Source organism: Vombatus ursinus, unplaced genomic scaffold (genome assembly GCF_900497805.2).
Source record: "Vombatus ursinus unplaced genomic scaffold, bare-nosed wombat genome assembly UNPS02010284.1, whole genome shotgun sequence".
NCBI classification, from domain to species: domain Eukaryota; kingdom Metazoa; phylum Chordata; class Mammalia; order Diprotodontia; family Vombatidae; genus Vombatus; species Vombatus ursinus.
Genome location: NW_020950062.1, coordinates 8,194,117 through 8,266,205, shown reverse-complemented (window position 1 = coordinate 8,266,205; position 72,089 = coordinate 8,194,117). Strand labels below are relative to the sequence as shown.

Genomic DNA, 72,089 nt, shown 5'->3' with positions numbered 1-72,089 from the left:
CAGGTGACTATGTACTCACTGAGTTATTCCACTCATATATGGAACTATGTGGGGGTGGAAGTTAGGATGGGCTTGACATGAGTCATCAGGGCCCCCAGTAACATATTCATCTTCTCCAGAAAATGAATTACTGTGGATTTCTCCTTTTCTTCCCACAGCATGGCAGCTAGATGGTGCAGTGGATAGAGTGCAGGGCCTGGGGTCAGGAAGACTCATCTTCTTGAGTTCAAATCTGGCCTTAGATACTTAATATCTGTGTGACCCTGGGCAAGTCATTTAACCCTGGTAGGCTCAGTTTGCTCATCTGTAAAATGAGCTGGAGAAGGAAATGGTAAACCACTCCAGTATCTTGGTCAAGAAAATCACAATGGGGTCATGAAGAGTTGGACACAACTGAAAACAACAACCCCACAGCATAGAGAAGCATAAAGATAATACTGCAACTAGGTTAGGGAAACCAGTACTTTGTCCTACAGAACTGATCATTTAAAGGGCTGTGACAGTACTTGTGATCCTGCTTCAGACAATAATAATGATAGCTAACATTTGTATAGTACTTGCTACATGCCAGGCACCGTTTTAAGTGTTTTACAATTATTATCTCATTTGATACTCACAATAAACCTGGGAGGTGGGGGCTATTATTGTCTCCATTTTACAGATAAAGAAACTGTGGCAAACAGAGGCTAAGTGACTTGCCCAGGATCACACAGTTGTTAAGTATCTGAGGATAGATTTGAACTCAGGTCTTCCTGAACTCTAGTTCAGGTGTTCTAACCACTACACTACATGACTGCCTCTAGCTATGTAATCCTGCAGAAGTCACTTAATCGGTCTGAATCTCAGTCTTGCCATCTATAAAAGGGGATCTTAATAGCACCTACCTTTTAGGGTTGTTGCAAGAATCAGATGTGACACACTTCCTTCCCCCTCTTCCATTTGTTTCTTGTTTTCCAGGACTCCAATGCTAGTTTTGTGGTAGGGCGCTAAAAGCCATTCCTAAAGAGCCTATGCTTTGATGTTGACCAATATGCCTGCTCTTAAAGTCAATTCATGTGCATGCATAATCTCTGGTGTTGGGGGCGGGGGAAGTAGTCAAACAACAATAGCTTCATTTCATTAGAGTCACATCTCCTGTAAGTATCTGTCATGATCACAGAGAATAGAGAAGGAGCACCAACACTAGAGCCATAAGTACTTCAGAGAAAAGAGCAAATGTCACCCCTTCCCAGTGGGGACTTAACTCCTGTACCATCAGAGACATTGGGCCTTCGTTTCAGGCTTGATAAACTGTCAAAACCCTGAAGTTTCATTCTGACTTGATAGCCCCCACCAGGAACAAATTTTACTGGGCTTTGGGGACTAAACTTGTCTTTTCAAGGCTTTGTAGAGGGCAGATTCACCTCTTAGCCATTCTTCCCTAGGAGCTGCCTCTAAAATGACTTTTCGCATCAGTTATATAGCTTTAAATACTACCTCCTTTCTCGCTGGAGCGTCTTTGCATTTTGGCAGGGTTGGCTTGATCCTCTGCCTTTGCATCTGCCTTTTATGCTTAGAGAATATGATTTGTATCATCTTAGTTCTTCCTCTTATTCTTTCTGACTCCTTTGGTGCTTTCTCTAGCTGTGATAGGTGAAAGTGCCAAGTGATTAAAGAATTTAAGCATCCAATTTTTGTAGTCCCCCCTATTGTGGCCATCTATCAACTTTTGCCATTTTATAAAAAAGGAAAATGAGTTGTAAGCACAAAGGTCATGTTGGGCTTAGATTGACCTTGACCACAAGTCTCTCTTCTTTGAACTCTTTCTCCAAAATGATCCAAGAACAAACCTTAATGTAATTGGAAGTGGCTTGGTGAGCCTATTTCTGGAAATGAGAGATTGATGGGGATCCCTTTCCCACATTAAAGCACACAAATGTATTCTTTGACTGTGGCCTATTGGCTTACTGCGTGATAACATTAAAAACCTTTTCATTGGTTGCACATTCAGAACTGAGTGTGTATACAAAATTGAATGGATGAATTATCCTTCTCTTCTCTGGCAATTTTTGAGTGAAGAGGAAGAAATGCCGTGGGCCTTTGAGTGGATAGAGGTTAACAGCTGAGAGAGTGGCAACAGCCTGCCCAGTCTCTCCACCTGGCTACCATGTGGCCATGGACTCTTGACAGCTCTGTTTCTTCTATCTCTGTTTTGTTTATTCTTTTCCCATCTTGGGTGAATGAGTAGTGGAGATAGATAAGTAGATAGAGCATTTTAAAGTATTTACTATGTGCCCAACACTGCGCTAAGTGCTTAGGATACAAATACAAGTAAGAAAAAGACATCCTACCCTTAAGGAACTTCTATCCTAAGGGGAAAAACAACACATAGAGGGAGCTGGAAAGTAGGGGATGGGGGCAAGGAAGATACATACTGGCAAGGCTGTTGGAGAGTAAATAGAGAAGTCTGGAGAGTGAGGAGTGGAGCTGGGATTGAGATGGGTTAAGTTATGATTCTGTGAGCTTTGAAAGCTCAGAAAAGCTTTCAAAGGTCTTAGAAACCAGAACCAGTAGCAGCAATAGTTTAATCAGAAACAACTGACTTGACCTGAGATACCATGTGCTGCAAGCAAAGAACTTGGTGGGGACACCTTGAAGGGAGAAAAGGACTCTCAATGCCAGAAAGTACACCCCTCTATGGGTTAGTGGAGGGGTGGCAGAGATGGAGAGAATGTTTTGTAGCAAACATTTAATTTCGAGTCTTAATCTCCCTAAGGACTGAATGGGTATATAGAAGGGAGAGTGTACCTCCTTTTCAAGAGGGATGTTTTCACATTTTGGTTCTTACTATACCTTCTTAGTAAATAACCTTTTGTAAAGGCTAATTTATGTTGATTGATTAATTGATAATGGGGAGGTGTTAACTGGCTAAGTGATATTGGAAGGGCTTGGGACTAATAGTATTAGGGGAAAAAATGTCCAACCCTTCAAAGATAACTCCTAAAACCTTGACGGGAAAAGTAAGCAGTCTCCTAGGGACCCAACCTGCCAATGATTTTAGAGGTTGGGAGAGTGAGTCCCAGGGTTTGAGCTACATTTACAAATCGATTGCTCTGTATAAATTCCAATCTGATCAGTTCAAGAATGCAAAATAGTAGGTTATAAGTTCCATGGTAATGGAAACCAAGTTTTAGCTAGCCTATGTATACCTCATAGATACCAGAAGAATGTTCTACACATAGAAGATGTTTAATATAATTTAAGTATAGTACGGAAGTTAAGTAAAGTTGAATATGTAGAATTTTCGTGTAGCACACAGTAGTCAGGACCCTTATCTGGGACTTCAGACAGAAGAAAACAAAATGTTCTCCTTTTACAGCTCTTTTACCATCCTCTACCAAGGAGTGAAAGGTATACCAGGCACCAACTTATCCGTGTGGTAGCTCAGACAGAAATAGGTCAGTTTGCAGGATGTAATGTAATGGTTCTCAAACTATTTTTTTTCTTATGGCACAGTGATATTCTTTGTTCTTAGGAATAGAGGCATAGTATGGGATCATTGGAGAGCCTTGCACATGAGCAGTCATTTGAAGGTATAGGTTTCATATAATTCATAGGAGACTCATGACAGACATGTGATTGAAAGTATGCATTCCATACAATTTCCAGAATACCTAGTGAAACTGACAGAATGCCTTTTGAGAACAACTAATATAATGAATGAATAAATATCGTTTGGCCAATCACATTTGGCCACATCTGGTCACCATTCAGTTAACCAAGTAGAAATTCAATGACCGCTATTGTTGCAAGTCTACCAAGATATATTTAGAGTAAATGTATTATGTTTACTTTCCCTCCTACTCATTCATAAAATTATAGAATGTTAGTGCTAGAAGACTCTATGTAATCCAGTCATCTCATTTTGTAGGCAAAGAAACCAAAAGCCTGTTTAGAATTCCTAAATTCCAGCTCAGGGTTCATTCCACTACAAACTTTATTAGTCAGTTACTCAATCAATATGCATTTATTAAGCACTTCCTAAGTGCCAAACACTATGCTAAATGCTATGGATGCAAGTACAAGCAAAAAGACAGTCCTTGCCTTCAGGTAGCTTATATTCTAATGAAGAAGATAGTACATAAAAGGAAACAAAAAAAGTGTGAGGATGGAAAGGGGGAAGATACCCGAGCAAGTCCAATGATGAGAATATCCAAAGGAGTTCAGCCTAATAGGGAATGAAGAAATGACTGGCCTGGGCCCCCTCCTTAAATGGAGGTTCTGGGAGGATCCTACCATTCTCCAATCAGAGGAAAGGGCCTGCAGAATAGAAGGTTCTTTCCATTGTTTAAAAAATTTCTATTTGTTTTCTATTTTTCTATTTTTGTCTCGCTTGAGATCCAGTCACCATGGTCTTTTTGCCCTGATTCCATGCATAGGAAATGTCTCATGCTCAACTTTCCACCTCTTTTCTATGCAAATAGAACCAGGAATGAAGTCATGATTCACTGACTCCTAATACAAAACAACCTATCTGCTAGGCTGTTCAAAGAAATCTAGGCTTGGTAATAGTACCTTTTTTCTGTCTGTTATTTTTGTGAGTTCCTAGCACGGTGCCTTTCACAAACGGGGTACTCAGTGTTAGATAGGTGGGTAAATAAATGAGTGGGATTATATTCTGCAGCTTGAATTTAATTTCTGCAGGACCCTCAAGTGGGACTCTCTCAGAATTTTTTTTTCAAGGACCTCTCCTTTACCCCACAACTCTCGTTCTGAACTTCCCCCCCCCCCCCCCCGCCACAAGCACCTGTATGTATTGAAGGAAGAACAACTTGGTCTAGAACCTTTTTTGTCTGGTGGGTCACGTGTACTGGATGGTATATGCATCTGTGTTGATGAGACAATATTTACCTTCTAAGGACCAACCACCTATATAAATACAGAGGGGCTCATCACCAAGGCTGACTACTTGGTGATGAATTCTTTGGCCATGGCAACATGAAACAGTACAAAATGGCCCTCAGAAGGTCCTCTGCTATCTCTTCTTCTTCCGTAGTGATAGGGCATCAGAGGCATCAGAGAATGCTAGGTTTTCAGGTTATACAAATATTAATTTTATTTTTGGTAGGTATAGAGGCCCAGCTAAGATAACATCATCTCTAGAACAACGCTGTGAGGTATGTGTTATTATGATCCCCATTTCACAGTTGAGAAAACTGAGGTTAGGTGACTTGCCCAGGGTCACACAGTTTATAAGGGTCTAAGGCCAGATTTAAACTCTGGTTGTCCTGACCCCAGGCCTAGTACTCTATCCACTGTATGATCAGCAGCCTCTGGTCAAGGCTTCCATTCAGATCAGCAATGGGATTGGTCCATAGGTGGCTGACTGTAGCACTCCCATTCTGGGCAAAATTGGGAAATGGTTTCAAAAAATCTCCCCCAAAACCAACAAAACAAATCCATAATTTTTGACAGTATTTTTAGACCCTCACCCTTATAGTCTAATGAGGAAGATAGTACATAAAAGGGAACAAAGGCTAATGAATCCTTATTTCCCTGGCTCTCTCATTACCCTTTCTCACTGCTAATGCCTGCCTCCTGAGATTATCTTCCATTTATAGTATATATATACATTTAAGTATATATATATATATATACTATAAATGGAACATATATATATATGTATATACACATATATATAGTATATATCTTCTGTATATAGAATGCTGCCTTCCCCACTACCCTCCTTGAGGGTATGTTGTTTTTTGCCTGACTAGTTCAAAGACAGTGAATATATTTACAAAGAAAAGCATCTGGAACTATCTTTTTGAGGTAGGGACAATTATCTTATCTCAGCATTTTATCTGTCCCAGAGCTTTGCACAGTGCTCTACACACAATAGATGCTAACTACATTTTTGAATTGACATGAATTCACAAAGGACTACAGTTATCAACATGCCTATTCATGTATATTTGGTTAAAACGTACTATGCTGCTTTGTGTATAAAGAAAGATAACATCCTAAGGAGTGGGCTTTGAGTTCTTTATTAGTGGGGATTTTATTGTTGTTGTTCAGTCATATCTGACTCTTTGTGACCCCTTTTGGAGTTTTCTTGGCAGAGATGCTGGAGTGATTTGCCATTTCCTTCTCTAGCTCACTTTACAGATGAGGAAACTGAGGCCAACAGAGTTAAGTGACTTGCCCAGGGTCAGCTAATAAATGTCTAAGGTCACACTTGAACTTAGGTCTTTCTGACTCCAGGCCCAGTGCTCTATCCACAGCACCACTTAACTGCCCACATCAGTGGGGATGGATTTGTATAAATCCCTTCCCATGTGTGTAAGTTCCATTTATGATCAATGGGAGACATCTGCTAGCTGAGAGCTGCCTCATTCCTGAATGCTATATTTAGTGAGAATCACATAGCTTTAAAACTGTCTATAAACATTAATTTAGTAGTTGGTACTCTAAATTTGAGATCTTTGTCCAATAATCAGTGAGTGAATTGGCAAATTGCTGGAAGAATTGAATTGTTTCAATCTTAACATTTTTCCTACAAATAAAAGGAGGAGACCAAGTTGCAACTAAATGGGAGGATCACTTATAAGTTCTCCTTGTAAGGAATTGTCACACTTCGTTTTATCATATCCAAAGACTTGTAGATGACATAGAAACCTCACACCTGTATATCTTTCTTTTAGAAAAGAATTCAAAGGCATTGGGCATGGAGAGTCTCAAATAATACCACAAAATGGAAGATGATTATAACAGTCAGGAAATGACTAACTACTCTGGGAGTCGTTCCTGAATCAACTGTATGTACAATCAGACAACCGATTTGTTAGAACAAAGACACTAATTATTATGAAGATAAAAGAATAAAAATGAGAAAACAATTTGACATGCAATATTTTAAAAGACTCCATTTTTAAAAAAGTAAACATTGTATTGGTGTTGAAAATAGGAAATAGAGGGAGGAAAGGATATCAACACTGATTATAACAATTTCGTAGAGAATTTTAATCAATATAAATGTATTTTCATAATAAACAGATTTTTCAGTTGTATCTGACTCATCATGACAAACCCATTTGGGATTTTCTTGGCAAAGATAAAGAAAATGGTTTGTTATTTTCTTCTCCAGTTCCTTTTACAGATGAGGAAACTGAGGCAAACAGGGTTAAGTGACTTGCCCAGAGTCACCCAACTAGTTATCATCTAAGGCTGGATTTGAACACACAAAAATGAGTCTTCCTCACTTCAGGCCTGCCACTCTATCCACTGTGCCATTTAGCTGCTCAATATACAGATCAAAGCAGCCTAAAACCTGCCTTAGCAAACAACTGACCTGTTTACCAAGTGGAAAGATGCAATAGCCAAGGGTAACACTGAAATAGAATGTAAACTTGGTTTTTAAAATGTTATGGAGAAGAATTGTGTAAGATTATGAGCAGTATCACCTTAGGAAGCAATGAGATGCAGTGGAGGAAAACTTTCTAAGAAGATAAGTTGCAGGAAAACTGCTCACCTACATCATTAAAGGGAGTTTTCTCATCTAGGAGTGCCCTTTAACAAGTAAATCACACAAGTCCCATCTCTATCACTGAAAAAAGCTTAGAGACCCTGCAGTCTGAGTCTAGAGACTGAGAGACCCTACTAAGCAAAATCATTCTGAGGGCATCTAGGCATGAAACTGGAAGGACCACAAACAAATGAAAGATAGAAAAGATCTGCAAAGATATTTTAACAATTCTTTTTTTCCTTCTGGGAGAGTGGAACCTCCCCATTTGGATACTCCGGTATCACAGTCCCAGATCTACTTACCAAGGAAGCAGAAATGGCACCAAAGAAAACAAAGATTGGAAAGACAATTGGATTAGACCAAGTTTGCCTAGTGCACATCTGTTCTGTAGATGACATTGTTTAGGATATGAGAACGATCCATGTGTGCATTAAGGATATCCTGGATGAGGGAGGTAGAAAAGAACAAGCAATAATTTGCAAGTGATATTCCATAGAAAGTCACGTCTTTATCATTTTAGGACTGACTGAAAGATGTAGAGAATAAAAGATCTCACTGTGCTTATTGTTTATGATTAAAAAAAAAGTATGTGATTCAGTAAAACAAAACTAAAAGAGCTCTTCTTCAACCAGGTGTTTCCCATGCACATACCAAAATTTCCTTGAAAGAAATAACAACGAGGATAATCTTGTTCAATGACCATTTGATCATTAATATTAAGAGAAAAGTAAAACAAGGAGTAGTATGTTAATTAAAATGTTCAGTAATGCCAAGGAAGAAATCCAGCACAAAGTCCTGGCAGAAGAGGGGAGCCTAACTTGGGGTACATGAATACTGTAAGGGCAGCTAGGTAGCACAGTGGATAGAACCTTGGACTTGGAATCAGGAAGACTCATCTTCATGAGTTCAAATCCAGCCTCAGATACTTACTAACTTGGTGACTCTGGGCAAGTCATTTAACCCTGTTTGTCTCAATTTCCTCATCTGTAAAATGAGATGGAAAAGGAAATGGCAAACCACTCCAGTATTTTTATCAAGAAACCCCCACATTGGGTCATGAGGAGTTGGACAAGACTGAAAGCAACTAAACAACTACAATAATGAACCCTTTAAAAATATTTTCATAACTGTATTTAAACATAATTGGTTTCCTTTGTGATCTCATGTATTTTATTTTATGCGTTCAAAAGCATTATTTTGAGAAGAGGCAAATAGGCTTCACCAAACTGCCAAAGTGGTTTACAACAGGAAAAAAAAAAAAGGTTAAGAACCCCTGCTCTAGAAGGTGAGGGTCTCCAGATGTACCTCTTTGTGAATGACATTGAGCTAATGGCATGAGGCCTCAGAACATTAGAGAACCTCCTAGACGAGACTCAAAATCACTCAGAGTTTGGCCTAACTATCCACACAAGAAAAATCAAGTGGAGGAGACGATTTGTCCAGACTATGATTTGCAATGTGTTAGGGCTTGTTCATGCTCATTAGTGTCCCTCCATTGTCCTCAAGGTGAACCTCACCTTTAATTCTTAGACCCCGTAATGTTCCATGACTCATACAACATATCCCATATCCCATATTGCTAAGTACTTTACAAATATTAGCTCGTTAATCCTCATAACAACTCTGGGAGGTAGGTATTATCATTATTCCCATTTTATAGATAAGGAAACTAAGGCAACCAGAGGTTAAATGACTTGTCCAGGGTCACACAGCAAATAAGTGTCTGAGGCTGTATTTGAATTTAGGTCTTCTGAGGAGTTCAGGCCCAGCATTTCATCCACTGTACCACCAGAAGAATTCTGGTATTAAAAATATCGGCCTTTATTTCAGGGATAAGTTTAGGGTCATTAAAAGAACTTTGCAGTTTCCTAAAGGACAATCCAGCCCCCTCTCCTTTCATGTTTAATTCTGTGTGACCCTGGACAAAGCCCTAACACATTGCAAAGCAGGAATTGTGAGGGAAGAGTTGAGTAAAGGATACCTCCAAAGATATCTTCTGATGTGTAAAGAAATGTGTATAATTTAAAGAGATGTAATGAGAGTGAGGGAAAACTGATGGACAGTTCACATACTCTGTTGATATCCTCATGATGTTAAAAAGAATCAAGAAAGCCCCTCAGCACTTTTGTTGGATCAACTATGATGGGCTTTTGGGAAGATATATACAAGAGATACTGAAGAAGGCATGGTGGGGTTGCAAATATGCATAGCTGGAGAGAACACATACATCGATGAGATCATAGATAGGTTGGAATATTGGAGTACATATAAAGATATACTGCTTAGATGCTTTAAAACAGACTATTCTCTAGAGTAGATGAAACATTGACCTAATAACCTTATTTACTTTATTAATTTGCTGAATGGGTCCTTTCTTCTAGATAACCCAGTAGATTAGTGGGATCTGAATTGCTTTACATTAGGGCTGCCAACTATAGACTCTATAAAAGATTGTCCTAGATTTCAGTTCTTGTACTATTTTTCAACGTGTCGAGATGTGTAAATGGTTCTATATTTGAGCTGGGCCAGATGCTGGTAGCACCTCACACTCTTCCCTTACCCAACCCTGTCCACTCTGAACTTAAGGCTGTGTTCTCCAAACTGAAACCTGGCAACCATAATGTACATAGATAGCTGTGCAAACACCCAGAACAAACCAAGCCTAATATTTACATGACCCATGAATCATTGTGTAAATAATGACTTTGGTAGAGCGATAAGTGTGAGTTAGGAAATGGATGGGTAATGGGGGCATTACACCTATAGCACCCCATATAAGGTACCCAGAAAGGCTACATAAGGTTAAGATACTCTATGAGTCCACATCTACTCCAACTATAACTCATAAACCCACACAAATGTGCATTCTTTTACTACTCAGCCAAAGGACACAATTAGTTCAAATCAAAGTTATTTAAGGAACCAGCTTAGTTAGAAAAAAGCATTAATAGAGCACTCCAACTCCCCTTTTCTCCCCTCAAAAAACCAATCAACCAACCTGAGACACAGTCTTCCACCAACACACACATACAGTGGAAAGAATGAAATTCATAGAGTGAGACACACACATAGGGAACATGTTTGTCCAGGGCAAATATGGAAGAAGACATATTAAATATAAATGTGTAGGGCACGTGTTCTGAGGGATGACTCATATCTCTGATGTCTTGTGGGGATGTCACTGTACTGCTCTTATCAAGCAATCAATCAACAATTATTTGCCAGGCTCTCTGCTAGGTGATAGCAAAGAAAGATAATAGCAAAAACTATCCTCAAAGAGTTTACAGTCTAGTTATGGGAGATGACATGTACTTTCATAGGTATATAAAAATAGATGAAAGGTGATTTTTTTTTAAGGAGGGCAACTAGCATCATGGGATTAGGGCTAGCGGGATCAATAAAGGCCTTATTAGCAGGTAATAGAACATGAGCCTTGAATAAAACTAGGGAATCTACAGTTCAGAGGTGAGAAGGGAATGCATTGGTGCTCTGTTTGAATTTGAACCCACTATATTCTTTGGGCCCATATGGCTGGGCCTATACATCCAATCACTGCATAATGTCTCTGCTCCTCCCCCACTAGGCATCATATCTGGTACTCTCCATCTTTCTCTCTGTTTCTCTGTTTTCATCTCTCTGTGTGTCTCTCTATCTCTCACTTCTTCTCTCCTCTCCAACCTGGTTAGTCTCACTGCTGGGCATTGCTCCATGGTACCAGTTAATAGGTTTCGTCTTTTCAGGGCCACTGCTAAACAGCTCAGCTCCTGTTTACTAGGCTGCAGTTTCTAGGATGCCCTGTTCCCCATACAATCTTTCCTTTTTTCCCAGTGGTCCATGTCGTTCCCTCTGGCTCTCCCTGTTCCTTTCTACTGAATGATTTAAAGGTCTTCTTTGCTTCAAGGCCAGCTCTTTATCTTTACCCAGTCCCTCCATAAAATTGAAGAAGGTTGGTATAATATTACTATTATTTGTGTCCCTTTCACTTTTTTTCTAATATCACTTAAAAAAATTAGTAATGGTGCTATTTGGGAGGCATATCTTTCACTGCCTGCTAGCTCACTACCTCTACTTTTCCAAAGAGAAGGAAGGACTCATAACAAATATGTGGAATCAAGCAAAACAAATCAGTTCACTGGCTAACTGGGTGGAAACACCAGTCCTGCTTTGGGGCAGCTAGGTGATACAGTGGATAGAGTGCAGGGCCTGGAGTCAGGAAAACTCATCTTCTTGAGTTCAAATCTGGCCTTAGACCCTTACTAGCTGTGTGACCCTCGGCAAGTCAACTTAACTCTGTTTGCCTCAGTTTCTTCATCTGTAAAATGAACTGGAGAAGGAAATGGCAAACCATAAAGACCTAAGTGACTGAACAATAACAAATGGTTGAGAATGTGTCTCATTCTGCTCTTCTAGTATGTTTTTTCTCTGCCATTTATGGAATACTCATTGCTATCCTCCATAAACTTGTTTAGAATCTGCCAAGTTTACCATATTTCTACAATTTAGGTGACTGAAAGCATATTCTTAAATTCAGACAGCAGCAGCAAGGAGGGCAAAATGCACGTGCTTGTACTGGAAAGAGTCAAAAATAGGGCTAAAGAAGCAACACTGTTCATTCTTGATCCTTGTTCTTAATGTTTTCCTTGACCTCTTTTCAATCACAGCCCCAAGTCCAGGTGACAGGTGACAAAACTGGAGAGGATCTGGAAAAACCAATATCAATGTTATTGGGATCAGAACAACCGATGCATATAACAGGTTTACAGGCTTGGGGGTCATGGGGCTCCTGGTGTCCTCCGTATTCCAAGACATCATACAAGGCAGGTAGGTGTGTAGTGGGCCTTATACCCCAAAGGAGAGCACAGGGTGTCAGGTGTGGGGGTTTATTTTTGAGTTTCAATTACTGGAGAGAATATGTAGTCCCAAAGGCAAGCCTACCAGTTAGGTAGAAGGAGGAACAAAGAGTAGGTCAGAAGAACAAAGCATGGGGATTAGGTTTTGCAAAGAGTATGTTTGGGCAAGAGCACATTTAGGAAAAGGCATGGCGTGATGCTTTGTGCTACATCTTGCGTACTTTGCACAACATGTCTCCTCAGGGCACTCAGCAGTCACATATGGACGATCTGACAGTATAGGGAGTTCAAGTGTGATAGCCCAGCCTATGCACCATGTCTGACTAAAAGTAGGAATGGAGCACAGTCTGGACTGTGCTTTAGAACTTTAAATCTCTAATTGCTCAGGGTTGCAGAAGATGAGCATTCTGTATTATATTTAGGTCTCATATTCTGCTTTGATGTAACTATCTCTGGCCTTAACCTCTACTCTGACCTCTCTCTTCACTGTTCTACCATACCTCAAACTCAGTATATCCCAAATTGGGCTTATTAGAATCTTTTCATCCTTCATATCAGAATTATTTTGCTTAAACATAGATCTGATCACATCACTCCTCTACTCAACAATCTTTAGGAGCTCTCTATTGCTTCTTGAGTTGTGGAAGTCCCATCACAACCTGGTACCTCTCCAGACACAGCAAATACTACTCTAGTGTCTATTTTCTCCATGTTCCAGGCAAAATGAGCAATCTTCTGGTCCCTACACTATATTCTCCTGCCTCTATGTCTTTGCTTAGGCTATCCCATATTGCTAAAATGCCCTCATTCCCCATCTTGTCCTACTGAATGTTTATTATCCTTTTATTCTTATTTAATTATTATTATTTTTTGAGACAGGATCTCCCTATCTCACCTTGACTGGAAGTGCAGGGACCATTCATAATCTGATCAAACTACTGATCAAAATGGAATCTTTCCATTTTCATTTTCAACCTGGGCTGTTTCACCCTTCCCCATTTCTCTCCCCACCCCTCCACCCCCTCAACTACATTTGTGCCAGACTTACTGTGGATACCCATTGGCCTAGTCTACCATAGCTCAGAACTCTCAAACTCAATTGATCCACCAGTCTCAGCCTCAGGAGCAGGTATTGGGAATGTGGGTCACCATGTCCAACCTACTCTTCCTTTAAAGCCCAACTGAGGTGCTTCCTTCTTTAGGAAAACTTCCCTAGTTCCCCTACCCCCAATTGGTAATGATGTTACATACCACTGTTTTGTAACTCTTTAATGAACTTGTCATATGATATTATGTTTTGAAGTTATCTAATTTGGTGTCATAACCCCTTTTGGTACTATATGCTCCTTGAAGGTTAAGTTTCCATCATAGGGCCCTGCACATAGAAGGCACTACATAAACCAGTATTAGTGACAGAGAATTGGATCTTTATAAGACTGGGATCAAAGGAAGGGCTTATCAAGTATTGACCAAAGGCTGAAAGCCATTCAGTAACTCCTTTCCTAATTTTTACTTCACATAGGAAACTGTCAGCAGCCAGAATAATTGCAAAGGGATATGAGCCCCTTTTGGGCCAGATGCCTTCTGGAAATAACTCTCTTTGTGTATCTCTGTAGCATAGCCGGTCTGCACAGTTGGAAAAGCTCAAAGAAATTGTAGGATTCTTGAACTGCAAAATGGTATACCACTGAACAGCTGTTGGCCAATTGAGAGCTAATTAATCCTTGATTATAAATCATGACTGATCACTAAGGGCCCTCCATCAGAGCAGCTGGGGTTCCAGAGTATAGCCAAGAATTCAAGATGGCAACTTTGGAATGGCTCTGAATTGGACATTTTGCTTCCTGTTACATGATTTTTAGTCCAGTCTCCTACGAGAGCTGTGCATTTGATTGTATATCTCTATAGAATAGTGCTGCCATATTTAGAGCACCAGAGAAATTGGACAGAGAACTTCACTAGAGGTCTTTCAGCACATTGGGTAGACTTCCTGTGGCTAACTATTGGAAAAAGACAGAGTTATACAGGATGGACAGTCAAGAGTGGGTTGTAATTTGTATGGTTCGAGGGAACTCTTTAATAGATGAGATTACTGATCTATTTGAGGTTTGGTTTGTTACCACAGAGAGCTAGTAAGTTTGCTTATAGTTAGTTCCTACCAATTCAATGGTATAAAGAAAACTAAAGATGTATGCTACTAGTGTTTGAATAATAAACATAGCTCACCAGTCTAGAGAGCTTCAGAGATTTCCAAAGTGCTCACTCACCTTGCCGTATAAACAGCTTCAGTTTCCTCCCAGGATCCATAGTTTCATTGGTATGGACATTTCCTCCAATTGGATCAGATTGAAACATAGTAGTAGTAGTAGTAATGGTAATGATAATGATAGCTAGCATTTGTATAATGCCCTAAGGTATGCAAAATGCTTTACATATATTATCTCATTTTATCCTCACAACAACCCTGGGAGGTAGGTGCTATTAATTACCTCCATTTTATGGATGAGGAAACTGAGGCTGAGAGGTTAAGTGAATTGCCCAAGGTCACCCAGCTGATAAGTGTCAAAAGGAAGGATTCACACTTATATCTTCCCAAATCCAATTATACCACCTAGGAGAAAAGTCCAAAAAATCCTCAAGTAGTACAGCCTGGTGAAAAATGAGATGTTCTGAGCTGAGCTCCCTCCTTAAATGGAGGCTTTGGTGTTCAGGGCCATATCCTCTAATCAGAGGGATGTTGATGAGGCAGAATACTAAGGCCAATGAGCTTTTTCCAATGATGAGCTTCCTGGAGCATGGTGGAAAAGTCAGAGAAGTCTTAGAGTACTGTAGCCAGTTAATTAGGGAGTTCCCCAAAGAGGAAACTTCTATTACAAATGGAACTCTGTAACTTTTCTGTGCTTTATGATCTTGGAAATGCCTTTGTCAGGTGCCTTTTCATTCGTTCACCCAAACTTTGCCTCCAATTATTAGAATGTAAGCTCCTTGACAGCAGGGATTCTCTCACTTTTATACTTGTATTCCCAATACTTAGCAGAGTACTTGGCATATAGTGATAAATCTTTGATACCCATTCATTTTAAATTAGTGATTTTATGATTTATAGCAGACTCAGTAGAAAGGTTTGAATGAAATTGTATAGTGAATTAAAATAAGTATTCAGTATGACACTTTTTTTAGGACACTGAAGTTATATTCATAAAATTGTATTGATAGCATCTTTCATTTTTATCTGTTTTATTTCTTCCCTTTCTCAAAGTGAGCCATCTTTTGCAACAAGGAATAAAAAAAGAGAGAGAAAATAGCAGAGCAACAAAATTAATCAAACCCATCAGCTTGGTTCTATAGTATATTTGAGGATCCACACCCATAGTCTCCACCTGTGCATTGAAGGAAATAAGGTGTATTTTTTTTTCTTTTTTGCTTTGGGGCCAACCTTGGTCCTCAATCATGCTTCCTTTAGTTTTGATCTTTTGGTTCTATTTTCATTGCTGGAGTCATTAAGCATGTTGTTTTCCTTGGTTCTATGCACTTCACTCTGCATCAGTTCACATCTTTACATGATTCTCTAAATCTTCATATGCAGTTTCTTTTATGTTTTAAATACATTTTATTTTTATATAACCTACATTTCCCAGTGTTTACCTTCCCCCATTCCCTGCCAGAGAGTCATCCCCTAAAATGGAATAAAAATATTCTTTAAAAAATTCAAGGGGCAGCTAGGTGGTGCAGTGGATAGAGCACCGGCCCTGAAGTCAGGAGGACCTGAGTTCAAATCTGGCCTCAGACCAAACACTTGACACCTACTAGCTGTGTGACCTTGGGCAAGTCACTTAACCCCGATTGCCTCACTAAAAAAAAAAAATCACTAAAAAATAACCAACATATTGAAGAAAGTCTATTTTGTGCAGTGTTCCACACTCATAGTCTGCCTCCTCTGAAAACAAGGCAGGCAGGTGCCTTCTCACAAATTTTCTTTGGAGTAAAGCTTGTTCTTTATAATTTCATAATATTCACTTTTAATTGTTTTCTGGTTGTTCTTTACATTGATTGTTTTCTGATGGTTGTTCTTTACGTTTCCATTGCTCTAGTCATTCTGCACAGTGTTTTCCTGGTTTTACTTATTTCAGTTTGTGTCATTTCATATAAATTTTCCCATGTTTCTCTTCATCGTAGCTATAGTTTCTTAATATTCTATTGCAACTCATGTATTATAACCGGTTTAGTCATTCCCCACCTGGACATTTGATTCATTTCTAGTTTTGTAATAAGTGTTTTTATGAATATTTCAACATATGTGGGACTATTATATTTAGGACTTTTGTTTCATGACAGACTTTTTAAATGAATGCTATGTTAGAAATCTGAGGCATCTTTCAGGACAGTTTAGAGGGCAGGAGGTAGCACCAGATGATTTCTGGAGAACTTACCCATAATTTTGTAATTCAGCTTTCTACGTTCACAGAGATAGAGAAGCACAGTGGAAAGAACAGTAAATTTGGGGGTCAGGACAACTGGAATCAAATCCTGTCTGATATTGGCTGTCAAGTTGCTTCCTAGCATGGGCAAGTCATTTAATTCCCTCATCTAAAATGGGGATAAAAATATTTGCAACTACCTCGATCATGGGGTTGTGAAAAAAGTGCTTTGTAAAGCTAAAAACCTACATAAATGTGAGTTATTATTTGCTGTGGAAATATCCCAAGAATTGAGATCCTCTTTGAAGAGCACATGAAAGATTTGATTTCTTAGCAGTAATTCATTCATCAGTCAGCAATTTTTCTTGGCCTTCAGTTCCACCAATTGAGTGGAAAAGTCCCACTTTGTCTTCTTCACCAGCTTAACATTCTCTTCCTGAGGGTCTGAACTTGGCTTCCTCTCTACTTATTTTCCCTTGGTAGTCTCCTTCACTCCTATAGCTTAGCCTATCATTACTATGCAGGTGTCTCCCAAACACTAGCTCCAATCCTGACCTCTCACTTGAGCTCCAGGAGCCTAAGGACCTTGACCTGAAGGTCTCACCAATACCTCAATTTGTCCCAGACTGACTCATTATACTCTCCTCATACTCTATGATCCAGTCAAACTGGCTGTTTTTCCATTCCTTACACAGTGTTCTACCTTCCCATACCCCTTCTCCATATCTTTATACTGCTTTTAAGGCACTTCACTCCCTCACTTATATAATTGCTTCCTTTAAGAGATATCACCTCCACAAAGCCTTTCACAATCTCACTTCCTAGTGCCCTTTGTCTCTCCCCTGTATTTATTTTTTATATTTATTCTGTGTATGTATATTGCATCTCCAAATAGGATTTTAAGCATCTTGAGAGTAATTTTTCAGTCTTCGTATTCCCAGGTGCCTAATAAATGCTTGTTGATTGATTGAATTGGCCAGGACACATGTGACTGAATTATCATTGGTCATTCTTGTTCAGCAGTTGCAGATGCAGCTGCCAGTTATCAGGAGTAGGACTTATGATGAATTTGTTTCCATGATTAACCTAAGAATGTTACATGGTCAGTGACATTGGGAAGTGGTGATGGGAGTCTGCTTAACTTGGATAGTAATAAATGTCCTTAAGAATGACTGAGAGAAGTTACTGTTATCTCAGAATCAGGAGTTGAAAATAGGTAACACAAGGGAACATTTTGCATAAGTTTGAAGAATAAGTGTTGTGCTTTTGACAGGCAGTCTTATAAAGCTATTAATTCAGTGTGTAAGCAAAAAAATTACAGTAAACCACATTTATAGGTCATACAAATGTTTCTTCTTAGAAAAAGAGTATGCAGAACTGGGGGTTATAATTTTACAGTTTAAATAGACAGTAAGTAGTAATAATGACAATAATAATCAGCAATAATATTGGCCTAATCCATCACTTAGCCTCACTTTTATAGTTAGAAATTCATACATTAGGAGCACCTTTAATCATGAGCGGAGTCATAGTAGCCAAAACAAGGCACTGGCAAATGAGGGGGAGAGGACACCTAGGACATTTCCATGCTTTGTTCCCAACAAGCCTACATAGTCTGATTTTCCCAGAGCCAGACTGGTCTCCATTCCTGGAATGCATTTTCTCTTCTCTGTTCTACCTCTTCAAATTCCTGGCTTCCTTGAAGGCTCAGCTCAGGAACAATTATTCCATGTAGTGTCTTTACCAGACCCACTGAAGTGCTACTGGCTAACTCTTAGAAGCCAGAGAGAGACATCACAAGTCATCTGAAGTAATTCTCCCTGATTCTCACTTGCCCCTCCCAAATAGACGCCCATTCAGCCTCCGTATCCCTTTGAAGTACAGCCAAACCCCAATGTTTGGATATACTAGCTAAGTATGTTCCTTTGCTTCACACCACAGCTCCTTCATTACCTAAACACTACCAGCTTCTGTAAACTCCTCCGAAAGACACAAGGGTGCCCAACAACCATCACTTCATACTACCCCATCTCCTAAGTAGCACTTAAAACATGTCAAAACTGAGTTGGAACAGATAAACCTCAGGGGTGGAGTCTAATCTGTACCCTAATAGGAATCCTCTCCAAATTGTCACCCATCTTTAGTTTAAAAGACATGTCACATTTGGGAGTGACATGGAAGGAAACAAGCATTTATGTGCCAGCTATTGTGCTAAGAACTTTACAATGATATAGTACTCCTTGTTTTTTGAAGCAGCCACTTCACTTTTCAGTAGCTAGTTTTTGAGTCTGAACCTGCCTCTCTGAAACTTAACCTTGTTGCTTCTAGTTCTTGTGAGGCTAAAGCAAAACAAGTTTGTCTCCCCCATCTTCTATGCTCTAGGTTAAATGGTTCCAGTTCCTTCAACTAACCTTCATATAACAAGCTGTGTTTAAAAGAAAAAAAAGCAGCAGTTCCAAGACCCATTTTATTTTATTTGTCTAGGCAATGGGGTTAAGTGACTTGCCCAGGGTCACACTGCTAGTTAAGAGTCAAGTGTCCAAGTCCAGATTTGAACTCAGGTCCTTCTGACTCTAGGGATGGTGTTCTATCCACTGTGCCATCTATCTGCCCTCCCCCCCATTACATTTTATAAGATGGCATAAAAACATTACTTTTGGTTTTACATTCTCTCCTCTACTAAAATTGTGCTGATACCTCATGGATTGAAAGTTTTCAAAAGTTAAACCAAAGAAATGGAAGTTCTGATGAGTCCTATTTTAAGAGCTTGATAACATACTGTATTTTTGCCATTCAAAAATCAGCCCAAGTTCAGAGGTACATCACAAGATTGGCTAGCAGATGATGAAATTATTTGGACACAAATCATGAAGATGGTCTAAGTTGTGGAAGGACTGCAACCTGTAAAATATTTCTATTCATTAGACAAGATAAGGTGAACAAAAGGCAAGATTTTGAGCTATTGTTTATTTTTTCTCATTAAGAGAAAGCAACATGGCACAGCAGTGTAATAAGTATTGTATTTAGGTTCAGAGAATCTGATTTCAGATTATGGCTCTGTCATTTTACAACTTACAACCTTGAGCAAGTAAAATGAGCAGAATAACTAGATGATCTCTAAGTTCCCTTCCAGCTATAAAAATTAGTTTATCTCAAATTAAAGCAAAAAAAAAAAAGAAAAATACAGCTTATAACACAACTTTTATTAGAAAAGTTATACATAACACAGCATCAACTATTTTCAAGAACAATATTAAACCTGATAAGCAACAAAAACCAGACTAACAAAATGTGTAACAAGAAACTAATGACCTTTCTATAATTAAACATTCAAATTATCTACAATGTCTTTTTACAAAGGGGAATTCCATGGTTTACAGGCACATCATGTTGATAAAGCTGCAGTAGCAATTTTATACAATTACCTTTCTCAAGAAATTGAATTATTAAAACAGTAATTATGCAGTCTCACAAATTTTTAAAACATTTCACATAATTTTACATTATTGGGTATATATGGAAATCTGAGTCTCAAAAGTTAATGTTTTCCACCAAAGTGCCAACGTTTACGCCAGAACTTTTAGTGTAATTTTGCCCTAAAAAAAGTTAAGACATGTTTTGATAATCAACATATTCACATAATTTCTGGTTCTATCTGGTCTGTTAACAATAAAGCCTTTATTTATTTATTTATTTATTATTATTTTTTTTTTGCTTTTTCATTTGTTTTAGTTTTTTAAATTATAGGAAACCAGGTGCAGGATTTTCTCTTGCAAAGCTATTAAAATAAAGGTTCAAACACAGGAGTGTGCAGTATTGGAAAAATAGATCAATACTAAGACTTATAATAAATATCAGAAAAGCCATTACAGTTAACATAGCATCTTCTGCTTAATAAGTATAATCAGGTAAGTGGCTTCCCATCAGTCTGCCCCTTTGACATACAAGACATTTTGTAGTACTTTATTCCTTGATTTTTTTTTCATGATTTGAACATGCCAAATAAGTGGTTCATTATCTGAAAACTTTTATTTAAAAAAAGCTTGATTTATAGCTTATGTGTAGCTAGAATTCCTCTTTAATCCTGAAAGAAAATCTGACTTCAGTGTTCATACCATGAAACTAAATTCTTCGCTACTGTGGGTTGTTATAGCAAGCCTCCAAGGCAACAATAAAAATAATGGCATCTCTACAATGAGCTAGAATGATATGGATTTGAACTAGATGATTCAGAGAACACTGGGAATGCTTTAGCCTAAACAAGTCTGGCCTTTCATCTGACGAGGTTTGGTTTCAGCAAGTGCTCTGCAGAGATGTTTGCCTCCTGCTAAATCATTACAAGATTTTCAGTGTGCTACAAAACCAATTCCTATTGTTGTAGGAACTACTAAACAACTCAACTGGGGAGAAATTTGTCCATAGTTTTCAGATAGCCAGAGATCAGAGCAAAAGGTTTATAGAGAAAATCCAATTCTGTTCTGTTAAAAGCAGACATATTTTTTGATCAAGTACCCTATACATAATAGGTATTTAATAAATGTTTTGAGGTTGGCAGGCTTTTCCCAGAGAGGTTAATTTTTCAAATGCACTAATGGAGAATTAAGATATAAATCATGACTTTTCATTGAAACTCAACATCATTACATGCACCAATATTGCACACATCTGCTCTGAACTGTTAAAATCATTATCTGGTTCCTGGAGAGTACATCTCCATCAGAATACAAACAAAACCCACCCGAGCAGTTTCCCTTAAAAATGAAGATGGTAAATTAAAAATATAAAAAGGGGCAAGAGATACTTTGTACAAACGAAAATCTAAATTTTCTGTAATGGTCTTATGTGCCCTACACATTGGGGGCAATGCATTTATACTAGTGAAATAAACACTAGCTAAAATCCATTGAGACATTCAAATTATATGGAATCTTGGTCCAGGTGTTGCAATGATGTCACTGTAAGGCTCCTCCTGTTTCAGCTCAATAGCCTGCTGCTTTTTAAGTACCAAGAAGCTGTAGAATTTTGCTGCAGCTTGTTTTCTGTTCGTATTTCGGCACAAGTCAAGCAAACTAATAGATTCTGCTCCAGTTTTAGCAAGAGCTCTCTGAAAAGCAAATAAAAGGTAGACTGAATAAACAATTTAAGAAAGCTTTCATAATTTGAGATGATAGAAAACGAGCATTCTACATTAAGTCAGTAACTATTCTGTATTAGATGAGGACTGATAATCTGCAAATTAATTTTTGGCTAAACCTACTAACAATACACTTAACTAAACAGTACCACAGAAATATTACAGTGATGAATTTTCTGAACTGTGTATCCATTTAAGATTGTGTACTTTCTTGGGTACAATTTGATGATGAGGTACCAGTTAATATGTTCTCCTTGCCTAAGATCAGCAAAAGAAACTAAGTGCTGATAAGATTATTCTGTCAGGAGACCAAAGGACACCTAAAAACAATTTTCAAATCAATCAGGTGGACGAAAATCAGATGCACATAATATATCTTGGGATATATCCTGGGAATTATGCAAATTTAAGGGGTTAAGATTATTAAACAATAGTAATTCTTTGATATAGCCACAGAATACAACTACTTAACATAGTATAAAATTTGCCAAATGTGGTCTACACAATTCTAGGTAACTTATATAAAAGTTTACATAAACGTTCTTTTACACCATAGAGGTTTGACAAGAACTACATGGTATACATGTTCCTAACTTGACTCAATACAAAGGGCACCTTTCAAAGCACAAAGGGAGAAGACTACAAAAATATACAGGGTTTCCTACTCCAAATCTAGATATGGCCTTTAAAAAAAGGTGGTTAAAAGCTATCTACCCACTCAATATATCCAAATTTATGACCTAACAGAAGAAAGGTACTATTAGGATCTACAAAGAAGGCTTCTTCTGAGAAAAAGCCATGCTGCTAGCTAGAACCTAGGGGTTATGAATAAAACCACCTGGCTGCATTCACTGGGGAATTTTCCCGTCTTTTGTGACGGGAAATTAATGCCACCCCTTTGCGGGTGGCATAAAATTTAACAAGAGTTTAAGTACTTCAACACCCTCAATAATGACATGACTAAATTTCTTTTCCATCTGTATCTCAAATTTACATTATTCTAAAAGAGTTTCCACATAACCATGCCTTTTAATTTTTATTATGTAAATTATGGGGAAGGGGATCATTACTTAATCAAATGTTCCCTTTTATCATTCTTCTCTACAAGCAAATCACTAATACCTGAAGACCATGAAGCATCTGCTGAGTTCTTTTGTTCCATCTTCTTTCTTCTTGATCCTGATCACCCCCTGTAGCATCTTCTTCCTAAGGGGGGGGTGGGGATTATAGCTGGGTTAGATTTAATATCAAACAACCAAACTGGGGGAAAAAATTAAATTCTTATTTCTAAATATCCTCGAAGCACTGAACTAATTTCATCTCAGTTCCCCCAAAAGCTGATGCTGAAAAATTTAGTACAAAGCAGAAGCTTTACAGTTCAGTATGTGTGCTTAAGATGGCATAGCCCTTTAAAGCAGTTCTAGAAACAAGAATACAGCACACCAAGATATCTTTTACCTTTTACCCTTTAAAGCTACATATTCCCACAAGTTCTTGTTGCTATAAAGTTTAGACAAACATCAAAGTGCTTTGTGCTCCCAAGAACAATATCCAAAAATGTATACTTGGAGAGGCCTTGGCTCACAACAATTCTTGGTTAAAAATACCACAATATTAAAGATAAACACTAGAGAACACAAAGGACTGTTAGAATTTTAACAAAACTCATGGGTATCATAGGAACCTAATAATAGCAATACCTTACATGTGTCTTGCAGTTTAAAATACTTTACACACTTCATCATTTCAAAACTTCACAATAGTTCTATAAAATTAACAAGAGGAAACTGAGGTATAGTTTTTAGGAAACTTGTAGCTAATATATCCAGAATTAGAAACTCAGGTTTAAGACCTTCAACTCTACTGTTTTTTCCACTAGAGGACACTAAAGAGGCCTAAAGAGACCCTAAATCTGATTCCGAAAGGTACCAAATAAAAGCTAGACTAGCCTCCTGGCCACAGCCTGCCAAATCTAGCCTAAGTAAAATTAAAAAAAAAAAAAAAAAAAAAAAAAATATATATATATATATACACAAACACAAAAGTTTGCTTTTCTCAAATTCCAGCATCATCACTAGACTTCACCTTTACCTCCTGTTTCATTTTGTCAGTAAATACATATTAGGATATGCTGTCTTTTTGCTGTGTGGTAAATAAAATAAAAAGTATTCTATTTATTGAGAAGTCATCTAACACAATTAGAACAGAGAAAAGAACTAGAGTTAAGTGAAAAAGGTTTCTAGACAGGCAAGAGAGGTCCAATTATAAAAGTTTAAGTTCATGCCTGTTCAACCCCACAGAATTCCTGAGACCAGTGGTGTCAAACTCAAACAGAAACGGATCCTTCCAGTTTCACACTGATTTAGAAAACCACAAAATCACATAATCTATGTTATATTTTTGCTTATTTTGTTAAATAGCCAACACTTAAGTTTTGCAGTGAATTTGACACCTCTGCCTCAGACTCAATTAGTGTTCAAATGCTTTTATTTTACATTCAATTTTAATAAGGTTAGAAATCTGCCTTACAAAAGAGAAAGGGAGAAGATTCACTAAAGACATACCGATAATTGCAATAAACGACATTAAGCCAGGAGACAGTCATTTTTAAGAAAACAAATTATAGGAAAGAATTCTTAACTCTGGAAAACACTAAGTGGAGGGCAAACACCCCTACACAACTAAATAACCTTACACCACAGCACAGTATAATAACTGATAATCATCAACTCATAGAATTAAGAGAGAAGGGACATTATCAAGTACAATCCCTTCATTTTATAACTGAGGAAACTGAAGTTTAAAGAAGTAGGATGACTTGCTAAATGCCCCATAGGTAATGAAGCATGAAAGCCACAATGTGAACCCAGGCTCTGGTTCTAGACCTGATGCCAACACATTACATTCTTTTGCTCTACCATGGGTTTTAAAGAAAAGGTCAGAGACAGCCAGGCAGTGCAGAAGATAGAGCACTGGCCCCGGAGTCAGGAGGACCTGAGTTCAAATCCAGCCTCAGACATTTGACACTTACTGCCTGTGTGACCCTGGGCAAGTTACTTAACCCCACTGTCTAGCCAAAAAAGGTTAAATTATGCCTGTCATAGTTCAGGAAGGCACACTGGAGCAGTACATTTTACAAATATTCCCATCAAAAAGCAATCAAATAACGGGTTTTGGTTTAAAAGGACAATTTCATTTCAGTGCAACACTTTATTCCCCAATGTTGATAATGAGGTGTTAGCTGATTCAATCATTTAATTTTTTAAAGAAAATATTGGGGAAACAGTATCAAATTTCATGCCTTGAAAGACAGATTAAAAAAATCCAAGGAAGACTCTCCATGCACCTCTTGGTAACAACGAAGATCACAGAAGTTCAGAAATGGAAGGTGCCTTCGAGACTACTGATTTTGTTCAATTCCTTCCTCTTATAGGCTTAGCCTTCTCTCCAGTATCTTTGAAAAACAGGGACCTAACTTTTAGCTTGAACGCATACAAGGGGACTGTCTTATGAAGGAAGTCTACTTTCAAGCCAGTTCTAATTGTGAGGAAATTATGTTTTACAGAAATCAGCCTCCCTTGTAACTTTTTTTGCCCTTAAATCACAAAAATGTTCAATCCTTCTAAATGACAACCTTTTAAGTGCTTTAAGAAAGCAATTCATGACTCCTTTATACCTTCTCTGTGATACACATTTCCAAATTTTTTTTTCCCAATGAACCTTCTGTGGCAGTACAGCCCTTTAAATGTTCAGTATCAGTTAATATAACTTATACATTTAAAACAAAACCAGAAAGTCATGTGGAAATAGCATAATAAGAATGAATTTGCCAGTCTTCTGAGTTTTTTATTACCTCCTCCTCTTCTTCCTCTTCCTTATCTTTCTCTTTTTCCTTTTCTTTCTCTGGCAAAAGTTCCAACTCAGGTATCAGCTGACAGATATTTGGAGGCTCTTCTGGAGGAAGTTCTACAGGTGGGATTTCCAACTGCTGCAACTGCTCAGGCTGGTATTCAAAGAAATGATAAGAATCAACGTAAATGTAACATGCCAGTTCAAAGTGGATAAAGCTTTCAGGATTCAAAGGAATACTGGTCTAAAGGATATGAAAAGTTCTCAAAAGAATTTTAAACTATTAGCCATATGAAAGATTGTTCCAAATCACAGATAAGAGAAATGCAAATCAACACCTCAAAAGTTCTACCTCATAATTACATAAGCCACAAAGATGAAAAAGACAGGAATAATCTAAGTTTGGAAGGGTACAGAAACACAAGCACAGAGTTGGTGGAACTGTGAATGAATTCAATCATTCTGTAAAGCAACTGCGAATTATGCAAAAATAAAATGTCCACACCCTTTGACACACATACATTGATTGCATGGCTAGCTACATACTCCAAGGCGAAAGGTGGCAAGGTCTCATATATACTATAATAGTCACAGCAGCACTTTTTGAGGTAGAAAAGAACTGGAAACAAAGTAGATGGCCACTGATTATGGAATGGTTAAATCGTGGTATCTTAATTTAATATTAATTGCACTGTAATGATCAATATAAAAAATTCAAAGTAAAGGAAGACTAATATGAACTGACTCAGGGTAAAAGAAACAAAACTAAGAAAGTACCATATGCAATCATAACAACATTAAGTAGAAAGAACAAAAATCTAAAACTGAATGCTTTGTAAGACCAAGCTTGGTCCTGGAGAACAGAAAAGGTACCTCCCTCCTCTTTGGAAAAGTAGAGAGACTCAAGGGTGTGAAATGTTATATATTTTGGTGGATGTGGTCCCTGCATTGTTTTGCCTTGCCCAATTGCTTCTTTCATTCCTTCTTAATCTTTGTTAAAAAGGATGACTTTTTGGATAATTCAGAAATGAAAATAATTTAAAATTAACAAATATTTAAAATAATATAAGGCCAAATTCTCTTTCTTTCTCACTAAACCTGAAACTACAGAATAATGATCCTAATATGGATACCTTTTTCTTTCAGATAAATTTAGTAGATAAATGTTCCCAGTAAAGGAGAAATTTTGCCAACTGCTTTAAAAACCATGAAGAAAAACAGCTATTTTTTCATGAAAAAAATTTATATGGTAAATATTTTAACATAGGATTGACACAAAGCCATGACCAAAACATTACATGCAACTAAACTGGCACATACTATTAACTACCAGAATGAAAAATTGTCTTATATTATAATTATTTTAAACAACTGAAAGTTGGTACAGAAAAGCTCAAGAAGAGAGTGGATACTACAGGGGAGTAAAAATACTAAATATGGCTCACATTTGTAAACCACTTTCCTCATGACAAACAAATGAGGTAGGGTAGTAGTAGTTCTAAACAGCCTTTTAGTAGTGGCATCAAAAACTTTTTTTTTTGGTGAGGCAATCGGGGTTAAGTGACTTGCCCAAGGTCACACAGCTAGTATGTACATGTCAAGTGTTTGGTTTGAGGCCGCATTTGAACTCAGGTCCTCCTGACTTCAGGGCTGGTGCTCTATCCACTGCGCTACCTAGCTGCCCCAGCATCAGAAACTTTTAAGAGGAATGAAATGACCCCACCTTCAGGGTCTGTCTTACATTTTCTCTCAGTTTTAGTATCTTCTGTTAAGAATATGTTACGAGACAGTGTTCTGATAGAAAGTTCAAGAAGCTCTCCTCTATTCTGGGTCTGAACTGGGGCAATGCATAATATGCTTTAATTACAACTCCTGACCACCAGAGGGCACAGAAAAGCTGATTCTTATATAATCAAAATAAATCCGAAAGACCCTTTCTCTATATAGGTTGGGCATAAAGGGCTTCTTGGTGTCTGAGTCTTCTGCTGCTAAATTCCACTATCATAAGCTCATGTTAGGGGGTCCAAAAAAATGAAAATGAAGCACCTAGGTTTCTAGCACACATCATTTACAGCTCCTTCAAACATGGTTCCCAAAGCTAGATAAACAATAGTATCCTTGGAAACTGCCCCTCCCCCCCAACATATTTCAGAAAGATTCAGTAATACAAGGAAACAGTTACACAAAATTTAGGGCAGTTTATGTAAGGGAGAATAAAGATATTTCCAACACTGAACAGGAATCAAACAAAATGAATCTGAGACTCTAGCCTGTCTCAGGTCTGTTAAATGCCTCACATCATCTGTGTGGTTTTCCACATAGTATGAGGGATTGTGAATCAGATAACCCAGAGTTCCTGTTCCCCAAACTAGAAGACTAAGGATTAGGGACTTCAGATCTGGGGTATCAAGACTAGCACTAATAAAAAAGGTAAAGAAAAAATCCATGATACTCACTTGATCATAAAAGCCCTCAAGAAATCCCAAATTTTCATCTAAATTTAAGTATTTTTGGAAGGGTTCTGATTCCATCGGTGGAGAAGAACTCTTGGTAAGGATAATTCCTCTACCAATGTAGATTAATAACTGTTCTGCAACTTGTAGCCTTAAGAACATTGAATGGGCCACTGAAAAATCAAAGGCTCTCCCAGCCTCACAAAGCCATTATGTACAAGTAAACTTTGAACAGAGGTCGTACTACTCAAAGGTCAGCACTTTATCCATTATGCTATGTTTTCTCTCTTAAATTAGGATCTAAAAATCATAAGTCCTTTCAAGTGACAATCTGCCTTTATATTTCTTCCCTTCATCAACAATACTATGTGCTTGATTTACTTTGTCGACTAATGTCCAATGCGTCTTTCCTAACAAAGAGTAACCATGGGGCAGTTAGGCGGCACAGACATATCACACTCAGCAGCTGTGTGACAGTCACTTAACCCCCACTCTCTCTCTCTCTCTCTCTCTCTCTCACACACACACACACACACACACACACACACACACACAACTAACCATACTCAAAAAATATCTAGGAGATGATGTAGAAAGGTATACTTTTGTTATACATATGACATTTTCTTACTTACAGGTAACACAGGCTCTGGGTCGACTTGCTGTGCCTTGCGTTTTACTCCTGTTTGAGGTGGTGGCGGTGGCATGACAGATTCATCCAAATTGGTTCTGCTGCCTTCCATCATTGATTCCTGTAGGTGGCTTGGCTCTTCTATAATAGGTTCATCTGCAAACCATCATATAAAGATTAGATTTGATATAAAGTTGAGAGGCCTATTTCAATACTGTTTCATTACCAGCATGAAGCTACTTTTTCAAGGCTGAAAAAGTTATACCTTATTCATACGCTGTTACAACAAATCACTGTATTTTTTCAACTAAAGCTTGTACCACTCCCTCCCCCCATCAAATCTGACTTTTGTGAAACGTAATAGTGGCCTACAACACAAATGTTTTCTCTTGCTGTATTTCTATTTATTTAGGTCAATTCAAAGAAATCTTATTCTACACTGCAGCCTAATTCAGACTAATGTGGTAACTATCCATGAATTTCAACCTAAATACCAGCTTAAGCCTGGAAAAAGAATCGCCACATTACAAACCAATAACATCATGCTGCTGCTGCTGCTGCTGAGGCGGCTGTTCCTCTCTGGGCACCTCTGGATTTTCAAAATCTTTGAGGAATTCATCCAAATTGTCTGCTTCTCCACCTTTCCTCCTTTTCCTAAGATCTTCTGGTACAAGAGGTGTGAGACAGCGTGTAAAGAGCTAAAAGAGATGTATATGAAAGTATAAACAACTGGTTCTATACCAAACCTCAGTTGTACTAAATGTCAATGCCCCATATCTTGAAATCAGCCTTCCAGGGAACCTCAATTGTAACAATCTGGAAATAAAAAAAGTATAAAGTTTTAAAGTGACCATCCAAAAACAATACCTTTCTCTCATGCAGCCCTCAACCAGATAACTGTTAAGACAGCAAAACACACTAGCAATAATTTAAAATGACAAATAACCTTACATTTATGACCAACAATTAGGGAATGACTAAATCAATGTCCACCAACAGAATAGGATAGTAACCCATAAAAAAAAGACAAAAATGTAAAGAATACAAATGCATGGGGGAAAAAAAAGAAATGGTGCAAAACAAAATCAAGAGAATATGAAAAATTACACATCGATTACAATCGTATTAAAAAAAAAAGCAAAGGCAAGAAGACTTTAGTCACAGACTGATTAAGAAGGCACAGAATAACTGTTATTCTTATTTTGTTGAAACATAATGGTTAAACAATCAAAATACAAATAGCTGAAGTTTTAAGGTTTTGTTTGGAGATTTACTGTGGGTTTTTTGGTCTATTTGCTGAATGTTGTATATATGGTTAAAAAACAAAAGTATCTGCAAAAATCTAAAGAACTACTAAAACAATGTTTGTAATGATTCTGAACCAGAGCAAGAAGAGCAAAATAAATTTAAGTGGGCTTTAAAAAAACTGTCTGGGCATTCCAAAAGGAAAGCTTTTGTTGAATTTGCATTTTTTTTGGACAATGCCAAATAAATGTTATTGCATTACCAAAATGTACTAATGGAATGGAATGGAGTAAGTATTTATTATGTCAGGTGCTATGTTAAGCACTTTAAAATATCTTAATTTGATCCTCATAATAACCTTGTAAGGTAGGTGCTATTATGGTCCCCATTACACTGAGGAAACTGAGACTAACAGAGGTTAAATGACTTGCTCAGGGTCATAAAGCTATTAAATGTCTGAATTATGATTTGAACTCAGGTCTTCCTGACTCTGGGCCCAGTGCTTTATCCACTGCTCCATCTAGCTGCCTCTCGTCACCCAAAGACAATCGAAATCACGTAAGATAAACTTCAAACATTACCTTCAGTAGTCTATTGTTCCATAAAGGTTGAGCAGGCAAAGAGAAAAGTTTTTCTACTCCTCCAGTCTCTTTCCACATCATCAATTTTTTGGTGGGTGGTGCAAGGTCCAAAGTAGTGACAATATCAGAATAATCACTTAGTTGGGCTCTAATTGTCTTGCTGTCCAGCTCTTTCACACTGTCAACAATTAGCTTCCTCTTCCTTTTGGCTTTTGTCTCCTTGACTGGGACAACGGGCAAAAAAATAGAATATGTCATGTCGTAAATTTAGAGGCAAAGGCTAAACTACATACTGACAGACAGCATCCAGGCAGAGAAATCTGCACATATTTAGATCCTTAGGCATCACTGTTTTCTTGTACTCTTCACTTACCACACAGACCCAAATCAATGTAGACACTGAAACACAGAATGAAGTAGGTCTAATTTATTCTGCATATCTAGCTCTAAGTGCTTAACAATATTAAAATATCAGAAAGTTCAAAGACTTGGGTATAGGTAATAGTGAATGCTTTTATTAACAATACAACTACAGCATCTGTGGATGGAAGTCACCTTAGAAATCAACTAATCCCAATCTTTCATTTTACCCATGAGGAAACTAAATCCAGAAAAGATCACATACTCAAAGCCATGTGGCTAACCAAGCAGAAAGATGAGATCGAAACCTAGCTCCTCTGTTGCCAAAAACGCTTCTTTCACTATGCTACTGTAAAACAAAATTTATTTTGTGGTTCTGTACAAGAACTTGTTCAAAATAATGACCCTGAGGTATTAAAAGTCCTCAGGAACCTTGTGCATAAAATAGTAAATTACATTCAAGGAACGTTTAGTGTTGCATGTATTTTAATTGGTTTGAAAATTGGTAACCCAGACATAGTACCTATAAGAATTCTCAGTTAACCAAAACAGCAAGAATATCCTGCCTTTGTCACGACATGTGTGACCTCAGGCAAGACATTTAACTTCTATGGGCCTTAGTTTCCCTATCTGTAAAATGAAAGTGTTGTATGAGATAGCCAAGATCCCTTTCCAGCTCTAAGTCCACAACCCTACAATCCACTCATTCTCCAACCACTGTAGGTAGTTTACTGCAATTTCACTGCGAATCTTGACAGCAATTTCTTGTTTTTCAAATGATGTTTATATTTATTATCTCATAGTATCTGCACAACAAATTCTTTACCCTGGTAATCCAAGACCATTTTGTGATGACTGACTGTGCCTCACCAAACAACTAAATTAACATATCAATATATTAAAATAAAAATTTAAAATCTCACCAAAAAAATGAACAAGTAATAGAGCTTAAATTTATCCCTGCATTATCTCACGGCAAAAAAAAGGTTTGCTAAAGCAAAAGACAGCAGAATTTACTGTGAATGAGAATTTACCAATCGATCAAGATTCAGGAATCTCCAGAGATTTCTGATTTATTTCCCAATATAAATTTTCTCCTTATAGCTGGAACCCAAAGATAATCAAGAAGAACTATGTACCTTCAACATCAATCTTAAGATGATCTTTACTTAGATATTCAATTCCATTCATGTGTGCAGCAATTATAGGAATAAATTCTGAAAAGCACCTCTAGGATCACAGAGTTTTTTGCTGTTGTTGTTCAAGTCATTTTAATCACGTCTGACTCTTCATGACCCTATTTGGGGTTTTCTTGGTAAAGATATTGGAATGGTTTGCCATTTCCCTCTCAGGCTCACTTTACAGATGAGGAAAACTGAGGCCAACAAGGCTAAGTGACTGAGGTTGGGATTTGAACTCAGATCTTCCTGACTCCAAGCTCAGTGCTCTATCCACTGTACCCCCTAGCTGTCCAGAAAGCTGTTTACTCTATAGTTAAGATATTTTGCACCTTTGCTATAAACGCTTTATTTTCCAGAGTAATTCATGTTGGAATATGCAAAGGTAAGCTTCTGCCTAAGGTTATCCTTTCCCTTTACTCTCTTCTCCACCTTTTTCACTAAAATGTCTTCAAAAGACACTTTGCAATTTTTAGTTTCAGGATTCACATCAGGTATTCAAGTGAAGGAAAACAAAAGGAGTGATTGGTAAGGGGGTCCAGTGGGGGTATAGATACTTACCTACCAGCGAGAACTTTGAGTTAACCTGCATTTTTGACCAACAATTTCCCAGCCCCCTCAAACTGGATAAGGAAGTTTTTCCTTTTCTATCAGCATAAGGAAACTATTGTCTAGTTAAGGAAGAAAACTTTTACATCCCCAAATTTACTCACTAACAAATATCTAGAAATCTAAGTAATCTATTAATAATGCTGACCCCTTAAAGGCTCTAAATAGATAAACTGAGCTAGCCTACTAATTAGTTTGTATTAAAGGATTAATTGTACTGAAACAAATTACTATCTAGAAGTGACAAATCCTACAATGTATTTTGGATTATTCATTTCAACTCTGATACGAAACAGTGTTTTAAGATTATTGTATTATTTAGATGTTCTATTTGTTTTTGGTCCTGAACTTAAAAAAAAAAAAAGCATTTTACATTTGTACTCCACTTTCAATTTTTTTAAAAGCACTTTATCAGGGCACCTAGGTGGCATAGTGGATAGAGCTCCGACCTTGGAGTCAGGAGGATCTGAGTTCAAATGTGACCTCAGACACTTGACACTTACTAGCTGTGTGACCCTTGGCAAATCCTGATTACCTCACAATAAATAAATAAATACACAAAGCCAGCACTTCATCACCATTTTTCTTACCATACTTTGTACTTTCTTATTTGTGCCATTCACTTCTTTTAAAGCTTGACTTTGCATTGTATTACTTACTGCCTTCCATAAGATAAATCTAACTTCATGCACTTTAAAATATTTATTTCCATCAATAGAGCTGCTAATCACAAATGTAAATTTAACCTCAGTAATCTCAGTAAACTCTGCTTCTCTAATGAAATTAAACATTCCAGGTCAGGGACTGTGTCTTACTTTGTACACACCACACAATGTTAGGGTCACACAGTGGGGCAAGCCAGAATTAGTACTCGAGTCTCTTGACTTATACTCTATGCAACCTAGACTCCTATACTCAATTTAAATTACTAAGATATCTAAAATTTCCATTATCAAGAGTAGTCAAAACATATTTTATTTACTCACCAGTGATGTCAATAGGTTCCAAAGCAAAAGCTTCCTCTTCATTTGGAACAAGTGTTGTTTGATCAGTCATAGTTGGTAATGGTTCAACAGGGTCTACTGAATCTGGACTATCTGGTCCACCCACTGTTAAAAACAAAGACACACACAAGCTATTTCCACCAAGAATTCCAAAGCCAACAATACCCAGAATTCCCTTATGAAATGTAAACCCCCTTAAGAGAAAGAGAATCAACTCTCAGAATCTAACTATATACAATTCTTTCCTCCCAATTCCTTTTCCCACTTGAAAAAATGAGTCCTAGTGTGAAAAAGGAAAATTAGAATAGAAATAAGGACTGCAATAGAAACTGACTTTCTAATCTAGCTAGGGATATCCTGATGTAACAAAGGTATAAATACCGTTGTGTAAACCAAATTTACTCACTGAGTATGAATTTTAGCTCTTTAATCAATGTCTCATGTTAAATGTATTCTGGATACCACACAATCCCAACTAAATAAAAATACTAGAAACACATTCATGAAGTGGCATACTCACTTGATACATTGTCATCATCATCCATATCATCATGTGCAGGCTGCTCTGGCATCATGACCCCTCCTTCAGAGAGGGCGGGGGGATCATCAAATATACCTCCATCATTATTACTTATAAGTTTGTCATCTGAAACGGTGAAAAAAATTCAACTATAATGTGGAATAGACAACAGACAACAGCCAATTGCTGAAAAAATAATAAAATCACACTAAAATATTTTAGTGAGTTCACTTCACACCCAGCCAACTCTAATACAAAAAAGAAAATTTCTTAAATAAAAGTAACTTCTACATCAAATGTTTATAATTTAAAAGTATAGTTCCTAACCTGGCATACCAACTAAAAATGTTCATTGTAATCGAAGAAAACTAAAGACTATCTTAAAAATTAGAAAATTTAGTACTATTCTAGACTATCCGCAAAATCATACTGCTAACATAACTGTTAAGAACAGCTCCAAAGGAAACATTTGGTTAAGACTTGCCACCATTGGTCTGCCAATTTAGTAAGCTGCACAAGCAACACATATTACTAAGTATTTTGATGATTAGTTGTTGATATACCAGAGTCCAATGAATGAATCATTGTGAAATAGTCATCTTTTTGAACATACCCAGTATGCCACCATCATTTCCCTCTCCAAAATTGTCATCCTTGTATTGGTCTTCATATTCTAGGTGGTTGATTTTCTCATTCAGGTGACTGGTACTTTGTTCAGGTTCCAGTAAGAGGTTAGAAGCACTAGTGCTCACTAACATGTCATCATCTTCAAATGCACTACCCTCACGCATCATTTCACGATCATCCATCCCAAAGTCACCTAAGAAGAATTTAAATCTGTATTCACTGAAAAGAATTTTATATTGACAAAAAATATACCCACTTTCATAAATTTAATACAAATATTATATTTTATACACATCCATGTTATATTTTGCACAGAAATCCAAATGAATCCAAACCTCATAAATGGAGTTATCCATTTCACATAACTATCACTACCAGGACCACCTGCTTCTTTAGCAACAGTTAAAGAATTTTTATTTCTAAAATCTATACTGCAGCAGAAATCTCCAAAGAGAGCTTTTCAGAGCTTTCTTTTTAGAAAATTAGTTACAGAGCTAACATGGCTTTAGTATTAAGAAACTAAAACAAGCTAAATAAGACGAACTAAAACAATATATAGTATCTATTATTATGTGTTGAGAATAAAATGGAATATTAGGGGATCCTTTTCTTGATGAAAAGTTATTACTCGATACCTTAATTCTACTCAGTGTCATTTCTTCAGTAACTCAGCATACTAAAATACTTAATTTAGATATATCTGAATTTGGACCTAACCTAAACCTGAATCTACCAGAAAACTGCATAGACAGAATTAAATAAGAAATAGTAGAATAATTTATGTAATAACAATATTGTAAACAAAAAACAACTTTGAAAGACTTAAGAACTCTGATCAACATAATGACTAATCAGATTTCTAGAAAACTTGTGATGAAGGAAGCTACTTATTTTCTGAAAGAGATGTTGTACTCAGAACAGACCAAGACATTTTTGAGGGGACATGGTCAATGTGGGAATTTGTTTTGCCTTAGTATACATATATGTAAAAAGGATTTTGTTTTTCTAGCTTTTTCAATAGGGTGCAGGGGGAGGGAGGGGAAGTGGAAGCAAGAGGTGAATTTTCATGAAAAGAAAAAAAAATCTGTATAGAATCAATCACCCTCCCTAGCACCATCATATCCATTTCCCTGTAACACCCTCACTGCCAAACCTCTAATTCATGAGAAGTTATGGATCATGATTTTTTTTTCTTTTACCAAAGTCATTTTCCTGGAGAATACTGATGTTTCCAACTTCTTCTCTCATTGTAATCTCTTCCACTCTACTCTGGTTGAGGCTGAACTGCTGAGCCACATCAATGTCACTTTAAAAAAAAAAAAGTTGAAATTGCTTAGACTTTTTCAAAATAGAACACCGGGCTAAAATAATAACATACTTACAAATATCTTCGCACTATGGAGTAAAAATACTGAGGCTCAAGGCAAGACTTTAGAAAATGTGTAAATAGAACTGTGATGGTGTCTTATCATTTGGACCAACTTGCGTCATAAAGCAGCAAAATTTGCCAGATTTGATGGAACTAGTAGCAAAGTACCATGGGGGGTGAAAATAATAAAATGATGCGAACTTCAAGAAGTAACTATACTATTGCAGAGTTTATGATAAATTAATAGAATGCCTTGTATACTCATAATTTTGGGAGAGATATGAAGAATTTAGAATAAGATTCCACACTGAAAGTCAGTTAAAGATATAAGAATAAACTTCTTACAATACTGAACTCTAATAATGAAGAAATTTTCAGAAGATGTGTAAATAAGATGGAGACAGTAAGAACAATAAGGGAGAGGGATATTCACCTATACAGGATGAGACTGGTGGTGAAAAAAAACACTAATGAATTTTAAATTGTTTCTGTTTTGTTTGCCAAAAAGTGGTCTTTGGGCTTGGGAGGAAAGAACAAAAATGATCACTTATCCTGGGTTTCAATTTCTTGTTAAAATGAAATGATAAAATTACTAATAACAAGCTGGTCTCACTAAGCTGAGGTCACTAGGTCCAAATAAACTACTCCAAGAGTAGTAGTACAGGCCGAGCTCAGGTTGGTTCACTTGCCTTCAGTTCCTAGTCAAATACTAGGACACATTATTAAGAGATGGCTTGAGACCATATAGAAAGAGAAGTGGTCATCAAAGAGTCAGAACAAGCTAATCTTACTTCCTTTTATAACAAGGCTATTGGCATATGGATAAGTAAGTTTGCTATAGAGACAACTTAGATTTTGGCTAAGCGTGGAGAGAAAGCCTTGCATGCTATGTTACGCTTGGAGACAAAATGGAAAGATCTGAGTTAGATGACATCATAAAACAACCATGGAATTGGCTGAATGCTTGGGTCCAAAAATAATCAGTGATGGATTGAAAATCTAGTGGCATGACTCAGAAGATCGTTGGTCCTGTGACGTTTAACATTTGTATCAACGTTTGGAAGGCATAGATTGGTATGCTTATCAAATGTGTAGATGATACAAAGCTAGAAAAGATAACAAATGTTGGATTGAGTCTGGATGCAAAAATATCTGGATAGCCTAAAATGATGACAAGGATAAAGATAAAGTCTTACATTCGGGTGTCAATAAAAAAAATCTACTTTCTAAGTACAAGATGGGAGAAGATGTGACTAGACAGTGGCTTTCTGGAAAAAGATCAGAAAGTTTTAGTTTGCTAAGAGCAACATGGTAGTCGTAACAGTGAATAAAATCCTAGATTGTACAGAAAGCAGTAAAGTGTCTCAAGATGGAGGTGGTAATCCAGCAGGAAATCTCTTGTGGTCAGAAAATACCTGGAGTATTGTATTTAATTCTGAGCATAATATTTTAGGTACAACCTAAGTTCAAGGGCAGTCATGGTAATGGCCATGTTGACTAGACAATAAAATAATAGTAAAAGCAACTGAAATTTTTGATTTGGAGAAGACAGTGGGGACATAATAATTGCCCTCAAGTACCTGATGGGCTATTGTCTGGAAGAGCAATTGGACTTGTTCTGCTGTCCTCCTCAAGAGATCAAAATAAAGGAGCAATAGGTAGGAATTACCCAGGTGCACACTTGACCTCAATATTTAAAATTCCTTTACGTACGCCTCTCATTGGAGGTCTTTAGGAGAGACTGAATGACCACTTGTGAAAAGGTATGTACGCAAAGTGGTTTAGAGTCTGTGATTCTGACCAACGGCAGAAAACAATATATACACAAGAGCAGCATGCTACTCTAAGAGTATCTAGGATGTTAAAGCCCAGAATAGGCTGAATCTTGCAATGAAAACTAGGACTAAATAAAAAAGTATTTAAAAAGCTGTGCTAGAGCAGCAAGAACAAAGTAGGAACAGGATTCTTTTAAGGGGGCTTGGGAGTATGTTAGAGGATGTGATAATCACTAAGAGTCAGTATTAGTTCACCAATAGCAGGCCTTATTAGCCTAACCTCATTTTCTTTTTGACAGTTACTAGACTGTCAATTAACTTACTAGATCAAGAGAATGACAGAGACACACTCCAATTTCAGCAAGGCATTAAAAATAAATGATGATAACTAAGAAAAACATGGAGAGATAAAAACTGGATGGTAGTATAAAGAAGCAGATTCAGAACTATATAATCTGACCTAGAGGGAGAAGAGATGTCTCTATGAGTTCACAATAGGGAGCTATCTGCTCTCTGTCCAAATGTGCTTAACATTTCTAACAAATTATTTCAATACACAGGTAGCATATTTGTAAAATTTGACATGAAGATGGGAAGGACAGTCAACAATTGAGACGATAGACACAGCATCTTCCAAAAAGCTAACTGTGATCTTGGGCTGAGTGGTATCTAGAATAAAGGCTATAATGCTACTGTACTCAGATAGCTGACATTCAGTTATAGGTACCTTTTAGGATATACACTGACAAGATGGGAGCACAACCAGATGAGGGTAACCAGTGTGGTTAATGGAATGGAAACTATCCTGTGTTAGATTACAGTATTAGGGATGTTCAGCCAGAAGCCAAAACTAGGGGTTTGAAGGTTGGAAAATGGACGGGAGAGAAAAGGGAGATACATGATATACCTTTAAATATTTAAAGACTGCTATTAAATAGAAAGAGGATGTAATTTGTTTAACTCTGTCCCAGAGGGCTGAATTAAGACAGGGAGTAGACTTTAAAGATAGGCAGATTTTGATATAATAAAATTAAATACATTCAAAAGTGGAATGGGGCTACTCTGAAAGGTAGTAAGTACTATACCACTAAAGGTCTTCAAAAGTGGAGGCTGGTGACCTTTAAGGTCCCATCTAACCCAGATTCTATGATGATCCATCCAGAACGATGGCCCAAAGAATCGCATGTTCTCTTAAGTCCAATCATGCTATAACTAAACTAGAATGAAGTTGAAGTTCCATTTCCTAAACTGGTTTGGCAATTTTCAAGCTGGGGGAAAGAATTTTTAATAATTTCCCCCTGTTGGTTTACTCATATCCAACTGACTCAGGAAATGAACTGAAACAAAAAGAAATGCACACTTTAGCTTCTGGTCAGACTGCTCCCACAAAACTATATCCAGGTCCCTATGGAAAATCTTCATTTATGAAGATGATGTGACCTCCACTGAATCATATCACAATTAGCACTGCACTTACGGCACGCTATTTATCCTGCCCAGATAATACAAAACAAAACAGTGATGCTAAAAACCAAACTGATTAACAGCAAAAAACAGGGAATGTGTACCTCTAAGATAATGGCTGTGTAAAAAATAATGCCAAGACATTCAGATAAATGGTGGTACTGGAATGCACTAGCAGTTTATATATATTGTAGACAAAGCCAATAAAAAATAATAAAAATCATACTCTAAATCAGGCAGTGGCTGATCAAAGTCGTGGAATTCCTCAGGTAAAGTGATTGCATTATAAGCAGCTTCCCGATTTTCTTCAGGCAAATCAACAACACCTGAAAAAGACAAAGTTGAATCACGAATAGGCCAATTTCTAAAGAACAAAGGGTAAGATGGGGGCATTGAAATTTCCTGAAGGATAAAATAATAAAGATAGACTATTTTGATACATGGTATTTCTATTTTTCTATAATCATAGTAAGACATCCAGTCTTTAAAAGTTGCTGAAGGCACTAAAAAGTTGAAATTGTCTAGTCTGTGATCACATAGCCAATATGTATCAGAGATAAGACATGAACCCAGGTCTTCTGGACTCTGTGGACAACTTTCCTATCTATTATACCACATTGCCTATCATGGTTTTTTCCCCCCTCAAAATTAACAGATGTGAATTTAGGGCAAGAACTTTTGCACTTTAATAATTATCTTTCCAAGTAAAAATCAATTTCTGTATAAATTTAAGAACTTTAAATAAAACCATACAAAATACATAACTAAAAAGTACAAACCATCTACCAAATTAAGTGAGGCTATGCCAATGGGTCAAATGCACAAAAGAAACAGATGAGATGAAAACGTAATTATAACATTCCTTTCAAATTTACGCAACACAATTATGTATAAAGTTTTAAACTACAATTACCTTTAAACAGTATAACAACAGGAAACATTGCTCCAAGTAGTTCTCGGAAAACAACACAAAAACTAACAGTTTGGTGGCTGATAAGGACAAGTTATCCTAACCTCTAGAAAAGGAGTTTTTTACCTGGGGTATGTGAACTTTTTTAAAAAAAATATTTTGATAACTAAATTTCTCTATAACTGGCTTCCTTTATAATTAATAATATACTCTATTTCACGCATTAAAAAACACTGTTCTGAAGCAGGGTCTGTTGACTTCACCAGACTGCCAAAGGGCTCCACATGACACAAAAATGTTAAAAAAAAAAAAAAAAACCTCATGCTTTAGAGGGCCAGCGGAAAAAAAGAGCCGATTATTGGCAATTGTGTAGCATTAATTTAAAAAATCAGTTTCCTTTGCACTTGGACAATGTAATGGTCAGTCACTAGATTTATAATTTTAAGATAGTCAATCATCTTTTAGAAGAGAAATATTCAAAATCTGTTTTTTTTAGGTACTGTTTAATTATTAAGAATAATTTAGAATATCACTTGAAATAGCGTCTACTAGAGCAGTAGGGAAAATAATGAGAAAAGTAGGATAGAAGAAAGTTTGACAGTACCTGGCCGAAACGCCATCTTTATCTTAATGAAAGCTTCATTACAATCTGCAAGAAGATATTTTGCTTTCCTGTGATAGATTCGAACTACTCCCAATAAGAGATGTCCTGAGGTTCGAAGTGCCATCTTTACCTATAAATAAAATATTAACATTAACCTGTTATAAAATAAATTACATAGGGTAAGGTCACCACACAAAACAAAAATAAGCAGGAAGACTAGCTAGATTTAACAAATTTTTCTATTCAAAATTCAAATATTTATAATGAGGTTTATATCTAGATGTCACAACAACTTAAAAAAAAAAAAAAATGAATGATACAAGTGGAAAGATTTTGAATGATTCTGTTGCCATAAGGACAACTTCCCTGAACAGCTCTTGAAAGATTTCTAAGTTATCCAAACAATTCCCCAAAAGCCTTTAAAAAGCTAAATTGGTGAAAAAAAAAACTCCTATTATATATTTAATATTTATTTTAGCCTGAATATTAGTCTTACATGGGTCAAATTTATGAGTTTATTTTTATGTCCTTTATATACACTTTATCCTTTATATACACTTTATAACAAAATGCCCAGTAGGAGCTAGAGCTTAATTTTATATACAAAGGTTTATTATGATTTTATCTTTGCTTTAAAGATACACTGTTAAAAGAACATTCTGGGAAGACGGGAGGATAGGTCAGAAAATTCCAAGCTCTCAAGACTTTCCCCCACAAAAGTGATAAAAAAGCCCTTCAGAGTTAACATAGAGCAGTAAAAATAAGTAAGAGTAGGGGGAGAACAGGGGTCCTCCTGGGACAATCAGGGAAGATCTGAAGAAAAATCCCAGGACTGGGGGTATCTAGGTGGTGCAGTAGATAGAGCTCTGGCCTTGGAGTCAGGAGGACCTGAGTTCAAATCTGACTTCAGACACAATACATTTACTAGCTGTGTGACCCTGGGCAAGTTACTTAACCCAGATTGCCTCACCAAAAAAGAAAAAAAAAAAATCTCAGGATGAGGTTTGGTCCCTGTGAAGAGTAAACATCTCTAGGCTAGGGTCCACTTAAACAACAAGCAGCAAGCCCTGGGATTAGCTAGGCTGGGAAGCTGCCTCAGCCCCAGCCCACAGCCCCAGGAATTTTTACCCCCAAGACAGAGATATTGAGCGTCTGAGCCAGATATGACCTAGGGAAACTCTGCTGATAAGGAATGCTAGACCCAGCTGTGCTGTGGCCAGGGGCAAGAAGAAATCAGCACATGCCTGGTGGGTGTAGAAGCAGTGGGGCAGAGACTCTGCTGTTGTGGGCACTTACAGGAGGCCGGAGGTCTTGGTTTTGGTTCTAGGCCAGAAGGGAGAACTGAAGTAGGATTTGAGGCCAGAAGCACCATCTCCCATACCTCAGGACTACAGATGATTACAAAAACTAAGCTAATACAAATTTTAAAAATGCACAGGTGGGGCAGCAGATAAAGCACTGGCCCTGGAGTCAGGAGGACCTGAGTCCAAATCCAGCCTCAGACACATAACACTCACTTAGGTGTGTGACTCTGGGCAAGTCACTTAACCCCAATTGCCTCCCCCCCCCCCAAAAAAACCACACAGCAAAGGGGAAAGAATCCAACCACAGAGCATTACTATGGGAATAGAGAATACAGGGAGTTTGTCTTTAGGGATACCAAAGCAAAGAAACCCTCTTCTACCCCAAAAAGTAATGTCAAATGGTCACCTGCTCAAAAAGAATTAGTAAAACTCATAAGAACAATCCAAGAAAAACAAGATTAAGAAAAGAAAGTCAACCAATTAGAAAAGGAGATTCAAAATCTTAAGAAAATGATTTCTTGAATATCAGAATTGGGCAAGGGGAAGGAAGCCAGCAAAGTTATAAGAGATCAAAAAATAATAAAACAAAATATAAAGAATGAAATATTGATGAGAATGTGAAACATCTCATAAGAAAAACAACTGATATGAAGAACAGTTCAAGAGAAACATAAGAATTGGACTACCTGAAAATTATGAGCAAAAAAAGAATCTTGATACAATAATACAAGAAATAATTAAAGAAAATTGTCCTGAAGCATTAGAAGAGGGGAAAACAGGAAAAAAAAAAAAATCCATCAATCACCACCTGAAAGAGATCCTATGAGGAAAACCCACAGGGATATTATAGTCAAATACCGAAACCCCCAGCTCAAGGAGAAAATATTATGAGCAACAGGAAAAAAAACAATTCAAATATGACAATGCCACAATTTGAATCACACAAGACAGGTCACACAAGCAGTGGCGACACTAAAAGACCGCAGGTCTTGAAACACTACATATTGAAGAGCAAAAGAACTGGGGTTCCAGCTGAAAATATCATACCCAGCAAAATTAAGCATAATCCTGAATGGGGGAAAAAAAAGACATTAAATGAATTGTCAGACTTTGTTTAAAAAACAAACAAAAAACAACCTGAACTTAATAGAAGATTTGACATACAAGAGCCAAGAGAAATACAAGGTACATACCAAAGACTAATCAATTACAAGGAACACAATAAGGACAGACTGTTTACCTTTTACATATGTAAAATGCAAAACATACTTTATGTATATAAAAATCTTAGCAAAACAGATTGCCATTAGTAATTGGGCAATGCATAAGAAAGATTGGAGTAAACCTGAGTATGATATGACTTTAAAAAGTAAAACTGTTTAGAACAACTAAAAAGAGTAATTATCTTATACAAATGAGGTGCTAGATGAAGAACTAACATAGAGGAATTAGGTGGGGGAGAAGGGTCTGTGAGTTCTGGAAAACTGCTTTCATCAGGAAACGGGCTCAAGAGAACAATACATATATATCTAGAAGACTATAAAAGTCTTCTAAATTCAGAAAGAAATAAAATGCTAAGGGGATAGGGAGGGATCTCTAGAGGGGAAGGTGAAGAAAGGTTAAAGGGGCATATAGAAGGGTGTTCAGATTTATGGGTCTGGAAGGATGAAGAAGGGATAGGTTAAGTAATAGAAGGATAAGGTGGCATGTAGAAATAAAGTAGAGGAGTCAGGAAATGAGATATGCACAAACATAAAAACCAAAGGTCAGGAGTAGAATTTGTCAGGCTTAGTTTATGTATGTATGTATATTTGCATGTATCTATCCGTATCTATATATAAATATATCCATGCTTAATTGTAGTGGGGGGGGGAGAACAAAATAAAAGGGGTACAGCAGAGAAGAAAAGAAAGCTTACAAAGAAGCAAAGATGGACGGCTCTCAACACAATACGTAGTATTTATTATATAGGCTTTCCTGAAATGGAAATTTATTGCTACATGAATCTTTTCTTATGTTCTGCTGTGTACAAGATATGCTTTTATTTCTTTTCTTATTTTGTATTTGTTTCAAAATTTATATTTATGTTTCTTTTTCTTTTCTCTATTGTGTATTTAGGTTTTAGTATTTAAGCCTAAAAAAGATACACTGTTAGGAATATCAATGATTTATTTAATGCTAAGTCCCTGGTCCGAAATAAAAGCTCCCATCAAAACATTTTGCCAAATGCAGTCTATTTTATATAAATGCCTTGATGCAAAAAAGTGGGAGTGACTTATCACGACTAAACACAAGCAAACAAAACAAAAACTTTCTACAATTTTCTTCATTTATAGTAACCAAAAACTTTATTTAGCAAGGCATATATGACTAAAAAGTAAAGAATGTTCCATCCCTCACCTTAAATTACTACACAATTTTATCCCACGATGGGAGTTGACAACCTGTGAAAAACGCAGTACACCTAAGTTTCCAACTTTCTGAGATAACATTACAGAAGGATGATAGGAGCTGCTAAGTAGGTAACAACTCCCAAACATGGGAATTTGATATACAATATAAGTATTGCTGTGATAGGGAAGGGTAGAATGGCAGGGGCTGTCTACACTGACCAATGTCTAAACAAATTAATGAAGAATTCACTGTAATAAGAATCTACATAAACCATGAAGAATTTTTCAGGTCAATCTTTAGAAAAACACTATATTCTACTCTAATGTGAACTTTAAAATACAGAAATCTAAAATTGGGCCTATCTTATATCTCTGTACAGCCCACAGCACATAGCAGACATTTAATAAGTATCTGCTAAAAGAAATTATTTGAGGGGCAGCTAGGTGGCGCAGTGGATAGAGCACTGGCCCTGAAGTCAGGAGGACCTGAGTTCAAATTTGCCCTCAGACCAAACACTTGACACTTACTAGCTGTGTGACCCTGGGCAAGTCACTTAACCACCATTGCCTAAAAAAAAAAATAATAATAATAATAATAAATTATTTGAGTCTACTGACCAAAGGAGTAATAATAGAATAATCACTTGAGTAGATTTCAAAGAAGGGGCTACATTTTCTATTAAGGATGTATGGATATACATTAACAAGCACTCTAGTCTCCTTTGACTCTGAACAAGTACGCTCTGCCCTATCCCGGTAAAATTTTTATAAATCAACACGCATAGTTTTCAGTCTTCTTGGTAAGGAGTTATGAGATACATGATAATATATTTCAGCAAACCTAACATGACAGTAATTTTTAGTTACAAAATTCATTGGCCAAAATGTTTAATACCCCCCAAATTTCCCAAATAAAAGCTAAATCTTACCCCAATCAATTTAACATCTTCTGACCACCACTGTCAAAGTAAATTATACCATCTTTCAATGAAGCTTTTCCAACCATTCCCACCTTACCTACTATAATCAACATCCCTGCCACTCTCCTAAACATTTCCCAGTTATTTTTAATGTTTTTATGTCCACAAAAGTGCCTTTAGTTAAAGACATAATTCCCAACTAACACTGCCTCATCAATGCAATTTTGCTAATACTATTATCATTAGTCAATCAATAAACATTAAATGCCAACTATGTGCCAGGCACTATGCTAGGCACTGGGGATAATTGGTGATACAAAAAGGCTGACAGACACCAATGCTTACCGGAACATCACCTATCTATTCTCTTATAAAAAGTTATAAAGTTCCTCATGAAAAACTGTCCTCAGTAAAGTTCCACAGCATGAATTTGCTTGATTTACTCTACTGGACTGAAAAAATATTCTCCATCTTCTTAACTCCCTTCAGAATAGGTTGATTCAGTACAGTGAGATAACTGCAAATTATCAAACTTCTTGCTTACCTTTACCCCTTAAAATAGCATGACCACTTTTAATGATCCATAGCACAGCATTGTAGAAAGCATATTAGATGGGAGTCAAAAGATAGGGAATCTAATCTAAGACCTGCAACTTGGCAATCTGAAACATGGTGGCAAATCACTTAATCTCTCTGAGCCTCAGTTTCCTCCCTTGTAAAAAGAGGGAGTTGGATTAGTCAGCACTTCTTAAACTGTAGAGACTCACAATTTAAGAAGAGCTGAAAGGGTCTGGAGTGGAAAAAGTTTAAGAAACCCTGGACTAGACGATCTCTAAGGTTCTTAGTAGCTCTCAGTTATACTCAGTAGAGGGTAAATCAGGACATAGAGAAGTTTTCTGGGGTCCACAAGATATGACAATTCAAAAGCATCACTCCAAGAATGATGTAATCTTATTGCCAAGAGGAAAACAAGCTGTGGTGGATAAGCAATCTAATGCTGAAGAATTATAGCTGTATGTGAGAGAAAGATGTTGTCTTCCCAGGGCATGCAGCTAAGGTAGTAATGATGGAAAACTGCCTGAAACTAGTCATATCTAATGATTATCACCCAATTCTGGTGATTCACAAAAAAAATGTGTAAGTGAGAACGTGGAAATACTCCTCAGACTGTAAAGCAATAGAAAAATATAGGACAGAGTGTCTTCATCAATATTTTTAAAGATTATACATAGGAATTTTAAAAGAAAAAGGAAATGAATGAAGGATGATGCTGAAGAAGGAATGATGGGCCAAGGACATAGTAAATCTAGCAAAAGCTCCCAGAATGTATTGGTCTGGAGACTTGATGATCTGACGAAGGGTACCTTAAAAGCTGAAAAAAAAAGCTCAGATACAACTGTTAAGCAGCAGCACGTGTAACAGAAAATGAGCGAGCTAGAGTTTTCAAAGAGCTTACAGTCTAATGAGAGAGACTATATACAAACAACTTAGTAAAAAGAAGATATATACAAGATAATTTGGAGGTAATCTCAGAGAGAAAGCAGCAGGGACGTGCTGGTAAATGTTTTAAGAACTCCAGGAAAAAAAAAAGGACACATAACACATTAAATTTAATATATAATTAATATCTTCTCCATTATTTTCTCAAGTCTAGAATCAATGAAAAATAAATAGGACCCTGAATTGTAGCTTTTGCAGATTTCTGAGTTGTAAAATGTTCCCACTAAAAATTAGCTTTCAAAAGCCAGTACAAGCTAGTTCTAGTGTATCACTGGAACGCAGGCACTAAGATTAAGGAGGACAGGAATGGCTTGTTGTAGAAGGTGAGACTTTAGCTGAGGCTTGAAACAAGCCAGAGAAATTAGGAGAAGGAAATGCTAAGGAGTACATTCAAAATAGTAGGGATAGCCAGTTAAAATGTTTGGAGCTGGGGGATGGATTGTTTTGTTCAAGGGGCTTGCAAGGAAGCCAGTGACACTGGATGGGAGGGAGGGTGCGTGATTGCGTGTGTCTCTGTGACAGCCAGACAGACATATTTTAGGAAGATTAATTTCACAACTGGGTGGAGGACAGACTGCAGTGAGAGGCTTGAGGAAAGGAGTTATTGCAGCAGTCCAGACATGAAGTGATAAAGATTGAAACCATGTCAAAGGACAAAAGGGGGCACAGAAAGATAGAAACAATAGGACCTGGCAATTGACTGGATATGAGGGGATGAGAGTAAGGAGTCAAGGATGACACCTAGGTTGCAAGTTTAGGTAACTGGATGGTGTTGTCTTCCACAGTAATAGGGAAGTTGGGAAGAGGAGAGGGTTTTGGGGAAAAGAGAAGAGTTCAGTTTTGGACATACTGGGTTCAAGATATCAACGGGACATTCAGTTCAAGATGTCCAATAAGTAGCTGGAGATCAGGAGAGAGATGAGGGCTGGACAAACAGATACGAGAAATATCTGCAGAGATGATATCTGAATCCATGAGAGCTGATGAGGTAACCAAAAGTAAAACAATATAGGGGGAGAAAAAAGCCTAGCAGAGAGTCTTGTTTCAAATGTTCAGTATAAAAGCATTGTATATAAGGAAGGTATACAGTGGAAATTCATGAATTTGAAGGGAGAAGCAGTGTGTGCAGCATCTGGGTAAAGATCAAAGTTTGAAGAATGTAAACAACATTGGAGTGGAAATAAAATACAATGTACCTGGGCAGACAGAAAGAAAAGCTGAAAAGTTCCTGATGGTTCCATAAGATAAAGCTGTCACGAAGGTAAAATACAGCTGTGATGGGAAGACTCCTTCAATGCAGATTATCTTCCATGTCTTCTGACCAAAAGGTAAAACCTGATCTATTTTTGACTCATTGATAATTTCATGTTTCAGAAGATGGAAGCAGCAACAACTTGTGGTCTTGTACTTGATTCAGACCAACAATTTGCTGAAGGAACATTGGGAAAAAGGTACCATGCTATCTTAGAATTCAAGATATGAAAAGGAATGTAAAGTAATGAATCAGTACCCTAGATTTAAGGAGAGCTGATTTCAAAGAGTCCATAGAAAATATGGTTAATACATAAAAATGCATTTATGTGCTAGACACTATATAAGACACTAAGGATACAAGGCAAAAATACAACTTTCCCTGCCCTGTAGAGCTTATATTCTATTGGAGAAGACAACATGAACACAGATAATATATAACATACACAAACACAAGGTAGATTTTCTTGACATAGGATGAGGGTGGGGGTGGAGGGAAAACTAAAAGCAGAAGGGGATGGAATTAGGGAAGGACTCATATACAAGGTGGTACTTAAGCAAAGTCATGAGTGAAGACAGGGATCCTAAAGCAGAAGTGAGGAAGGAATGTATTCCAGGAATGGGGTGTGGATGAGGCAGCCATGTAAAGGCATGAAAGATAGAATGAATAGTCAGGAGTGATCTGAGGCACTGAAATTAATCAGGAGGCGATCAAAATAGTCCAAGCAAAGAGGTGATGAGGTGGCTGAGTGGAGAGAAAGTGACAAATCTGATTCAGTAGAGGCAGAATTGACAAACTCGCCAACTGATTAGATACGAAATATTAAGGGTAAATGAAGAGATGAAAATGACTGCAACGCTCTGAACCTGGTTAACTGAAAGGAGGGTAGTGCTCTCAACAGAAACATCGAAGTCAGGAAGAGGGCTGGATTTTGGAGGAAAGAATTCTGTTTTAGAAATGTTGAATTTGAGGTTGACTACAGAATACTCAGCTGGCAACAGACAGTTGGTAATGTTGGACTGAAGTTTAGGATAGAAGCTAGGACTAGATACATAGACCTGCAGAGAGTTAGTTAAATCTATGGAAACTTATGAGAACACCAAGTAAGAGAATGCAGAGTGGGAAAGATAGGTAGAACCTTAAGGTACATCCTTTCCAGAAAAAGAGACTGAGGAGTGGTCAGTCAGAACAGAGATCTATGTCACAAATCCTAGAGAGAAGACCCTGTCTAGGAGGACAGGGTGGCCTATTGTGCCACAGAGGTCAAAAAGAATGAGGATTCAGAAAAACCACTTCATTTGTTTATTCAGGGATCATTGATAACTTTGCACAAGAAGAAATTTTTAGAGCCAGCTATGTGGTGCAGCAGATGGAGGGCTAGATACGGAGCCAGGAAGTTGTCAGTTTGTATCTGACCTCAGATACCACTACCTATGAGGTGGTTAGGTAAACCACCTAACCTTGGTCTCACTTTCCTTATCCATAAAATGGAGGTAATAGGACCTAACTTCAGGATTGCTGTGAGGGTGAAATGAGATATTTGCAAAACTTTATATAAAGTTTTACATAAATGCTAGTTATTATTCATTCACTCAATAAACATTTATTATTATGTGCCAGCCTTTAAGTGCTGGGATTACAAAAAGAGGCAAAAGATGGTAGGGGAGACAACATGGAAGTAAATATATACAAGGCAAGTTATATGTAGGATAAATAGGAAATAACTAAAAAAGAAAAGCATTAAGATAGAAGGTTTCCTGCAGAAGGTGGTATTTTACCTGGGACTTAAAAAAAGTCAGGGAGGTAGGTAGTCAAATTGAAGAGGGAGCATGTTCCAAGCAGAGAAAGTGCCCAGTGCTGAGAGATGGGGTGTCTTGTTCATGGAACAGTCAGGATGCCAGTGTCATTGGATTGAAGAGTATGTGTCAGAAAATAAGGTATAAAAAGATTGGAAAGGTAGGAGGGGGCTAGGTTATAATGGGCTTTGAATAGCAAACTCCGTATTTTTTATTTGCTCCTGGAGGCAATAGAAAGCCACCAGAGTTTACTGAATAAGGGAGTAACATGATCAGACCAGCATTTTTGGAAAATCATTTTAGTGGCTGAATGGAGGATGGACTGGAATAGGGAGAGACTTAAGGAAAGCAGACCCACAAGCACACTATTACAGTAATCAAAGTGTGAGGTAATGGAAGCCTGCACCAGAATGGTGGCAGTCTCAGAGGAAGAGAACAGGGAATATTCGAGAGATGTCACAAGGTGAAATTGAGGGTGGAAGTTGGACTGTAAGGAGAGGAAGAACGGACAGCGAATCTAGACAGCTTTTTCTAGCATTTTGGCTGCATAAGACAGGAAACCTAATGGGGAAATCATAGGGACAAGTGAAAAATGAGGGAATGAACACGCTTACAGGTAGCAAGTCACTAGTTAGGAAAAGAATAACAAATGTAGAGAGAGATGTGATAATTAAAAAGGCAATCTGCCAAAGATGGAAAAGGTTATAAGCTGAGTTGGACTTGGTCATTAGAAGGGCCATCTCTTCACTAATGAGAGGAATAAAAGAGCAGGAAATGCATCAAAGGATTTTGATATGAAGAGAGGGTAAAAGAGAGCATGAATTGCCTCTTTTCTGAACAGTATTCTGCTGAGGAGGGTAGGAAGGAGTATAGGAAATTTAAGGAGGGAAGAAAACATTTGGAACTAGCTGGTATGAGGAATGTCAGAGTCAGTAAAACATTCTCTTATGGATAAGGGGTGTCAGTTGAGATTAGAAAACAAATTTGTAGCCAATTCAGTCAGCATGCTTACATAACTTTCTTTAACACTGTTTAGTAACGTGTATTTGAAAGAAGTGGATTTAAGCTCCTTTGAGAGTAGGGAATACTTTAAATCTTTGTATTTGTATCTCCACCCAGGACCCAGAACAGTGCCTGCCACATACTAGGTGCCTGACACCTAATTGCCAAGGAGAGGGTAAGAGCAGAAGACAATGGGATTGATTAGCTACAGGATCAAGATTATGAAGGAAGAAAGAGAAGCAAGAATAGGGACACTGAGCACAGAACTGAGGAGATCCTCAATGTGAGGATGAAGAATAGGTATAGGAGTGTTGCTTAGGAAGAGACAGAATCACAGGAAAATATGGGTAGATAGAGGAATTTTCTTACAAAAAGTTAAAATGAGATCAAGGGTGTAGGATGTGATTGTTCCTATGTTGGGCTTAGATGGAGTAGAAATTAATGAACTAAGAGGCTAGAGTGTTTGAATATTGAAGTTCTCTAATTTAAGGGTAGGGTAGGCATTTATAAAGTACTTAGGTGCCAGGCAACAGGGATACAATGACAAAAGCAAAACAATTTCCAGCTCAAAGGAACTTACATTCTATCAGGGAAGACATACATAAGTTAGTAAATTCAAATAAATACAAGGTAAAATTTGGAGAGTAGGGGTGAAATAAAAGCAGTTTCAAGGATGGGAAAAGATCAGGAAAGATTCCATGTAGAAAGAAGTGTCTGAGAAGAGTTGTGAAGGATACAAAGACTTCTTTGATGTGAAGGTAACATGGGAGTGCACTCAGTTTTGGACATGTTGAGTTTGAGATGCCCATAGGATGTCCAGTTTGAAATATCCAACAGGCAATTAGACATACATGGCTAGAACTCAGAAGATGGTAGAGATAGATACGTAAATGTGTCAGTCAGTTAGCATAGAGATGGAAGACCATTAACCAAGAACTACATTCTTTGATAAAGGAGAAGATTGAGGGATATAGAGAACTGCTACAATGTTCAAGTAAGGTGATATGAAGAGAGTGAACCTCAAAGGAGAGGTTACTAAGAGGTGGCAGCATGAGGGGAAGGGGAGAGTTAGAAGCAGTAACAGGGACCAGTAAGCATGCATACTCCTCTTGAATCAGGGTGTCTGGGGACAAGAGAAGGTGTATTCAGTGTTAAAAAAGACAGTCAAAAATGTTTTCTGTGGGGGAAGGCAAGTCTCCATGACTGTAAAAGAGGAAAATCTTGAGAATAATAGCTTGCCAATTATTCTACATATATTCTCAATTTGATCCTAAACGCTCAGAAATTAATGTACTTGCACATGGTCACAGGGCTGTTAACTACTACAACCCATGTCTCTCAATTCCAAGTACCATGTGCTCTTGCCATTAAAAGATACTGCCTCTCTGAAAGGCAAGTCTGTTCAATAGGAGCAGCTGCATTTTGGAAAGGACACTGAAGAACTGGACTTTTTTCAGGGGAGCTTCAAAGTACAATCCTTACCCTATGAAGCACCCGGGAGCGTTTGGTTTGGTGAAGAAAAGACTTGGGGGTTAGAAAGACAAAATCATCTTCAAACAGCTGGAAGGTTCTAATGTGGAAAACAATTTAGACCTATCCTGCTTGGTAGAAAACCACTAAGATCAATGGACAAAAGTTATAGGGAAGAAAGTTCTGGCTCAAGACAAACACAAGTTCCTAATGATCAGAACTATTAAAAAAAAAAAAGGAATGGTTAGCTTTGGAAGCAATTTTCAAGCAAAGGACAGTTGGTAACTTGTAGAAAATGTTCTAAGAACTGAAAAAACCAGGATCTTGGTGTGGTAGAGAGGAGTTGAAAAAAGCTTTTAAAGTTTAGAAAACCATACTTCTGAGTCCTCAAGAAGCTGAGACACAGGTAGATTAAAAAAGAGAATACAGTTTTTTAGGCTTGTGCTTAAATGGTAGAGGTTGAACAGGAAAGCAGAATATGGAAATTTTCTGGATACTCCTGAGTCAAGAGGCAAACAGATCTAATGATTAGGACTGCTTTTACTCAGAGCAAAAGTGTTCTTTCCGGTAATCTTCACCCAGTGGGTGTGAATTGTTGGATCAAGGGCACCCAAACAAAAAACCTGCCTTTGGAGCTAAACATTAAATGCATACATACATACATGTGTGTTAAAAATTTAGATTAGTGAGGTTGTTATTATACATTAACAAAGAACTGACTATACTTATTTTGGAATAATGCTAAATAGCTTATTTAGCAATTACTATTAAGACATTGTTTAAAAAAAAGATCAGACCAAAATTACATCAATAATAACGAGAAAATCTTATCTGATCAAGTTTTATGCTAATCTATTAACAACACATGGTTTGGGATATTCTCTCAATTTCATTTGTCCTTAATAAACAAACTTAAGCCTTAAAGGTTTCTGTAATTAGTATTTCATGCTAACAAACATAACAAAATGTCTACTAATATCAACATAAAACATACCTTGGGTGAAATGATACTCTCCACGCTGCTCTCTAAATTACACTCAAACACATGGGCTTTGGTTAGCTTCTTATCCCAATGGGCCGCTAGCCAAATTTTGGCCAGCGGCCCTCTCTTACTCAGGACAAAATGAGCGTAGAACATGGTGCCAGCTGACTAGAAAACCTGTCAAAAAAGACAATTTTTAAAAAATCATATATGCAACAAATGCGGAAACATACATTTCCCTAATCTGATCTTGATGTCAGCAATACAGATACTTTTTGGGATACATACAAATTTCCCAGTTGACATTTAAAAAGTACTTCACATTTCAGCTGCAACTTAATTTTATAGATTTATCTTACATTATTTTCTTTTGTGTACTCTATGTTCTAGTCAAATTCTGGTTCCCCAAATTGACCATTCCATCTCTATCTATCTACCTCTATGCCTTTACATAGGTTGCCTTCTATGACTGGAATGATTTTCTTACTTCTGCCTCTTAGGATTGCTAATTTTCTTCAAAGCTCAGCTCAAATTCTATCTTCCACATGTAGCTAACTTATATTTGTACATGTTGTCTCCCCCAAAATAATGTAAGCTCCTTTAGGGCAGGGACTTCCATTTTTTTCCCCCTTGTAGTCCCTGCAGCTGGTACAGTAGGAACTTAATAACAGGCCCACTGATTCAGCAATTTCATATTAATAGGGTGGAAGGATCCATCACCTTAAATAGGAAGAGTTTTAAATTTTCAATACAGAATTATTTTTCTCACCTACCTTCCCCATGAACAAGACACACCAGACTCTCAGAGGAACTTTTCCCAAAAATCTGATCCTGGAAGTTCATCCAAATTTTACTGCCTTTTCATACTCACAGATATATGGGGAAACATTTTAGTTTCACCAACTAGAAACAAAATACTACATATGGCAAGTAAATAATGCTCAAGAATAAAAACATCTCATTTTTCAACTAAGGACTAACCAGAGAGTAAAAATTCATGCCATTCCTCCCTGCCCCAAATTCAAGCCTGATACAGTAAGAGCTCAACTACAAGCTTATTAGAGTCTACCATTCCCCAACTCTGCAAATTTTGAAACTATGGCTTACTGTTCATACCTGACCCAGTAACTACATCAGATGATAGTCATAGCAGTAAAGCAAAAGCAATAAGAAAACAAGCCGATAAAACATATCAAACACACCATAAAGAAGTCACGGAGGAGATCGTTAATCATTTTTCCTTTGGTGCATTAATATACCATTTAAAAAGACTAGAAAATTTGGTGTTGAAAATAAATGTTACAAAACACTTCTCACACCAAAACTATGATACGCTCCAATTACTTTTAATAGTCTGTAAAGTATTATAGCTCCTTTGAGAATAGAAAATATTTGTGATTCCAGTGACACACTGGTTGACATATATACAGATTTAAAGCTTGACAGAAAAGTCTAGTTATGGATAAGTAGAATGAGATGCATTCAGGCCACTGCCACCTTTTCAGCACTTAACAGCAAAATGTTTTGAAAACTTTCATTCATTTAAATTGAATGCTCTCAGATGATCCTCATTTATTCTAAGGCATCATGCTCCCTAAAAGAAGGCAAAAAGGCATTTCCATTCCCAAAGCTACTTATTCAAAACTGAATATTCATTTTTCTTCCCAATCAATGATTCAAGACACACTAGAGGATATTGAAGCAAGGATTTAAGTAAATTCCAGGGTAGGAGCAGTATTTAATAATGACTTCTCAGTTCCTTTTCCCTCAAGTACTTTTCACATATTTACATCCTACAACTCAAGAAGCTCACTTGTTGACATCTAGTACTACTGTTTCAATTGTTCAAGATTATTATAGTAATTAATCTAAAGAATATGTATACATAAGAGAAAAATGACAAATTCAAATTCCTTTTAGATATCTTGATATTAAAAGATTTTTTTGAATGATTCACTGTCAGTTATTAACTTACCCACAGAAACAGACACTTATATAATGGTTATAAGGACTAAAAGTTATCTTCTAAAGTTTAGAATCTAAACACTTGAAAAAGTGATGAACTCTACCAGGAGTCAATTCGTTGACCACCAAATATTCTTAAACATTTTTTGAAAGCTCTGGAAATTGAGCTGTTGGCACCTTCTACCAGGTGTGACTAGCTCACGGTAGCTCTTCAGCTGTTGGTTAGAACTGTGCCTCAAAATAGTCAATCTTCATTCTACCACAGGAACCTAAGTTTCTGAGCAGATGCAACTTCTTGGCAAGCGTAGGTAAAGCTGTAGCAGGGAAGCTGGCCTGGAGAGTAATCTGGCAGGTAAAGTCAGCCTGAGGAAAGCATTGGTCTTATTTCAATGTGGCCAACAGTTCCTTCTATTAGCATATGTAATTTAGATTATAGTACCCTGATAACATTATCACTTGTTTAAAATAATAACAGAAAATTGTGATCATCTGTACTTTCTAACCAAAAATGTATTACAAACTCCCTAAAAAGCTGCTTATATGAATTTAGGACTAAATGTTGCTAACTCCAAAAAAAAAAAAAAAGAAAAAAAAAAAGGTTAAGCCCTGATTGATTCTGATATCAAAAGGCAATTTAACATAAAAATAACAGTTATATTAGCGTGGTAGAAAAATTAGTTGATGTTCTAGCACATTTTAAGGAATACAGAATATGGCAAAGTTATTTTTCCCATATGTCTCCAAAATGCCAGTTAAATTAATTTCTGGATTTCCATGTTGAAATTAATCAATAATGCCTCGTTCCTGTTATTATCAGCATTATTACATGTGAAACTCAGAACCCTATCTAGAAATCCAACAGCAGTGTATAAACAATAATTGATAATGAGCATATACGACAATTTTAATGATGTGGACACTTGAATACAGATATTGAACTTAATTTCAATTAGATTGTTCTTTTATCAAATTACAGTCTTCAGAGAAAATATCGTTTGGTATACTAAAAAATTTTTTGGACTTGCTGGTATTGTTTCTTTTCCACTTGAATGCTTATAATCTAAATAAATCACAAAGAAGTTGAAGTCATTTCAGCAAATGAAAAACTTTTTAACAGAAAATGTAAAGATAATAAATTCTTATTGGAAAGCATATTCTATGTAATTAAATACATAGGATAACAGGATCTAGAGCTGTAAGTGATCTTAGCCCAAATACCCATTATACAGACTTGTCTGTTAAGCTGCGTCCTTGCTCTGTATCTATATGGATGCATGTAAAGAAAATGTCTATTTTCCAGATGGAGCATTGGTATTTCTGGTAAGAAAATCAATGCATGTGGAAAAACTCAAAACATTGCTTACTTAAGACTATTCACATTTTCCCTCTTTTAAATAAACTAGCCCCTTCAATTTGCACACTCTAGATCATAGGTTTTAAAGCTGAAAGGGGCTAGAAATACTTAATTTAAGGGGGAGGAGGAGTAGGAATAAACCTTTATATGGTGCCTATTACATGCCAGACATTCAGCTAAAGTGCATTTATACTTTAGAAAACTTAGCAAAAAATTCCGGTCAGACTGTATGATTAAGTTACATAAGTGGAATTCTTAACAGCAAACTTTGTTATTTACTTATTAAAGTGTACAGTGCTAATCATTCCATACAGCTTGAGCTTACTCAACTTTACAATTAAGTAATTTATCCATAACATTTTCATCTACTCTAGGATTTCTTTAAGGTAAACATGATCCTTTCTGTTGCTTCTGACATTAAAACATGTAGCTTTTCAATTTTCATAACTCATGACGTTACACGATTGCATACACGACTCACAGGCATTTATGTATGAAGCGTTTTCAACTTATATTCAGAATATTTTGTGATTAAAATACTTTTGCTTACAATGAGATAAGGCAACAAACTTAAATTTTCACTAGAAAATCAAGATGAATTCTGCAACTTTTTGCAAAGCTAAAGGCGGCATAAAAAAGTCATAACTGATTCAACAAGGCGCGTCTTTCAGTTTTACTCCATTCAAACTCGAAATATATTTACTTAGTATAAACTTTAGTAGCACGATTATACATGGTGATCTCTTCACTTCTCAAGAACTTAGGTATTTTTTCTAACCGCCTCCTCCCTCCCTCCGGACCTCTGGCCTTTTTTGATCCAGAGACTTCAAGTTAAATATATCAGACACATTTCCCCCCAGAATCTCCACCAAACATTAACCAGCGTTCAGGAAAGTTGAGGAGGGGGAAACAGAGAACTAACTACCGCAGTCTTCTTCTAAGGGCCCAAAGCATGTTTCTCTTCGAGTTTTTTTTCTCGTTTTTTCTATTTGGTCTTTCCCAATTGTGGTGTCGCCTTAAAGGGATAAGTCCCTCAAAGGGAGGGGGGAGAAGGGCTCCAGAATCTTGGGCCCCGGGCTGCCCCGGCCCGGCCATTGCCGGGTCCACTTCCTTGATGCCTGCCTCCCAAGCTCTACAAACTGTTGCTCCTCCTCAGAAGTTGGCATTGGGGTCGGGGGCGGGCCATCTCCCCGGAGATCCCGCTTCTCCGGAGGATCCCCCCCATCTCTCGGCCAGGCCCCGGGGGCGGGGTGGGGGGCTTCAGAGCCGGCGTTTCCTGATCCCCGGGGCCCCAGCTGCGATCAACGGGAGGTTACGACGAGGGGCGGGGTGTTTTTAATTAAATCTACTCCCTCACCCCCCGCGCGCGCCGGGGCTTGTCCAGGGGAGCCCGGCGAGGAGGCCGGGCCTGATCCCGCGGGCACTGGGCCCGGCCGCGGCTCGGCTCTCGCTCCCTCCCGCAGCGGGCCCGGACGCTCAGCGCCCCGAAGGCGGGGAAGACTGGGGGGGGGGGCCGGGCGGGGGCCCCCCCCCCGGGCCCCCCCGGGAACGGGCCCGGGCGGGGGGGCCGCGGGGGGGGGGGGGGTGGGGGGGGGGGGGACGGGGAGAGGGGGGGACACCCCTCGCCCGGTGTGAGGGGAAGCCTCTCCCGCTGCCCCTGCTTCTACCGCCTCCTCTGCCGCCGCTGCTGCTGCCTCCTCCTCCGCCGCCGCGGCAGCCGCTTGCCCGCCGCCTCCGCCTCCTCTCCGATTCACTCAAACAAACAAGATGGCGGCGGCTATGGCCGCGGCTCTTCCTGCCGCCCAAACCCTCCGTTCAAATCGGCAGGATGTTTACGGTCAAAATGTTTCCTGGGCGCCTGCGCCGCCAGCCGAAGCCTACGCAAGCAACTGCGCAGGCGCGGGCTCTCTTTCCTCTTAGCCCGGATTCTATCCCTCCCCTTCCCGATTGACGGAACAGATAGGCTGAGCATGCGCCAGTAAGGCCGAGCAGTTAGGCCAGTGCTTGGGTGACCTGGCGCATGCGCTGCGGTTGCAGACGTGGAGCGTGAATGTATTTCTGTATTATTTAATATATCTGTGGTGGTTTTTTTTTCTTTAAAGAGAACAGAACTGTTTCGGGGCTGAAAGTCAACACGTGGTTGTCAAACTAAGTTATAATTTAGTTGTGAAGCAGTAGAACTAAATTTTTTTTCTCTGTCACTATAACTCCAAAATATAATAATTAAGTTCAGTTAAGTTAGAATATTCTAATAAAGTTAAGCTTAGACAAACTAAAAGAAGTTATGCTATCAAAAAAGTTTAACTCTCCAGAGGCCCATTTCCAGGTTAAACTATACCTCTTGAGGTTTTTTTCTCGCTCTGCCTCCACACTAACATAATTGGTTATATTTTATTTGAGATTAAATTATTCTAAAAGAGAAGTTAAACATAACCCGGGAGACTTGGGGCAAGTCTAGTATTTTGCTGGAAATTATATGAGGTTTTGAAGCCCTGAAAGGACTAGGAGGAGCAGATATGTTTTCTGAAAGAGCCATCTAAAAGTGGAACGGGCTGCAGGCTGTAGTGAGCTCCCCATCACAGGTGCACAAGTATTTTATTATTTATTATTGTCAAGGATGTTAGAAAGAATATTTCTGCATGAAGTGTGGGGGTTGGACTATAATTTTAAATTCTCAACCAAGGCCAAATTGATAGGGGAGGATATAAAATGATGATAACAATAAAGATTGTTAATAGATATTAATTGATTGGATAATACTCCAATATACATGTTTTATCCTATTTTTTTCCTCACTACTTTTTCCAGGATTTACACTATTTGGTGAAACTACCACATATCAGATCAGATAACTCTCACACAGTACTATCCAAATTTCTTTGATTCTGTGTACACTGAGCAGCAAACAATAATTTTCATTTACATGGCACCTTTATACTAGAAAAAGAGTACTTTGGAGACTATCTGGTCAACTAGAAAGTCATGTCACCATAGTAAATTAATAAATTGACATTCTTTACAAGTCAGTCTTTTGTAAGTTTGGTTAGTATAAATAATAAAAACTGATAGTCATCAAGTGTAGTATAGTGAATAAAGTACTGGCTTTAGAGCTACAGCATCAATGTTCAGAGCTGGCCTCTGATACTATTTGTGTGGCCCCAGGGGAAAGTTTCTTAACTTCCTTTGGCCTCAGTTTCCTCATCTTTAAAATGAGGGTTTTGTCATACTGGAGAGCAATTTGTAACTATGTCCAAAAGGTTATCAAGCTGTGTATACCCTTTGATCCAGCAATACCACTGTTATTAGGTCTGTATCACAAAGAGATTTTTAGAAAAGGGGGTGGAGGGAGAAGAACCTATTTGTACACAAATATTTGTAGCAGCCCTTGTGGTGGCTAAGAATTGGAAATTGAGGGGATGCTCATCAATTGAGGAATGGCCGAACAAGTTGTGATATTGCTGCAGTAGAGAGGTTTCGACCCCTCAAAGACCAGAGTATGGGACGGGTTCTCTGGAATGAATTCAGACTCAAGCATTCTTTGAGTCAAGGTGGCAAAGATTTATTGTTAAGCTATACAGCATTAGAAGTCCTTAAGGAATTCTGCCATAGTGGGCAGAGCTCCTTAGGGAACTTACAACCTAACAGGAATGATGCTAAAGCTTATATAGGAAAAGTAGTGAATTGTGTGGCAGGTATGCTAATTAGGTGATAACATACAACTAAGTCATTCACTACTGGAAACTGTGGGGAGTGGAGGGGTTTCCTAAGGGATGTGTTTTTGGTCTGTTATGTCTGAAACAAGATAGTTTCAGGAATTGATGTCTATAACTTGACCTCTGGATCATACACAATAACTGGGAATCAATATATAATAGTTTTGTTGATACAAGATAGTACAAGGGAAATTCTACAGAGGTCAGCTTGTTCTTGTAACATGGAGAGATAGTTTGCTTCACTGGGCCCACTCATGAGTTATTGCCAGAGATGGGGTCCTTGGGCTGGAGGGAAACTGTCAGAGCTAGTGCCTTGAGGCTGGGGAGAGATATGGTCTTGGAATTGAGGTCCCAGTACAAGCACCCAAGCACCCCATCAGTATATGACTGTAATAGAATATTATTGTGCCATAAGAAATGAGCAGGATGATTTTAGAAAAACCGGGAAGGATTTACATGAACTGATAGAGAGTGAAGTGAGCAAAACCAGGAGAAGATTGTATATAGTAACAGCAGTATTGTTGAAGGAAGATTGTGAGTGGCTTAGCTATTCCTCAGCAGTACAGTGATCCAAGACAATTCCAAAGGACTCATGAAAAATGCTATCCACCTCCAGAGAAAGAACTGGTGGAGTATAAATGCAGATCAAAGCATACTATTTTTCATTGGAAAGGGAAAGTCCAGGGACTATGCCGTGAACATTTTGAGGAGGGAGAGAGATCATTTCCCTTGAGAAGGAAACTCTGGAAGGTTTCAACTGGAGATGGCATTTGAATTAGGGTTTTAAAGAAGGAAGAGAAGAAATTTAACAAAAAGAAAGGGAGGGCAATCTAGTTGAAGCATGGGGATAGTAGGAGCAAAGGCAAAGGGATAGGACAGGGTAAAAATGAATGGAGAGGAATCTAGTTTGTGGCAGCTAGGTGGCACAGTGAATAGAGTGCCAGACCTGGAGTCAGGAAATCTGTCTTCTGATACTTATTATGGAATAAACTAGGGACAGCAATATGAGATATCTGGAAAATTTGGTTGGAGTCAGAATGTAGGGATATTTCTAAAATATAAATAAAAGATACATTCTTTAAAGGTTTTTTTTTTTTTTGTGGAACAGAAATATAAAATGACAGCCACTAGGAACACTTTATTTGATCGGTTATCTACCACTGAAACCTAAGGACTCAATCTTCTTTTAAGATTAATTCAAATTTGCACCAAGTCTGCATTTCATCTTTGCTCAATACATCAATGTGTCTGTGATTTTATCAGTGTGATTAGTTTCTGCATCAGGGCAGATCCAAACCCACCCCATTTGATTTTGAGAGTACCAGTGGAGCTGTTGAACTATTCTTCTGTTATTCTTTATATGATGGACTCTCTTCCTGATCATTCTCGTAATGATATCTGGTATGGCACTTCCTGATCATAGGTCATGGTTAGACACTGTCCAGACAACTTCCAACAAGATGGTAAAACGAGTGGTTGTAAAGAAGTCCAAGTCTCCTGTGCCACTTCAAAACAATGAAAGAACAGCAATAACTAAAGTAAAGGAACAGAAAGAAACTTCATCAACCTTTTCCTGTGCTAATGCAATAGCAGCCTAATGGGTCTTCCTGCCTCATGTCTCTCCCCACTACAATGTGTCCCCTACAGAGCTGCCAAAGTAGTTTTCTTTTTTTTTTAATTTTCACATTAGTCAAGTTGTAAGGAAGAATTAGAAGCAATAGGAGGAACCACAACAAAGAGGAAACAAAATAAAACGGAAAAAAAAGAGCAAACAGTATGCTTTGATCTGCATTCAAACACCATAGTTCTTTCTTCTTTGTGGATAGCATTTTTTATCATGAGACTTTTGGAGATGTCTTAGATCCTTGCATTATTGAGAAGGGCTAAGTCTATCAAAGTCAGTCATTGAACAATGTGGCTGTTACTGTGTACAGCATTCTCCTGGTTCTGCTCACTTCACTTATTATCAGTCCATACAAGTCTTTCCAGGTTTTTCTGAAGTCTTCCTGCTCATCATTTCTTATAGCACAGTAGTGTTCCATTACATTCATATACCACAACTTGTTCAGCCATTCCCAAATTGATGGGCATCTTCTCAATTTCCAATTCTTTGCCGCCACAGAAAGAACTGCTATAAATATTTTTGTACATGTGGGTCCTTTTCCCATTTTTATGATCTCTTTGGGTTACAGCCCTAGAAGTGCTGTTGCTGGGTCAAAAGGTATGCACATTTTTATAACCCTTTGGGCATAGCTCCAAATTGCTCTCCAAAATGGTTGAACACTTCACAACTCCACCAACAATGCATTAGTGTTCCAATTTTCCCACATCTTCTTCAATAGTTATCAATTTCCTGTTTTGTCATGTTGGCCAATCAAATAGGCGTGATATGGTACCTCAGAGTTGTTTTGATTTGCATTTCTCTAATTAATAGAGATTGAGAGCATTTTTTCATATGACTATAGATAGCTTTAATTTCTTCATCTGAAAACTGCCTGTTCATATCCTTTGATCATTTATCAATTGGGGAATGACTTGTATTCTTATAAATTTGCCTTAGTTCTCTATATATTTGAGAAATGAGGCCCTTAGTAGAGACAGAGGTTGTAAAAATTCTTTCCCAGTTTTCTGCTTCCCTCCTAATCTCGGTTGCATTGGTTTTGTCTGTGCAAAAACTTTTCATTTTAATGTAATCAAAATTATCCATTTTGCATTTCATAACTTTCTCTGTCTTCTCTTTGGTCATAAATGGTTCTGTCCTCCATAAATCTGACAGGTAAACTATTCCTTGCTCTCCCTGTTTGCTTATAATATCAGCCTTTATATCTAAATCATGAACCCATTTTGATTTTATTTTGGTATATGGTGTAAGATTTTGGTCTATGCCTAGTTTCTGCCATAGTCTTTTCCAGTTTTCCCAGCAGTTTTTGTCAAATAGTGAGTTCTTATCCCAGAAGCTGGGGTTTTGGGGTTTATCAAATAGTAGATTACTGCACAAGACACCTCAATCCTTGAGCAGGATTTTTCCAATATTTTGGGATAAATTCCTATGCTTCCTATATTATTTCTGCCTCTGGTAATGAATTTTATGCAAAATCATGTTGATTCTACCTGTATTACATCTTTTGTATACATATCCTTCTTTCTACTCATATTAATAGCTAGTTATTTGCATTTGTAAAATTTATATGATGCTTACTATGTGCCAAGCACTGGGAATACAAAGAAAGGAATAAAACAGTTCTTGTCCTCAAGGAACTTACATTTGAAGCAGGGAGACAATACATAAAAAGAAGTTGAAAGGAGAGCCAGTTAGGAAATGATCTGAAGAAATGTGAATTTCCGAATGGATTTCATTTTCTGGAATGATGAGTTTCTGAAGATGATGAAATCCAGGAAAGTACCCAGCTACCCTTTGTTTGACCAATTTTAACTTCACAGATAAGGCTATATCTAGGTCTAAATGGCCTCATAGCACCTGGGATCATTGATTAGATACTTCTGATCCTCACTGCTAGCTAACATCTTGCTAGCTAGCCTTGAGTAAATTGAGAAACTTTCCAAACTCATATTCTCATCCCTTCCATCAATTTACTGAACTCAAAGAACCCAAAGTATAGCTCTAGAAGAAGAGGTAATACCTTGCTCCCTGCTGAGGGGTGTGCTAGCTCTAACCAGCTTATAAGAGCCCATTGTTAAATTTCAGTTAGCCTTTAAACCCTGGAAATTGGCAAACACTACAAATCAGGGCTTGAGCTAAAGTTTTGTTGATTGTCTAGAATTTATAGTGATAGAGAAAATGTTAAGAATGCAGATAAAACTTGAAGAGTGTTATGGGCACATTTCCTGTCCCCCCCCCATGTCCACATTGTCCTCTGTCCCCACCAATCACCATCCTAGAATACCACAAAAGGAGAGAGTGTTCCTAACACGATGCAGCACAGTGGATAGAATGCCAGGCCTGAATTAAGGAAGACTTGAGTTCAGATCCAGCTTCAATTAATTGTGTGACCCTAGGCAAGTCTCTTAACCTTGTTTACTTCAGTTTCTTCATCTATAAAATGAGCTGGAGAAGGAAATGGCAAATCACTCCAGTATATTTGCCAAGAAAACCCCAAATGGGGTCATGAAGGGTCAGATGTGACTGAAACAATAGAATAACAACAACATTCCTGACATGGTCAGAGACTGATCTTTTATACAAAAGGGGGAAAGTGGGATGTCATATCTGGAACTCCTGTACCCTCACCTAGGTAAGCTAGATTTCACAATGTATAGAGCATTGGCCCTAGAGTTAAGAAAACCTAAGTTCAAATCCAACTTCAGATACTTACTAGCTGTGTGACCCTGGGCAAATCACTTAACCTCTGTTTGCCTCAGTTTCCTCAACTATAAAATGGAGATAATCAACGCCTACCTGGCACATAGTAGACACTATATAAATTTCTTTCCTTCTCCACCCTATTCTGGGCATAGATTTCCTGACATCATTTCCCATCTAGCTGCTTTTCTGGACTTCATGATCTCTAGAAACTCATCATTCTGCAAGATGAAATCAGCTTGGAAACTCTCACTTCCTTTGATTATTTACCCCCCTGGCTGCAAGACTTCATCATACCCTCAAATCAAGTATCTTTCTCCCCCTGCCCTGATCCTTTTCGACTTCTTTTTATGTATTACCCCATTGGATTGTGAACTCCGTGAGGGTAGGGGTTGTCTTTTCCTTTCTTTGTATTCTCAGTGCTTGGCATAGTATTTGGCACATAGTAAGTGCTTAATAAATGTCTATGGAGTACTGACCATGATTTGAAGGACCTTAGCACCCCTTCCCATCTTTAGCTGGCTGTAATAAATCTCTTTTTGATACATTAGTCCTCTTTGGGCTTCCTCCTTTTCCCTTTGATGAGGATGATGAGTTACCAATTATTCACTCATTTGCAGTAGCCTTTGCTTCCAAATATAGTAACTTCCAGTGAGAGCCCTCAGCTCCATTGAGTGACCCTAATCTACCTACCCATCTGAAAGGTTTCTCTTTTGCTCTCTAAGGTACACAGTGATTTTGTTCCTCGAAGGAATGCAAAGTATAGGCAGGAATGTTGAACCAAGGAACATTATTAGGATGGGAGCTGCCAGTTCTGTTGCCTCTACTTGGTCTTTTCAGTCTTGCATGAAGTGAATTGCCCTGGCAACCAGGGACACCTGGGGAGTGGAAAAGAGCCCTGTCATCCCATTCCACACAGCTTTTAAAACTAGGCCTTTGTGGCTGATTAGTCGCTCTTTCTCTCTCCCTTTTTGATTGCCTGTATCATTTCTCCTTTCCCTCTTGACTATCTATCAGATACTAGCATGATAAACATCACTAACTCCTTCCTAGAAAAGACTGAGCTTATTTGATTTGGGCTTCCTCAGCTTCTTTCTTACATTCTTCAAAATTTCTTAGAATCATTATCCTCTTTGTCCTTCTTCCCTTTGGTTGCAGAAGAGGAAATGACCATATTCCACATTATAAACTTCCTCTTTCTCTCTGCCCTTGATCTGATTCCCTCCTGCCTTCTCCAGGAACTTGTCTGAGCAATCATTCCTGCTATTCCATACATCTCTAATCTTCATCTGCCTACATATACCTTTAAGTCTCCTGAATCCCCGGTAGACCTTGCTTTGACCCTTATGTCAATCCAACTGCACTGTGCTATCTGTCTCCCTTCCATTACCAAACTTCCTTAAAAAGTTGTCTGCTTCTATTTCTTCATCAATCATTCTTCTGTCTCCACTCTGCCCCCACTCTTTGAATCCAGAAAAATCGTTCCAATGTATAGATCTCATCATGTTACTGCTTTGGTCAGATATCTTCAGAGACTCCCTGATATCTGTCAATAAAGTTCAAACTCCTCTTCCTGGCCTTCCAGGACCTCCCAAACCTGCTGCCACCTTACCTTTTCAGCCTTTTTATCATATTGCTATCTTCCATATATAGGACACTCCCTCCAGTCAACAGGTCCTTTTTGTACCCTAAAAGGGCATTTGTCCTCCAGCCTTTGTACCTTTGCATGTACTGTTTTTTATGCCCTCCATCCCCCTTAGGTGGGATTCTTTGCTTTAAAGCTCACCTCAAGTGCTTTGTCCATCATGAAGTCTCTTCTGATTCTCTTATTTGATAATGACTAGTCTTTCCTCCTCAGATCTCATACAGCACTTTGTTTGACTGTATTTAAATAGCACAGTGCCTGGCATGTAGTAGGTGTTTGATAAATGTTTGCCAATTGATTGATTGAACAAATGTACTTGCATGTCTATAATTCTGTGAATTATAGTAATCTGCATACAATATACACATGTTTTTGAATGACTGAATATGTGAAGCTATGTAAATAATATATAAGAAATACAGCAGAAGCATATGAACAGCAGAGAAACAAAATCCTACCTTTTTAAATAAAAGCTATTCCAAAATAGCTAAGTGGTAAAAGGATATGAACAAGTGGTTCTCAAAAGGAGAATTGTAAACTATTAACAACCATATGAAAATAATGTTCCAGATCACTAACAGTAAGAGAAATGTATGTCAAAACAACTCAAATGGAAAAGATGAGAATAATCAATGTTGAAGGGACTGTAGAAAGATAGACACCATGTTGCATTATTGGTAGAGCTATGAATTAGGATAACCCTTTTGGTAAGTGGTTTGTAGTATCCAAATAAAGTGACTCAAATATCCATTTTCTTTGATCTAAAGATTCTACTATGAGGCACATATCCAAAGAAGGTCATTTCATAGAAGGAAAATCCCCATATATAGCAAAATATTTATAGCAGAACTTTTTGTAGTAGCAAAGAACCAAAAACAAAATAGATACTCATCAATTTAGGAATAGCTAAACAAATCATAATTGGTCACATGAATGTCATGGAATATAACTGTGTGGAAGTAGATATGATGAATACAGAGAAGCATGGACTTACATGAACTGATGCATAGTGAAGTAAGCAGGGCCAAGAAAAAATATGTACATCGATTACAACAATGAAAGAATAACAACCTCAAAAAAGTGATAATGAATGTTGCAAAATTACAAAGAATAACTTTGGCCCACGAAGAGATATGAAACAACACTTCTCCCTATTTCTTTGCAGAGGTAAAAAATCCATGGGTATGGAACATTTATATACATATATTCAGATTTCAATATATTGATTGGCTTTACTGATTGTTTTTCCTCTTTTTCTTTTTTTCTCCTTTAAGGTATTATTTTAAATAGTGGATAGCTCTCTGGGAAGGGGAAGAGGAACACAGGGGGATGATTTAGGTCAGGGGTGGGGAACCTGCAGCCTTGAGGCCATGTGGCCTCAAGGCTGCAGGTTCCCCACCCCTGATTTAGGCAATATCAAGACAAATATCAATAAAAATTTATTTAAAAATTGAAATTAAAAAAATCTTGTCTTGCAAAAAAACCTTAATTTGGGGTGGGAGCTGGGAAGGGTGAATCAGAAATACATTCATGAAATAAATATAGGACATTGAATATAACAAATAATATTACTCATCAATAGATTTTTCAGGAAGAGCCAAGGATAGAATTTTCAGTATGCAATTACATCATATCTCATAATATCAGAGGAGTAATCAGCAAGAACCAGTGAGTCACAGGACCATGGGATTATAGGAATCAGTGCTATAATAGGCCTTGGGGAACATCTTAATTCAACCTTCTCATTTTTGCATATGAGGCCTGTCAGATAGGTAGCATATTGTACTTGTCTACTGTCCAACAGTAGGAAAGCAGGAATTTTAAACTCAGGTTTCCAGACTTTAAATCCAGTATTATTTTCAATTCTATAAGCATTAAGTGTCTACTCTGTGCCAGGCATTGCATTGGTTTGGTTAAAAGAAAACTCGAATCCCTAGCTGGTACTATCGTGAAAGCTTCCTAACCAAGCATATATTCCTGTGTCTTGATTCCTGACCTTTAGAGCAACATATTCAATTTAATTCAATCACTGAGAGTACAAGGTTAAAAATAAAACAGTTCTGCCCTCAAGGATCTTACATTCTACTAAACATAAACATAAAATACAACTAATTTTCTGAGGAATGAAGAAAGCATAATTTTACTCATGTAAAAATTGGCACCAGAGTTGAGCCTTGAAGGAAGTTTAGGGGTTCCTAGGTGGTGAAGAGTGAGGAGGATTTTCAGGTATGAATGACAGCCTGTGAAAAAACGTGGAGAGTGGAAATTTAATAGTTTAAGAAATACCATGTAAAGGCATTTCATATACTTCATGAGCAAAGTGCTCAAATAATAACAGTACAAAGTGTGCCTTTGGGAGCAGCCTTAGAAGGCAGCTGAAGCAGGTGTGAAAGATAGCCTGAGAATAATGTGGACAGTGAAAGTGAGTTCCAGAATCAGGAACTTGCCTTTGATTTGGAGCAAACTACAGTTTATACTGGGCAGCTAGGTGGTACAGTGGGTAGATTGTTTATTGCCTGCCAGTAGGGTGAATCAAATGTCATAGGGAGAAGGCAGACCAAAAATCTTTCATAGTAAAGCTTCTAAATCATCCCAGTAGAAAGAGGAACTGGATGATATAAGGAAACGTCAACAACATACTGAATAAATGCTTAAAAACTAGGTGGAAGTATCATTATGGCGACGAAGTGGAATTATTCCCTTCTATTAAGACATAATTCTAAAGACTAAAGACCATGCCATTCAAGGATTAGCTGGAACAAAACAAAACAAAACAAAACAAACCTGAGGATATTTGGCTTGGAGAAGAGAAAATTTAGGATGATATGATAGTTGGCTTCAAGTATTTTGAAGATGGGTAACTAGGTGGAGCAGTGGATAGAGCACCAGACCTGGAGTCAGGAAAGCTCCTTTTCTTGAGTTCAAATCTGTCCTCAGACACTTACTAGCTGTGTGATCCTGGGCAAATCACTTAACCCTGTTTGCCTTAGTTTCCTCATCTATAAGATGAGTTGGAGAAGGAAATGGCAAACCACTCCAGTATTTTTGCCAAGAGAACTCCAAATGGGGTCACAAAGAGTCGTACATGACTGAAATGACTGAACGACAAATTCTTAGGACTGTTTCATTGAAGAGGGATTGGTTTGTTTTGAGCAACATATAGAAGTTTTAGAGAAGACAGTGCAGGTTTGACGTTAAGGAAAAGTTTCCCAGCAGTTAGAGCTGTCCAGGGGCAAAATGGAAGCTATTGGTTTCCCCTCACTCATTGGAGGTCTTCAAGCAAAGATTGATAACCATCTGACTGATATGTTTTACAGGGAATTCCTGTTCAAGTGTAGGTTTGATTAGGTGACTTTTGAAATCCCCTGCAAACAGGGGTGTTGTGAAGATCAAATGAGAAAATGCATGGGAAGCACTTGGCAAACCTTACAATGCTAAATAAATACCAGTTATCATCATTATTATTAGTCTCTCATCACCATATCCCCAGTCTGGTGACGACTTCATTCCCTGAGCCTTTGGCTGCACTCCTGCTGAGCTCAAGTGATGTTTATAGAGCAATACAGGAGGATGCTGGTAAATGTTCTCAAAATAAAGCATGCAAATACTTTTAAGTTTGATCTGCATTATTAATACTTTCTAAAGTCTAGAAATCAACAAAACAGTAGAACAAGCCCCAATTTTTAGTGTTTGCAGATTTCTGGGGGGTAAAGGCTGATACTGAAAATTTAATAACCAGCTCTCCGAAAGCCTGTTAAAGCTGGCATTAACACCTCTGTCTGCAACTCTGAATTCTTGTGATTTTGTGACTAAAAGTCAACTAGAATTTATTAAGACCCTACTATATTCCAGGAACTGGGCTAAATATTGGAGATACAATTAATGACAAAAAAAGTCCCTATTCATAAGGAGATCACAGTCTAATGGGGGAGATATCAAGTAAACAACTATGTACAAAGAAGATATAGACAAGACAATTTGGGGGTAGTCTCAGACATAAGGCACTAAGATTAAGGAGAACTAAGAAAGGCTAGGAGGGCATGTCACAGTGGATAGAGTGGTGGGCCTGGAGTTAGGAAGATTCATCTTCCTGAGTTTGAATCTGGCCTCAGACATTTATTAGCTGTGTGACCCTTGTTGAGTCACTTAATCCTGTTGGCCTCAGTTTCCTCATCTGTAAAATGAACTGAAGAAGGAAATGGCAAACCACTCCAGTATCTTTGCCAAGAAAACCCCAAATGGGGTCATAAAGAGTTGGACAAGACTGAAATGACTGAACAACAACAACAAAAGGAAAAACTTCCTGCAGAAGGTAGGCTTTTAGTTGAGACTCAAAGGAAGCCAGGGGAGCCAGAAGTCACAGATGAGGAGTAAGAATGTTCTCCAATAAAAATGTTTGGAGTTGGGAGATGTAGGAATATGGAGATGCAAGGAACATGGAGGAGGTCAGTACAGAGTGCATGGAGTGGGACTAAGGTACACAAAGACTTGAAAGGTAGGAAGGAGCCATAATATGCAGGGCTTTAAAAACCAAAGCAAAGATTTTATATTTGATCCTAGAGGTGATAGGGAGCTACTGGAGTTAACTGGAGTGTGTGTGTGTGTGTGTGATATTTTCAGATCTTCACTTCAGGAAGATCAGTTTGGCAGTTGAGTGGAGGATGAACTAGAGTGGATAAAAGACATGAAGCAAGGAGACAATCAGCATGTTATTGCAACCAGTCCGGGTGTGAGATAATAAATGTCCTGCCAGGGCAGTTGTTGTATCACAGGACAGATGGACTATTACTGTGCTGTACACAACCACAAAAAGTATGAATATAGAGAAACATGGAAAGACTTAAATGAACTGTTACAAGTTAAGTAAACAGAAAACCAGGAAAACAACATATGTGATGTTTCTAACAATATAAATGGAAAGAATAATGATAGTAGTTAACAATAGCTAATATTAGCTAATATTTATATGACACTTAAGGCACTGTGCTAAATGTTTTACAATTATAATTTCATTTGATCTTCATAACAACCCTGGGAGGTAGGTGCTATTATCCCCACTTTGCAGATGAAGAAACTGAAGCAAACAGAGGTTAAGTGACTTGCCCCGGGTCATACAGCTACTAAGTGTGTAAGGTTGGATTTGGACTCAGGTCTTCCTGAGTCCAGGCCCCACACTCCATCCATCACACCACCACAAACCATAAGAAAATTAACATTGCAAAATTACAAAGAACAAAAAGATATGAGGAGACCTTTCCCCAGTTTCTTTGTAAAGGTCCATTTGTGTGGAATATTGCATATAATGTAAGATTCTTTGTTGCATTGATAGGTTTAGCTAAATTTTTTATCTTCTTTTAAATTTTTTTTTTCTTTTTAAGAGATAACTG

At 37.7% G+C, this 72,089-nt stretch overlaps 1 protein-coding gene across 1 annotated transcript; it reads right to left on the bottom strand.

Moving 5' to 3' along the window:
- Window positions 1–19,954: 19,954 nt before the first annotated feature.
- RAD21 (RAD21 cohesin complex component) lies at window positions 19,955–53,877 on the bottom strand. The gene is made up of 13 exons (XM_027854064.1): window positions 53,717–53,877; window positions 41,086–41,215; window positions 39,798–39,897; window positions 36,163–36,269; window positions 34,950–35,156; window positions 34,337–34,462; window positions 33,799–33,921; window positions 30,666–30,889; window positions 29,372–29,537; window positions 28,844–28,995; window positions 25,760–25,909; window positions 23,029–23,112; window positions 19,955–21,876 (listed from the first exon to the last, which is right to left on the bottom strand). Exons 1-13 carry the CDS (start codon window positions 53,858–53,860, stop codon window positions 21,685–21,687), a joined length of 1,905 nt encoding a protein of 634 aa, XP_027709865.1. The 5' UTR covers window positions 53,861–53,877; the 3' UTR covers window positions 19,955–21,684.
- Window positions 53,878–72,089: the final 18,212 nt, after the last annotated feature.

Excerpts from the sequence above, each read along its gene's own strand:
- RAD21 (XM_027854064.1), bottom strand. The coding sequence starts at position 53,860 with ATGTTCTACGCTCATTTTGTCCTGAGTAAGAGAGGGCCGCTGGCCAAA. Across the intron at positions 41,216-53,716 it reads AGAGTATCATTTCACCCAAG|GTAAAGATGGCACTTCGAAC; the intron begins GTATGTTTTATG and ends TTTTATTTATAG. Across the intron at positions 23,113-25,759 it reads AAGAGGAAGAAGAGGAGGAG|GAAGAAGATGCTACAGGGGG; the intron begins GTAATAAAAAAC and ends CCCCCCCCTTAG.